Here is a 69575-nt window from a genome sequence, read left to right on the forward strand (position 1 = left end):
TCCCGGACTCGAGCAGATTAGTGGGCCATAAAACCACCGGCGGCCGGCGATCTTCCGGGAGCTTCAGGCCGGCAGCCGGGCTGGGAATAAAGGTCAGCGGGAAAGACGGATGGACGCGGCTGGAGATGCGGGCTCCGAAAGACGGGCGCTTTCCCGCCACCATCACTCCTCTCGGGCATCTGAAATGCGCTCGTCTGTAGATAGTATTAATTTAGTCGTAAATTAAAGGCAGTAGCTCAGAGAGGAGCCCGTGTGAACCATTAAATTCAAAGCACCGTGTGAAATATCTGCGTCTAGGCCGTCGGGTGGGCGGGGGAGACACTGGGGTGGGGCCTCCACAAGGGCGTGAGTGGCAGGCGTGGGCTCAGTTCTCCTCCCACCCAGCCCATGTGGACCTGGGACCTGCTGCCTCGGCCGTCGGTGCCCCTGGGGGAGAAGCCCAGCTCAGAAGTATCCGGCACCCCTCCTCCCCATGCCCTCCCAGCTGATTTCGGGCTCGAATCCCGGGCTGCTGCAGGCGGTGTGTCGGGCTCCCTTGGGGCTGCAAGCCGGCCCTGGTGGGTCTGCTCAGCAGGCGGGACGTGCCTTGCCCTGCTTCCCGGCCAGCGGGTGCTGGGTGGCCGAGCGCCACCTCCAGGGCCAGGCTGGCGCCACACAGAGGCACTGGGAGACAGGCTGCTGGGACTGAACTGTGTCCCCCCAAGGTCCTATTTGAAGCCTAACCCCCCGTGTGGCTGAATTTTTAAAAAATATTTATTTATTTATTTATTTTGGCTGAGCCGGGTCTTAGTTGCGGCATGTGGGATCTAGTTCCCTGACCAGGGATCGACTGCAAGCCCCCTGCATTGGGAGCGCAGAGTCTTACCCACTGCGCCACCAGGGAAGTCCCCAGGGTGGCTGTATGTGGAGACATAAAATAATTAAGGTTAAATGAGGTCCTAAGGATGCTGCCTTGGCCCACTGATGCAGGGCTTGGTCCACTGATGCTACCTTGGTCCATGGTCAGCGGCTCAGTCAAGGTCCTGGGTGGGGCTGGAGAGAACCCAGGGTCCTGGCCAGGACTGGCAGGATTGTGTGGGACAGAGATGTAGGGAGGGTTCTGCCCGCCTGCAGGGCCCAGCTGCTCACATTCACGTGGCCCTGGGTGGACATGGCCCCGGTCCTCCGTGGGTGGTCTCTGAGCTGGCCTGCTCATCTGTCTCCACTGCCTGGCCTGCTGTGGAGACCTAGGGCTGGGGGCGGCCTGGGGCTGGGGTCTTGGTCAGCAGGCAGACAGCTGGGTCTGCAGCCACCCTGCCGCCCACAGAGCCCAACGGACAACCAACAGCAGTGATTTTTCCCCGGATGGCACATGGATGTTCTCTCATACAGGTGTTTAATCAATGCCACTGGGAGGGAAAATGGATTGGGCTGAATTTGTTAAAAACCAGGTGGAGGACTTCAGTGATGGGAGAGTGACAGCAGGTGCACGGCTGGCCACGCTGATGGGGTGAGAGCCAAGGCTGGGGTTCCGGTAAAGTCAGTGTCCGCTGCCCAAGCAGGAGGCCACATGCAGGGATAAAAGATGCCAGAGACCCAGTGCCCCCCTTGACCATATCCTCGGCTCCCTTTTCAACTGAGTTATACGTCTTTTTCCTTTTCAGATCAGTGTTTATAGGAGTTGTTTATATCTTCTGGGTTCTAATAATTCATTACTCACACGCATGGCAACAGTTTTCTCCAAGTCTGTGTTTGCTTTTCACTCTGTTTGTGGAATGCTTTTGGCATTCAGAGTTTCACATTCAAGCTGGACAAACTTATTATTATGTTCCTTATTGTCTGTTTATGTTCTGCCTTGTTTAAGAAATCGTTTGCTTCACCACTATCCTAAGCATACTCTCTCTGTTTTCCTCTAAAAGTTTTATGGTTTGCCTTTTCACATTTCTGTCGGATTTTAATTCCCCTGGAATTCAGTGTGTACGTAGTGTAAGACAGACACTGAATTGTATCCTTTCTGTGTGGAACGTCAGTGTTCCTGGTGCCATTTGTTTTATTTTTATTTTTTGGCTGTGCCACACGGCACGGGGGATCTTAGTTCCCCGACCAGGGATCGAACCCGTGCCCCCTGCAGTGGAAGCACTGAGTCCTAACCACTGGACTGCCAGGGAAGTCCCCCAGTGCCATTTGTGAAGCAAGCCTACCTTTATGCCAACACTACAGTGAGGTAGCCCAGAGCCGCATGTACTATTTAAATTTAAACTAATTGTCATTAAATAAAATTTAAAATTCAGTTTCTCAGACCCGTTGGTGATATTTCAAATGCTCAATAGTCACACGAACTGATAATTATAAAAATGCATAAGGATAGGAAAGATGTAAAAACACAATTCCGTCGTGTAATCGCGTGAACGTACGTGGGCAACTGCACTAATCAGAGGTCATCCTTCTTAAGGGTGGAAGATTTACAAAAATTGGCCACATTTCAAAAATACCAACAAGTGGGTCCTGCAGGCCACATTCTCTGCTCAAACAGTAGTCAACTTAGAAATCAATAGCAAAGGGTATTAGCAAAACCCACAGTTTCGAAATGAAAAAACGCTTCTAAATAATCCAGCTTCAAAGAGGAGCTCATAAGGGAAATGGGAACATGTTTAGATCTCAACAGCAATTACTTATCAAAACTTGTGGGGCGAAGTGGGGGAAAGGCCATTTGTTTTGTGCACCTTTGTGTAAATCCAGCGTTTGGTTTGTTGTTTCTCTTTATTGATTCTTTGTTCTCTGTTCTATTGATTTCTGTTCCTGCTTTTGTGGTTTCCTTTCGTCTACTTTCTTCAGTTTATTCTATTATTTTTCTACTTCTTGAATTGGATTCTTAACTCATGAATTTGTATTATTTATTCTATTATAATATTTGCAATTTTAGGTTACAAATTTTCCCTTAATTATTGCTTTGGCTGCACCTCATTAGATTATGCTGCTTAATTGTGCTTGTCACTTCTTTCCTATTCTTACTCGTTTTTATTATTTTTAGTTACTGGGTAGTTATATTAAAATCTCCTACTCTAATTGTCAATTTTCCATTGTACTACTGGAAATTTTTGATTTATACATATTTGAGTCTATGTTCGCCATTCTATAGTAATTTTTAAAATCATTACTGATGATTTTTTTCCCTTAAAATCTGTTTTGTCTGATATTAATGTAGCTCTATAAACTTTAAGGATATAAAATAGTATTTGCTATATTTATTTGTTTCTTCCTTTTTGCAGTGAAAACTTTCTGTGTTCTTATATTTTATGAGTTTCTCTTATGACAGTATCGAGCTGGATTTGATTTAGTCACATCTCCATTTTAACTTGCAAATTCAGTTCATTTATATTTATTGTCATATTTGGATTTATTTCTATAATTTTATTTTGTGATTTCCATTTGTCTGTGATTTTTCTTTGTTCTTTCCCTCTCTTTTTCTGCTTTCTACTGGATTAATTTTTCTTTATTATTTTTTCTTCCCTGACATGGTGTGGACTTTTTAGATTCTATTTAGATTCTATTTATAAAAACATGTACACTTGGCTTAACAAAGTCTAAATTCAATCCAAATCTCTACAATCCACCAGAACATTAAAAGGACCTTAGGATGTTTCAATTCCTATCATATGATTCTGTTTTACATGTTATTCTGAACTATTTTAGCTTCATCTTATTTTTATATCACAAAATCTGCCATTGTTATTATTTAATAATAATTAATCTTGTTCAGATTTGTTTACATATTTTATCTTTTCCCCCCATCATTGTTTCTTAAATCTCACTCCTTCTTCTGTTTTTTTTTTTTTCTCTTTGAAGAATATCCTTTAATAGTTTTTTCAGTGAGGGAATGCAAATGTTAAATTTTTGTTTGTTGAAAAGTTTATCTATATGGTTCCCAATCCTGACTGGTAATCTAGCTGGGTATAAAATTCTAAGTTGACAGATATCTTCTCTCAGCATTGTCAAGACATTTTCTGGCTTTCTTCTGGCTGCTGTTGCTGCTGTTGAGAAATAATGTTGTCAGTTTAATTATGGCTTTGTTGTAGGTTATCTGTTGTTAGGAACTGAGCTGTGTCCGCCCCCCCCCCCTCCCCGCCCCCCCGCCGCCATTCATGTATTGAAGCCCCAATCCCCAGGACCTCAGATTGTAACCGTATCTGCAGATAAGGTCTTTAAAGAGGTGACAAAGTTAAAATGAGCCCATTAGGATGGGGCCCTAATCCAACATGACTGGCATCCTTAAAAGAAAAGGAAGAGATACCAGGCGTGTGTGTGTGTGCACGTGTGGGGACACAGCAAGAAGGCAGTCACCTTCAAGCCAAGGAGAGAGGCCTCAGGAAAAACCATACCTGAGACACCTTGTTCTGGGACTTCCAGCCTCCAGGATTGTGAGAAAATAAATTTGTTTTATTTTTAAACATCTTTATTGGAGTATAATTGCTTTACAATGGTGTGTTCATTTCTGCTTTATAACAAAGTGAATCAGCTATACATATACATATATCCCCATATCTCCTCCCTCTTGCGTCTCCCTCCCACCCTCCCTATCCCACCCCTCTAAGTTTCTGTTTTTTTAAGCCACCTAGTTTGTGATATTTTTTTTATGACAGCCCTAGCAAACTATAATACATCTCCTTTCCTCTCTGTTTGCTTTTAATATATTTTCTTTATCATGATGTTCTGCAGTTATACTGTGATATAATTAGGTGTATAATTAATTTAAAAATTCTGCCTAGAACTGTTGAGTCATGGATCTGAGAATCCATCTTTCATCAATTCTGGAAACTTCTCAGCCACTATCTGTGCAGAAAAAGAGTTCACACAGAAGGGCTGAGACTGCTCTCCTTAGAAAGTCCTGCTTGTAAGAATGACCCTTGGCTGACCTCTGGGAACTTGGATTTCGGGAGAGTTCCTGCCACTTCTAGAAAAATTGTGCAAACAGTATGGTTTATGTTGAACCACAGATGGGTAGAGGCTGCCCACATGAGCAGCTCCCAATAAAACCCCAGGCCCTGGGGCTCTGATGAGCTTCCCTGGCAGACATTTCACTCATGTCATGATCAGTTGCTGGAAGAATTAAGTGCGTCCTGTGTGACTCCACTGGGAGCAGACTCTTGGGAGCCTGGTCTCCTCAGACGTCACCCCGTGTGCCTCTTCCCTTTGATGCTCTTGCTTTGTGTTCTCTGACTGGAGGACATCGCAGCCGTGAGCACCATTCCTTTTGAAGCTGCCCAGCCCTTCATTGTGTGAGTGCATCATGGTTTATTCAGCAGCTCTTCTGTGCCTGCATGTGGGTATAGAGGCTGCTTCTGACATTTTGCAACTACAAACAAGGCTGCAGTAGATAACCCTGGGCCCTTGATTTACAGGGTGCATCCCTAAAAGTGGACGGCTGGGTCACAAGGTAAGAGCATGTATCGTTCTGTAAGACACTGCCTATCCTCTCCAAAGCGTTTGTTCCAGTTTGCGTTCTCATCAGCGTGTATCAGGGGGCCTCTTTCTCCACAGCCTCACTGGCAGAATGAGTTGTCATTCCTTTCTGGTTTCATCAGTGTGAAATTGTACCCCAGTGTAGGTTTTTTCTTGTTGTGGTAAAATAAACATTTACAACTGTGACCACTTTTAAGCGTACAGTTCTGTGGCATTGACTACACTCACATTGTTGTACAACCATCCCCACCATCATCTCCAGAACTTTTCAACTCCCCAGACAGAAACTCTGTCCCCATTAAACACTCTCTCTCCATCCCTTCCCCCAGCCCCTGGCACCCACCATCCTACTTTCTGTCCCTGAATCTGACTATCTAGGGACCTCCTATGAGTGGAATCATGCAGAATTGTCCTTTGGTGACTGGTTTATTTCACTCAGTATGATGTCTTCAAGGTTCACCCATGTTGTAGCCTGTGTCAGAATTTCATTCCTTTTTGAGGCTTGGGTTTTTTTTTTTTTAAATTTTTAAATTTATTTATTTATTTATTTTTGGCTGCTCTGGGTCTTCGCTTCTGCTCCAGGGCCCCCTCCAGCTGCGGCAAGCGGGGGCCACTCTTCATCGCGGTGTGCGGGCCTCTCACTATCGCGGCCTCTCTTGTTGCGGAGCACAGGCTCCAGACGCGCAGGCTCAGTAGCTGTGGCCCATGGGCCCAGTTGCTCCGCGGCATGTGGGATCTTCCCAGACCAGGGCTCGAACCCGTGTCCCCTGCATTGGCAGGCAGATTCTTAACCACTGCGCCACCAGGGAAGCCCTGAGGCTTGGGGTCTTAATTTGCATTCTTTAGTTATGTGTGAGGTTGAATATCATTTCATATGTTTAAGGACCATTTTTACATCTTATGGGGGAATTTTCTGTTCATGTTTTTTCTCCATTTGTGTCTAGTGGGTTTTTGTTTTTCCTTCCCCCTTCAATAGTTAAGAACTTTTTAAAAAAACAGTTTATTTTATTTTTGGCTGTTCGTTGCTGCACGTGGGCTTTCTCTAGTTGTGGCGAGCAGGGGCTACTCTTTGTTGTGGTGCACGGGCTTCTCATTGCGGTAGCTTCTCTTGTTGCAGAGCACGGGATCTAGGTGCGTGGGCTTCAGTAGTTGTAGCACGCAGGCTCAGTAGCTGTGGCTCGCGGGCTCTAGAGCACAGGCTCAGTAGTTGTGGCACGTGGGCTTAATTGCTCCGCGGCATGTGGGATCTTCCCGGACCAGGGCTTGAACCCGTGTCCCCTGCATTGGCAGGCGGATTCTTAACCACTGCGCCACCAGGGAATTTAATATATTAGGAATATTAACCCTTTATCTATGATATGTGTTGTAAATACTTCTTCCTAGTTTGTCAGTTATCTTTTGACTTTGCTTACAGTGCTTTTTCTATGCAAAATTTTTGTTTAGTCAAATTCTCCAGTCTTTTCTTTTATTGCCTTTGGATGTTGAGTCATAGTTAGAAGTTGTTTCCCTCTGTCAAAGTTAATGGCATTCACGCTTAGTTCCTTTGGCACTGGTATGGTTGGAGTTTAATGTTGTGTATGGTGTGAAGCATGGATCTAATTTATCTTTTTCCAAGTGGCTACACTGTTGTCCCAGCACCGTTTGTAAAAAAAAATAGTTTCTTTTAAAAGAAACTACTAAACTTCCAGAGTGACTGTACTGTTTTACATTCCCATCAGCAATGTCTGTATGAGTGATCCAGTTTTGCTGTAACATCAGCAGCATTTGGTGTTATCAAATTTTTTATTTTAGTCATTTTGATAGGTATGGTTTTAATTTTCATTTTCCTAATTACTAATTATATTGAACATCTTTTCATATGCTTATTTGCCATCTGTGTATCTTCTTTGATGAGATGTCCACTTATGTCACATTTTTGCCTATTTTCTAATTGGATTATTATTTTTTTTCCTGTTTCGTTTGAGAGTTCTTTATAAATTCTAGATACAAGCCCGTAGTCAAATATGTGGATTGTCAATATTTTCTTCTGGTCTGTAATATTTCTTATTCTCTTAACATGGTTTTGCAGAAAAAAAGATTTAAATTTTGATGAGGTCCATTTTATCCATTTTAGAGACAGTTTCTTTTAAAACTAAGAATGCACTCATGGGGCTTCCCTGGTGGCACAGTGGTTAAGAATCTGCCTGCCAACGCAGGGGACACGGGTTCGAGCCCTGGTCCGGGAAGGTCCCACATGCCGCAGAGCAACTAAGCCCGTGCACCACAACTACTGAGCCTGCCCTCTAGAGCCCACGAGCCACAACTACTGAAGCCCGCACGCCTAGAGCCCATGCTCCGCAACAAGAGAAGCCAGCGCAATAAGCCCACGCACCGCAACGAAGAGTAGCCCCCACTCGCTGCAACTAGAGAAAAGCCCGTGCGCAACAACAAAGACCCAACACAGCCAAAAATAAATAAGAATAAATAAATTTATATATATAAAAAAAAGGATGCACTCATGACCCAACAATTTGCACTCTCTGGCATTTATATCAGAGAAATAAAAACTATGTTCATGCACCTGTCCATGAATGCGTACAGCAGCTCTGTTGGTAATATCCCCAAGTTAGGAACAACCCCTGTGCCCTTCAGTGGTTGAATGTTTAAACAAACTGATACATTCACACTCAGCAAGAGAAAGGAACAAACTATTGATGCACTGGGAATTGTACTCAGTGAAAGGAGCCAATCTCTGAAGGTTGCCTGTTGTGTGAGCCCATTTGTATAACATTCTTGGGGTAATGCAATTAGAGATGGAGGACAGATTAGCAGCTGTCAGAAGTTCGGGTTTGGGGGCAGAGAGGTTAGGGGGCTGTAGAAGGGTGGCACGAGGCAGCCCTGTGGATGCCTTCTGCAATTTGCTTGTGGTGGTGGGTGGGCATGTGCAGGGAACATGCTAGGAAGTGTATAAAGCTGTCATACACACACACACACATCATGCATGTGTAACTGGGGCAGTCTGAATGGGCCTTGTGGACTGTACCAATGCCAGTTTCATAGCGTGGACATGGTGCAGTTATATAAGATGCCAACATTGGCAGAAGTGGGGTGATGGCTGCATGGGACCTCCCTGTACATTTCTTTACAACTTCTTGTGAATCTATAATTATTTCAAAATAAAATGTTAAAAAAATACATACAGACAGACAACAGACACACACAGAGTCCATCTTTGCCCCTATGATTTGAGCTGCCATCTTTATCACATACTAAATTTTTGTCTATGCATATGTTTATTTCTAGACTTTCTCTTCCATTCCCCAAGTCTGTTCATCTACTCATGGGCCAGTGGCCACTCTGTAGCTATAGCAGCTTTATAGTATGTTTTAAGATCTGGTAGAGAGTGCTGCCTTACAGTTTTCTTTCCCCGCCAGTGTTTTCTTGGCTCTATTTGCATATATTCTTTTCCATACAAACTTCGGTATTAACTTGTCTAGCTGCATAAAAAACCTTGTTTGCATTTTATAGTGATTCCATAAAATTTATAAATTTACTGAAAGGGAACTGACATCTTTATGATGAGTCATTTTATTCAAGAACAGGAGATGTCTTTCCAGTAGCTTAAGTCTTTCATGAGCATTTTAAAGTTTTCTTCATATAGGTTTTGCACTTTTTTGTTAAGTTTTTTCCTACGTACTACTTAATCTTTGTTGCTGTTGTAATTGGGGTTCTCTGTACCAATATGTCCTCTAACTGGTTAGTGTTTTGTGTATATGAAGGCTATTGGTTTCTGTATGTTAATTTTACATACTGCTACCTTATTGAATTATTTTATTGTCTGAGTTAGTTTTATCATTGGTTCCTTATGAGTGTTCAGAAAATACTAGCTTATCATTTATAAATAGAGATAGTTTAAATTCTTTTCTAATTCTTATGCTTCTATTTAATTTCCTTTGTCTAATTGCATTGGCTAATACCCCCAGTACAATAATGAATAGTAGCAGAGATACTAGACATCCTTGCCTTATTCCTAATCTTAGAGGAAAGTCTTCTTAATATTGAACCAACTCTGTATTCCTGGAATAAATTCCACTTGGTTATGGTACATTATTTTCTTTATGTGGTATTGAGTTCTGTTTGCTACTACTTTACTTAGTGCTTTTGCATCACTATTTATACTGGGTTACCATTTTTTTAATACTGTATTTATAAGATTTAAGTATATCACTAAAAGGATGTACATGTTTTCCTTCTTTTTCAATGATCTGCGACAATTTATGAAACATTGGAACTATTTGGTCTTTGGAAATTTGGTAGAAATTGCCTGTGAAACCATCTAGGCCTGATGCTTTTTTTTTTTATTTTTAAAAAATTAATTAATTAATTAATTAATTAATTAATTTATGGCTGCGTTGGGTCTTCGTTGCTGTGCATGGGCTTTCTCTAGTTGTGGCGAGCAGGGACTACTCTTTGTTGCAGTGTGAGGGATTCTCATGGTGGTGGCTTCTCTTGTTGTGGATAGGCCTGATGCTTTTTTATGGTGAAGTTCCTTGACAACTTTCTCAATTTCTTCTCTGGAAATTATTCTGTTTATATCTTCTGTCTCTAGTTAGGTCAATTTTGGTAATAGGCATTTCTTTAGGAATTTATCTCTTTTATCAAGTGTATTAGTTTCCTAGGACTTCTGTAACAAAGTAGCACAAACTGGGTGGCTTAAAATAACAGAAATTTATTGTCTCAGTTCTGGAGGGTAGAAGTCTGAAATAAAGATGGCAGCAGAGCCAGGTTTCCTCTGAGACCTGCAGGGGAACCTTCCTTGCCTCTTTCTGGCTTCTGGTGGTTGTTGACTATCTTTGGCCTTCCTTGCCTTGTGGAGGCATCACTGCTCTCTCTGCCTCTGTCTTCACATGGCATCTTCCCTCTGTTTGTCCAAATTCCCCTCTTCTTCAGTCATATTGGACTAGGGGCTCACTCTACTCCAACGAGTTAAGGTGGGTTAAGGTGACCTCACCTTAACTAATGATATTGGCAACAACTCCACTTCCAAATCAGGTCACATTCTGAGGCACTGAGGGTGGTATCTCATATCAAAAATAGTAACTTTTTTTTTTTTTTGACAGGGGACACAATTTAACCCACAGCATCAAGGTTTTAAATATTATTTGCATGGATGTCTGCAAATTGGTCCCACGATTTAAAATATTTCTTCTGCTCCAATGGTTAGTTTCTTCTTGTCATTTCTTATTTTGTGTATTTGATCTTTTTTATGATCAAGTTAGTTAGTGGTTTGCCTATTTTGTTAATTTTAAAAAATCAGGATTTGATTTATTAATCCAGCCAAGTTTTTTCTGTTATCTAACTCATTAATTTCTACTTTTATCTTTATTATTTCATTCCTTGAGCTTTCTTTTGGTTTAGTCTATGGTTCTTTTTTCTAGATATTTAAGCTGGGAATTTTATTCCTTCCTTCCTTCTTTCATGTTTATTGATAAAAGTGTTCAGAGTTGTGAATTTCCCCTTGCTCACCACTTTAAATATATCCCATGGAGTCCCACATGTAGCATTTTCCCTACCATTATTTTTAAAAGAAAGTATGCAATTTCAGTGTGTATTTCCACTTTCACCCAATAATTATTTAACAGATTAAAAAAAAAATGTCCAAGTGGAAGGGCCTTTTTGTTTTTTCATTTTGTCACTAAATTCTACTTTTATTGTATCATGAGATGATTGTTTTTAAATTTACTTATTTATTTATTTATTTTTGGCTGCGTTGGGTCTTCGTTGCAGTGCGTGGGCTTCTCACTGCGGTGGCTTCTCTTGTTGTGGAGCACGGGCTCTAGGCGCGTGGGCTTCCGTAGTTGTGGCTCGAGGGCTCTAGAGTGCAGGCTCAGTAGTTGTGGCACACGGGCTTCGTTGCTCCACGGCATGTGGGATCTTCCTGGACCAGGGCTCAAACCGTGTCCCCTGCATTGGCAGGCGGTTTCTTTCACCACTGCACCACCAGGGAAGTCCTGTGAGATGATTGTTGATTGCAATATTTCTACTTTATGAAACTTACTGATTTTTCGTGACCTCATCTATCACCAATTTTTGTGACTGTTCCATGAGTGCCTGAGAAGGTGCATTTGGGGTTCTCCACAGGCTTACTCTGTGTGTGTGTGTGTGTGTGTGTGTGTGTGTGCGTGTGAATGTAAGATCTATGAGGCCGTCTGTAACCTGTGGCCGCATGGAGGTGTGTCCCTCAGGCGTTCCCACCAGAAAGAACCTGTGGGGAGAGCAGCTGGCAGGTGGTCTCCGGCTCAGACTCAGGGATGGCTGTGTGTCTGAGCCACAGCCACGTCCTGCCCCCCACCCCCCGGGTGTCCCGACAACGGCAGTGCCAGGTGGGGCCCTGGGACCTGCCAGGGCTGCCCCACGTGGGCTCCACTAATGTGCAGGCTTGGCTTCCAAGTGCCTCAGGGATTGGTGGAATCTCCCAGGTGTGTCTCCCAGTCTGAGCCTCTTCCTGTCCGATCCTGTGGACCACCCCCCTTCATCTTTTACGAACGCCACCCCTTGACAAGCCTCCTGCGTTCCTGCCTCACCTCCCGTCTGCTTCCTGGAGGACCTGCACTGACACCCCTCCTTCTTTCCCTGTCCCCCGGGTCCGTCTCATCCTGAGGGGACGTGGTGAACCCCCTGTTCTTGTGTCTCTACGACTCCTTGAATTCCTGAGCTTTCCCTTCACACAGGTGGCCGCTGTGTTATTTGCTGCATAACTGTTCTGTTTTTGTTGGGAATTGTGTCTTTTTGCATTAAAAGTCCTTCTTTGTTATGTTGAATGCTTTCTGTCCTGACGTCTACTTTGTCCACCTATTTCCTTACAGCTTCTGCATGCCTACCGCACCTTCTCAGGTGTGTCCCTCCTGTAGGGCATATAGTAGGCTGTAGCTTGTGAGCCAGATTGAATATTTTTCTTTTAATAGCGCGTCAAGTCCATTAACGTTTATTAATGTGACTCACAGGTTTGGTGTCAGCTGTTATATTTTATAATTATGTGTGCATTATAATGTTTGCTATGTGATGTGTGTTCTTTGCTCTTTTTGTTGTTGTTGTTTTTGTAAGGGTTTGTACCTTTTTCTCATGATTACCTCTGTATTTGTACTTTTTAAGTGCCCTTTAAGTTTCCTTATTTACGCTCTCGCTGTTGGTTTGTCAGTTTTTGATGGTAACTCACTCCACCCTGCTGTCCGTGCAACGCTGATGAGTGCATTCTCTTTTCCTCTTTTTCTTTCTCTCCTCCTACTTCGCAAAGGGGCATTATTCCTATTGTGACACAACACATAATATTAGTGAATTAGTTTTTCACCCTCCTCACCCCCCCCCCCCCAACATTAGTCCTTTTGCTGAAGTTTTCTGAGTCATCCTTTGGGTTGGATGAAGTTAATCATCTAGAAGATTCCTCAAGAAGGGCTCCTGGTTCAGAATTTCACAAGTTCTTGTATGTTTGAAACGGTTTTCTATGGCCTTGATACTCGAAGAACACGTTGATACACTTTTGTATCTAAACTTATTTATTTCATCCTGAATGTAGGTAAGCACGAGATCTCTGGGTTAGAGGAAGACCAGGGATTTGCTTACAGAATATCTCTGCTTCGGTTCCCTGTGAACAGTCCCCACTCCAGGCAGCAGGTGAGAGCAGGATGGACCCTGCTTGTGCAAAAGCTAGTTTTGCCCACTGGAGAGGGACCCAAAATTATGAATCCTGCAGCTTGTATAGGAACTGCTATACAGATTACCCCCTCCCCAGCCCAGCACCCACCTCCCTAGGAGCCAGAGAAATGAGTCGTCTCTTTCTAACGCAGAGAACAGAAGGGAAGGTCCCTAGTTTACCACCCTTCGGGATGTAATGGAATGTCTCTCAGTTTTATCCCATTTTGAAATCTAAAGACACAGAAAAGGGAGATAGACCTGGATTCCTCTCTCCTGGGTATGTCACCATCTGAAACTTCAAGGCTGGTCTGCCTTCCAGGCACCCTTTAACCCAAGTTACCAGTACTTCTGGCTCAGAAAGGCACAGCGTTGCAGAAACACAAAAATATTTTTCTCTTCAGATACGAACTCCTTGGTTCAGACTTTCGTTGGTATTTTGGGAAGGTTGGCCCATTGCTGCTTTGCTTTGCTGTTAGTTCTGAAGCCAAGAGAGTTCTTTTGCTCTTGTGAGTTATTTTTGCTTTTTCTTAGAGGCGTAATAGTTCCTCTAGGAAATGTCTCAGAGTCGATCCTTTCAGGTTAATTATCCCAGATATCCACGGGGATGGGCTTTCACTGTGAGGATTCCAGTCTTCTGTTTCTGGACCATTTTCTTGGGCTGTGGTTGTAAATATTATTCCCGCCCACTGTCTCGTTTTCCTCCTTAGGGGCTGCAATTACACGTTAGAATTCCTTCTTTGCTTGTTTTCCTCATCCATCCCTTTCTCCCCGGCCCCTTTTCACTTCTTTCATTATCTCATTTTCAGGCTCTTGGTTGCCTTCCTCTTTTCCTCTGATGCCTTTGTAAATTCAAATCTATTCTTTCTCGGGCATCTTGAATTTAGTCTTTACTTCGTGGATGATTTTGCCTGTTCCTTCCTTTTCTTTTCTGATTTCCACCAGCCTTTTCATTTCTTCTCGCTTTTGTCCATTTGTGTTCTTAGAGTTTGAATTTCTGACTCAAGGTGAGTTTCCGTATCCCCAAATGCTTTTGCAAGTATATTTAATTCAGTTTGGAGTGTTGCCTCTCAGTATTTTAATGCTTCATTTGTTTTTTTCGAGGAAGGGTTTTTTTTTTTTTTTTAATCAGCTGAAGTGTGTCAATGTTCATGTTCTGATTTTTGTAGTAACTTAGAATAGAGGTAATTTTTATCTGTTCATTTTGTGGATTTTGGTGGTTGACAAGATTCCTGGTTCAATGGCCCCTCTTCCATCCGTGCAGCAAAGAGGAAAGTCCAGGTTCCTTAATGGATTTATATTTGGTGGTGGTGGGAGTGGGACAAGTTGTGTTTCCTCCAAAGTTTTGGTTCAGTCTTTCTAACAGGACCTGAAATCTCCTTCTTTTACTCCTTTCTGCCTTTGCCTCGTGACACCTAAAGGGCACGGCTCCCTTCTGCTTTGCTTTTTGCTTCTCCTGACACCTTGCCTTTCAGAGGTCTCCCTTTAAATGGATGTGCTTTTAAGTCCCGTGTCTGCAGTCAGTGCTCTGGTGTATCGGAGGCGTGTTCAGTGTGCGCACCCGTGGGGCCACCCGTGCAGACTGCGGGACCAGCCCTCGCCTTCATCTCCCCTCCCCGTAGTCATCCTGGGCTGCTCTCACTCACTGCAAAGGGTGGGAAACTGCCTGCTGGCATCTCTGGTTCTTTCTTCTTTTCTTTTTGCACTTACGGTTGTTTTGAAGTCGGGGCATCCCTGTCTTCTGGTTATGCTGAGGGCACGGCTTCCGTGTAGTTTTATTTGTTCTTGTTCTGCACTGATTCTGGAGGCTCTACAGGGTAATGCAGACCCAGGCAGCATCTCTGCTCTTTGGTTGCCCCAAGTCCTCTTCGGGTAGCTTTAGTGTACATTTCTTTTCTTTTCTTTTTTTCTTTAATTAATTAATTTATTTTTGGCTGCATTGGGTCTTCATTGCTGTGCACGGGCTTTCTCTAGTTGTGGTGAGCAGGGGCTACTCTTCGTTGTGGTGCGCAGGCTTCTCATTGCGGTGGCTTCTCTTGTGGCAGAGCACGGGCTCTAGGTGCGCGGGCTTCAGTAGTTGTGGCACGCGGGCTCAGTAGTTGTGGCTCGCGGGCTCTAGAGCGCAGGCTCAGTAGTCGTGGCGCACGGGCCTAGTTGCTCCGCGGCATGTGGGATCTTCCCGGACCAGGGCTCAAACCGGTGTCCCCTGCGTTGGCAGGCAGGTTCCTAACCACTGCACCACCAGGGAAGCCCTAGTGTACATTTCTTTATGAGAATGATTTAAAGATCCCGCTCATGTGTTTAAGACTCAGTTGATTTTATTTTCTGTCATGATTCCTCTTGCTTGAAAATTTCTTTCTACTGACTTGTGGGCCCTTCTCTTATTGATTTTTAGGAAGTCTTTACGTATTAGGAAAATTGTGACATGTCTTGCAAAAACTTGTCCCAGGTTCCTAGATTTTCTGTTGGTTTTGCTGATGGAGCGATGTTGTCAGCTCTGAGTGCAGGGTGAGCCGTTAGGCCTTTACGTTCACTTGGGGACCGGAGATCTGAGAACAGGACCTGCATGTGTGGAAGGCAGGATTCAGGGATGAGGAGCCTGGGGCAGAGGCGCTGGGGACGGGGGGGGGGGGAAGGAGGCAGCAGAGAGGGACCCAGGACCGCAGAGGAAGAGAGCAGGAGAGTGTGTGGTGGGGGTCCTGCAGCTCCATGAGAGGAGGGGAGGGTGGTGACAAATGGAGCCGTGAGTGCATTAGAGGCGCAGCTGCGCAGAGTGGGGGACCATTTGCTTAGATACTGCTTGCAAAAAGCAATTAGTGGTTCATTTACGTGCAGCGAAGTAGCAATTTGCACTTTTTTTCAGGAACAATTTCTTTGCCTCTGTGCACAAATTCGATGTGTTACCATTGGCCTTTGATAGGAGGGCATGGCAGTTTTTTATTTTTGGTTCTTCTCTTGGTTTCCTGCGCTACAAAAATTTTCTTTTAAAAAAGGAGGTGCCAAATTAAGGGCGGAAGTTCTCCAAACTTGCCCTCCCTGCACTGGTCCCTTTACCCCCCTTCCCCCCCCACCGCCCCACCCCAGCTAGCTGTTCTCCAACCGGAGACTGTTTCCACATTCCGTCTGTGGCCACAGACTTGTAACAATAGTGAGTGGGGACATCTGGCCCGTGGGTGGGAGACAGAGCCATCCCTGGGCGTGGGGCACCCCAGGAATCAAACAGGGTCTGCTCGGGGCACGGAAAGGCCCCTCTGTTCTCTGAAGGCTTCCCTCCACCCTGTACAAACCGTTTTCTAGACCTCTTAAAAAAATCGATGCCTGTATGTAAATGCAGCCTTCTCACCTGGGCAGTGATTGGCCACACTTGCATCCCCGTCTCCCCACCTTTGATCAGGCTCAGTGACCAAGGGTCTGCCTAAACCAGGGTCAATGGCTGTGGGATCTTGGTTCAAAGAGACAAGGCATGTCCTGGGGTCCAGTGACCCTGGGAAGGGAGTGGAGCACCCATGCCCAGTCTGTACCCAATAACCCCAATCAGGCATGGCCCGCCCTCCCCACTCCTACTGGAGATTGAAGTTAAGTCTCAGCCAAAGCTTTAGCCTTCTCTTTGTAGAAGAAAAAAAATTGCACTGGACACTTTAAAAAATGGCAAGGGAGACTTTATTCAAGACTGTTGCAACAGGAGAGAGAAACGGGGCTCAACTCTGAATACCCAGGGACAGGTGGGCAGGGTGAGGGAACGGATGGAAAATTACCAAGAGGGACGTGGGAAGTATCAAGGGTGGGGCAAGAGGAGCTTGGCTGGGTTTCAGGGGTGGGGGATTCTTTTTTGTTTTAAATAAGTTTATTTATTTATTTTTATTTTTGGCTGTGTTGGGTCTTCATTGCTGCACGCGGGCTTTCTCTAGTTGTGGCGAGCGGGGGCTACTCTTCATTGTGGTGTGCGGGCTTCTCATTGTGGTGACTTCTCTTGTTGCGGAGCACAGGCTCTAGGCGCGCGGGCTTCAGTAGTTGCAGCACGCGGGCTCAGTATTTGTGGCTCGCGGGCTCTAGAGCGCAGGCTCAGTAGTTGTGGTGCACGGGCTTAGTTGCTCTGTGACATGTGGGATCTTCCTGGACCAGGGATCCAGCTTGTGTCCCCTGCATTGGCAGGTGGATTCTTAACCACTGTGCCACTAGGGAAGTCCCAGTGGTGAGGGGTTCTTGATCAACTGGCCTCAGCAGACCAAGGACGAGGCTCATTTGCAAAGAGGGTTCAGAGGAGACTGAAGTTTGGTCACGAGGAGCCCTTGTCACCCCCAAGGGTTGTGGCAAACAGTGCAGCAGGTGCATCATGGGGAGGCACCACTGCTAAGGTGAACTCACCATCAGGCATCACCCAGTTTCTGAGAGATGTGAACCTCTACGAGGACAAAGGGCAGCAGAGTTAATGGAGCCAGCAGGGCAGACCTGAAGCAAGTAAGATTGGGATCCTGAGAAATGAGACAGGCAGGTATTTCAGAGAAACCATGAGAGGCTTGGGATTTAAAAAGTCATTAGGAGGACGTCCCTGGTGGCGCCGTGGTTAAGAATCCGCCTGCCAATGCAGGGAACACAGGTTCGAGCCCTGGTCCAGGAAGATCCCACATGCTGTGGAGCAACTAAGCTTGCAGGCCACAACTACTGAGCCTGAGCTCTAGAGCCCATGAGCCACAGCTACTGAGCCCACGTGCCACAACTACTGAAGCCTATGCACCTAGAGCCTGTGCTCCGCAACAAGAGAAGCCACCACAATGAGAAGCCCACGCACCGCAACAAAGAGTAGCCCCTGCTCACTGCAACTAGAGGAAACCTGCGCGCAGCAACGAAGACCCAGGGCAGCCAATAAATAATTAAGTGAAGTCATTAGGAACAAACCAAAGATGTGTCTGTGGATGAGCTGAGTGGAGACTGGAGGTGCTGTGGCAGAGGCAGTGGGCTGGGAGAGGGGCCGAGGGTTCTACTAGAATGGGGGCAAAGGGACAGAGTCGGGACAGAATCGGGATGCATGGGACAAGCTGAGACGTGGAGGGCAGGTCTGGAAGCCCCTGTACCCATCTGCAAGGATTCCAGGGGACAATCAGGGGAGGGTGGGGGTGGGCACTTTTCCAGAGGTAAACTGACCTCACCAAAAGAGACCACCAGATGCTAAGCAGGACAAATGCAAACAGAAATCCCCAAACTGGCTTCTGGACACATCAAAGTGCAATGTGGATCATTGATGAGACAGAGAAAATCCTGAAGGCTTCCAGGTTGGGGGTGGGGGTGTGGAGGAGGAGGTAGGGGACTTTACTGAAAAAGAACAGGGACCAGATTGACACCTGTCTTCTCAGTGTTGGAAACAACAAGACAGCAAAATCTTCCCAGTTCTGAGGCAAACCCCTGGATAATTCATTATTTATGTGTGAATAAAAAAGACATTTAGGGACTTCCCTGGCCGTCCAGTGCTTACGATGTCACGCTTCCAATGCAGAGGATACGGGTTCGATCCCTGGTCGAGGAACCAAGATCCCGCATGCCGCGCGGTGTGGCCAAAAAAAAAAAAAAAAAAAAAAAAAGACATCTAGCTCCCACAGTCCACCACTCTCTGAAAGAATTGCTAGAAGATGTGTTTTAGCAAGAAGAAAGGGGACCCAGGTGCTGCTGGCGATGGTTATTGTTATCGTTAGCTCACTGCTAAGTGCTGCACGTGCATTACCTAATTTAGTCCTCACAGCAATGCTATGGGTCAGGTGCTGCTGTTCACATTTCACAGGTGAGGATGGAGGTGCAAAAATGCTAGCACACTGTGAACTTCAAATAGGTATTGACTATAACAAATGTTAGCAATCTGAAACTAAAAGTCCATGTGGGATCAACAGGGAAGGTTGGGGGTGATGTGAGGTGTGGAGAGAAGTAAAATTATGCTATAGGTCTTGTCTTGGTTTGAGGTATCTAGTCTTGGACCACTGCCAGAAAAACATAAGCCAAAATCTATAGGCAATCAAGAGAGGATTGGAAATAGAATGTAAATATTTCAAAGCCAGTTGAGGAAAAAATGGAATAAGAGAAAACTTTTCTCTAAAATAAGGTAAGACAGGGGAAAGACAAATAAAATAGAAAATATAAAGTAAGATTTTATTTTGCCACAAATCACAATAAATGTCAATGGGTTAAACAAACGTGTTAAAAGATAGAGACTCTCAGATAGAATAGAAACAAATAACAAAAAAGGCTGAAAAAAAACTACCAAAAGTGCCAACAAAAGCTAAGTAATCCTAGCAATATTTACATCATACAAAATAAAATTCAGGGCAAAATATTTAAAAGGGGCTGAGGAGGGCATTTCTAATTGGCAAATAGAAAAACTCATAAAGAATACGTGAGAGCCATCAACTGCAGTATGATGAAACATAGGCAAAGCAAAAAGGAATTTATAAATCCAGAATCCTGGTGGAAGATCTTGCCCTTCCAGCTCTGTGTCCTCCAGAGGTGGTGGTGGTGTCTGATGGGGGTGTTCCTTCCAGAGTCTTCCATTTACAATTCTCCCACTTTAAAGAGCTCTCAGGTGTGCCTTGGCCCTGTTTGAATTTCTTGACTCTCCCACCTGGGCCCCACCCAGCTCTCCTGGATCTTTCTGGACCCCAGTCAGATCAATGGCTTCCTCTGGCCCAGCATGGCCTATGGCTTGGGCACCTACAGTACCTACGCCTCATTTAGTTAGAAGTCTGTCCCCCATCCTCCAGTCTGGGGGCCCTGGAGGGGGGACCAGTGCTTGGCTCAGGGCCGTAATGGAGCAGGTGCCCACGAACGGTCCACGTAGGGGGAGGGAGGGACCCCTAAGTCAATGTCATCCTTAGAACAGCTCTGGGTAGTGGCCCTGCCCCTGCACACACCTGGCCTGGGGTGGGGAGATATTGCCCCAGTTTGCAAATGAAGATGCAAAGGCTGCAGGCCAGGGATGAGGCTGGAGGGAGGCTGGGCTTGCCTTCTCCACGCCACTCTCCTGACCAGAGGCAGTGCACAGGCTCTGCCCTGAGGACGCTGGTGGGAGCTGGCGCCAGTTGTCAGGCCCTGAACGAAGCCACTGCATTTAACTCAGGGGTGACTGCCTTGAACTCCCACAGTGTTCCTTCAGTTGCCAGTAGCATGAGATACCTGTCGGCCAAAGCGGGACAGACGGATGTGAACATGGGCTGCTGGCAGTCTGAGTCCTCCCTGAGGGACAGTGGGCTGGCCTGCAGCCTCTCCTTCTGGGTGCGCACATCTCACACATGTATCCAACACATAGCCAGACTTTTTAGGTACAAAAATGCATAACACTGTGCACATTACTTTGCAACTGGCTTTTTTTCTGTTTTTTTAAAAATTGATTATTTTAAAAAAATTTATTTATTTTTGGATGCGTTGGGTCTTTGTTGCTGCGTGCAGGCTTTCTCTAGTTGTGGCAAGCAGGGGCTACTCTTCGTCACGGTGCACGGGCTTCTCATTGCAGTGGCTTCTCTTGTTGTGGAGCACAGGCTCTAGGCGTGTGGGCTTCGGCAGTTGTGGCTCGTGGGCTCTATAGCGCAGGCTCAGTAGTTGTGGCGCACGGGCTTTGTTGCTCTGCAGCATGTGGGATCTTCCCAGACCAGGGCTCGAACCCGTGTCCCCTGCATTGGCAGGTGGATTCTTAACCACTGCACCACCAGGGAAGCCCCCTGCAATTGGCTTTTTTTTTTTCTTGCAATTAGATTTTTAAATTTAACTCTGTGACGGTTGAAACCACGTGGAAATTTGAACCACAGCCCCATCTGGATGTGGCGTCTCTGCCAGAGCAGAGTAATGTGCCCCCTGGTACAGGGCATCTGGCCACTGATCTGGTGAATATATTCCTTTCCATCCCCACCAGAGATGGTTGCATTCATGTGCGAGGAACAGCAGTGTTCGTTACAGTCTTGCCCCAGGGCTGCGTCAACTCTCCTGTCTTCTGTCATCACGTAGCCGAAGGGCCTGAACCATCTGGACAAACTTCACACTCTCGCGAGGTCCACTGTGTCAGTGACCACGTTATCTGTCAGAAGGAGCAGGCAGTGGCAAGTGTGCTGGAGGCCTCGGGAAGACGCCTGAGCTGTGCAGGACTCAGGGCCCACCGCATCAGTATCCTTTTAGGGTTTCAGTGGTCTACAGCATGCTGGACCGTCCTCTGTGAAGCAAGGAACAGACCACTGCATCCGGCACCTGCCACCACGGAGGAGGAGGAGGGACATGCTCAGAGGCCCCTTTGGGTCTGAAGCTCACAAATCCCGCACCTGGGGGCCCTGTTCTGACTCATTTACTGAGCCACATGGAAGGCCACCACCTTTGACTGGGTCCCGGAGCAGGAAAGACCCTGTAGAAATTCTAAGCTGGGTACAAGTGGCCCCTGTGCTTGGGCCGTACAAATGGGCAGGTCTCATGCCTATAGTATTAGAGGTATTGATGGGGGGGAAAGGATGATATGTGGCGTTTATAAGCCCCAGTAGGTTCCTCAATGTAGACCCTAAGGTTCTGGAGCGAGGGCCCACCATCCACACGGGAGAACTGAGTACCATTTATGCAACAGCTCCTGACGTGCCACTGGCCCTGGTGGAGACAGAGGGCCTAACCGTGGGGCATCAGCTGACCACACAGCCAGGACTGACCGGCATGCGCTGGATTCTATCTGACCCACTACATCACAAGGTCATGCCCACCCAGAGGCAGCCCACCAGAACACGGAAACTGGTATATTTCAATCAGAAGCAGTCATGGTGAAAGTCACAGGTGAGCTGCACAGGCGGGGTTCTGTTGGCAACTACCTGGGGACTCACAAGAGGAAGGTTTGTGGGACAAACTATAGCTCCATCTCTGAGTCTGGCCCTGAAGGAGAGGTGAGGGGAAACCTTCGGGTGAACAGAGCTTTAGAGAAGCTCGGGATCTATACATAGCACGCAGGGCTGGGCTGCTCAAGGTGTGGACTGCGGTGAATGCCGTGGTCAGGGGCTCACACCCCCTTCAGGACAGACGGACCTGCTAATGGACCACAACTGTGGCTCTCTCTAGAAATTGCTCTCTGCCATGGGAAGCTGCCTCACCCAACACAGTTCATTCCTGCCAGGGCCGCATGCCTTGTCTTGGTCTCCATGGCTCAGCTTGGGACACGTCTACCAAAGCTGAGAGCTTCCTGTGGGATTGGCTGAGGCCTCCGTTACAGCTGCATCACAGGCCGACGTCCCCCTTCGCCCAGTTCTGCTGCTTTGCTTCTTCGCGCCATGTGTTGCTGCATGTAGATTTCAGAGTCTCAGAGTCTGTTTCCCAAGGAACTGACCTAAGATACTAGTTTAGAGAACAGCTACTGAATTTTGTATGTTTATCTTGTGTCCAATTATCTTACAAAATTCTCTTGTAAATTCTAGTAATTTTTAAAATAGAGTATCTTGAGTGTTCTGGGTATATAATCATATTATCCTCCAATAAATATAATCTTGCCTCTTTGTTTCCATAGATATACTGCTTATTTTATTCTCTTGACTTGTTTCATTAGGTAGAATTTCCAAACAAATCGTCATAATAGTTGTGACAATGAGAATTCTCATCTTGTTTCTGATTTGAGTGGGTGCAGATTTTCAATGTTTATAGGCAGTTTTAAAAAATCATATTCAGGTACATGTCTTCTTATTTTACATAGACTTAAAAAAAAAGAATGGATATTCAATTGTGTGAATGACTTTTAGGTATCTCTTGACAAAAAACTTGGTGGTTTTCTCCTTTATTTGTTGGTGTAATAAACTATTGATAAATTTCCTAAAGCTAAGCTGTTCTTACGTTTTTAATAAATTCTGCTTGTTCATATTTTCTTGTTTTCTTAATACATTGGGTTGTATTCAATACACCAATATTTTCTTTGAAAATTTTTACATCAATATTTGTAAATGAAATCCCCTGTTACTTTCTTTCCTTCACTATTCTAATAGGATTTTAGCATTAGTGTAATGCTGACTTTTACCACATGAATTTTGGAGTTTTCCAGATTTTCTATAGATTGAAATTATTTTAAGAACAAGGGACTTCCATGACTTTTGAAGGGTAAGTAGAACTCATCTCTAAAAATGCTGGTGTCTTGTGCCTTTTAAAACGGTAGATATCTAGGGGGGCGGAGTCAGGATGGCAGTGTGGGCAGATGCAGAGTTAGCGTCTCCCCACAACAAGGGCACCTGCCGGCAGCTGCTGGGGGACTATGACCCCCAAGGAGACGGGAGGAAACCCAGAGTGAACCAGTAGGACGGACGTCGGGGGACCGAGGGGGGAGGAGAAGTGGAGGCCAGACAGGATCGGCGCCCCTGAGGCGGGGGAGATCAGGAGAGACAGGTGGGAGGGGCTCTCCAGGAGGAGCAAGAGAGGCGAGGAGGGCGATCGCCTGGCCCACTCGGCCGGGGAGCCTGCTGAGCTCCCAAGCTGCTTCCCCCTCTCCAAAGCCCCATCCAGGCCGCCTGGGTCCTGGGGGCGTAGGAGGGAGGCCGGGGGATCAGGAGAGGCAGGCGGGAGGGGCCATCCAGGAGGAGCGGGAGAGGAGAGGAGGGCGACTGCCCCGCCCACTCGGGCCCGGGAAGCCTACTGGGCTCCCAGGTGAGGTCCCTGCCCTCTGAGACCATGGCTGGGGGGCACACCTGGGCCCCTTCTGTTCCCTGAGCCTAAGCCCCACCTCCCACAGCCCCCAGGGCCTTTTCCAGCCCTGTGGGTCCTGAGAATTGGCCCCGGCCACCGCCCAAACCTCGCCCCTGCTTAGGCCCTGCTTTCCACAGCCAAAGCCTTCCCCCTCAGCTCTTTTTTTTTGTCTTTTCCCTCCTCCTCTTGTTTACTATTGTGGTACTGATGTACCTTCCAGTTGTTGATTCATCTATATTTTTATTTTTACATTCTTTCTAACATATCTGTTACTTTCCTAGTCTAATTTTACTTTTTACTTTGTTATTGTCCTCTCTGTTTTTTTTTTTTTTTTTTGCGCCACCCCACGCGGCTTGCGGGATCTTGATTCGGGAGCCTGGGGTCAGGCGGAAGCTCCTGCAGTGGGAGCTCCGAGTCCAAACCACTGGACTAACAGAGAACCTCAGACCCCAGGGAATATTCGTTGGAGTGAGGTCTCACAGAGTTCCTCATCTCAACACCAAGACCCAGCTCTATCCAATAGCTTACAAATTCCAGTGTTGGAAGCCTCAGGCCAAACAACCAGTAAAACAGGAACACAATCCCACTAAAAAAAAAAAAAGAGATGGCAAAAAAATATGTCGCAGATGAAGGAGCAAGGTAAAAACCTACAAGACCAAATAAATGAAGAGGAAATAGGCAATCTACCTGAAAAAGAATTCAGAGTAATGATAGTAAAGATGATCCAGAATCTCAGAAAAAGAATGGAAGCACAGATTGAGAAAATACAAGAAATGTTTAACAGAGATCTAGAAGAACTAAAGAACAAACAAGCAGAGATGAACAATACAATAACTGAAATGAAAAATACACTAGAAGGAATCAATAACAGAATAACAGAGGCAGAAGAATGAATAAGTGAGCTGGAAGACAAAATGGTGGAAATAACTGCTGAGGAGCAGAATAAAGAAAAAAGAACAAAAAGAATTGAAGACAATCTTAGAGACCTCTGGGACAACACTAAACACACCAACATTCGAATTTTAGGGGTCCCAGAAGAAGAAGAGAAAAAGAAACGGTCTGAGAAAATATTTGAAGAGCTTATAGTTTAAAACTTCCCTAACATGGGAAAGGAAATAGTCACCCAAGTCCAGGAAGCACAGAGAATCCCATACAGGATAAATCCTAGGAAAAACACACCAAGACACATATTAATCAAACTAACAAAAATTAAATTCAAAGAAAAAATGTTAAAAGCAGCAAGGGAAAAACAAAAAATAACGTACAAAGGAATCCCCATAAGGTTATCAGCTGATTTTTCAGTGGAAACTCTGCAGGCGAGAAGGGAGTGGCAGGATATACTTAAAGTGATGAAAGAGAAAAACCTACAACCAAGATTACTCTACCCAGCAAGGATCTCATTCAGATTTGATGGAGAAGTCAAAAGCTTTTCAGACAAACAAAGCTAAGAGAATTCAGCACCACCAAACCAGCTCTACAACAAATGCTAAAGAAACTTCTCTAAGCGGGAAACACAAGAGAAGAAAAAGACCCACAAAGACAAACCCAAAACAATTAAGAAAATGGTAATAGGAACATATATATCAATAATAACCTTGAATGTAAATGGATTAAATGCCTCAACCAAAACACACAGACTGGCTGAATGGATACAGAAACCAGACCCATATATATGCTGTCTACAAGAGACCCACTTCAGACTTAGGGAAACTTACAGATTGAAAGTGAAAGGATGGAAAAAGATATTTCATGCAAATGGAAATCAAAAGAAAGCTGGAGTAGCGATACTCGTATCAGAGAAAATAGACTTTAAAATAAAGACTGTTACAAGAGATAAGGAGGGACACTACATAATGATCAAAGGATCAATCCAAGAAAAAGATATAACAATTGTAAAAGTTTATGCACCCAACATAGGAGCACCTCAATACATAAGGCAAATGCTAACAACCATGAAAGGAGAAATTGACAGTAACACAATAATAGTAGGGGACTTTAACACCCCACTTACACCAATGGACAGATCATCCAAACAGAAAATAAATAAGGAAACACAAGCTTTAAATGACACAGTAGACCAGAATAGATCTAATTGATATTTATAGAACATTCCACCCAAAAGTGGCAGAATACACTTTCTTCTCAAGTGCACATGGCACATTCTCCAGGATAGACCACATCTTGGGTCACAAGTCAAGCCTCAGAAAATTTAGGAAAATTGAAATCATATCAAGCATCTTTTCTGACCACAACGCTATGAGATTGGAAATCAATTACCGGAAAAAAACTGTAAAAAACACAAATACATGGAGGCTAAACAGTGCGCTTCTAAATAACCAAGAGATCACTGAAGAAATCAAAGAAGAAATAAAAAAAATACATAGAAAAAAATGACAATGAAAACACGACGACCCAAAACCTATGGGACACAGCAAAAGCAGTTCTAAGAGGGAAGTTTATAGCAATTCAATCTCACCTCAGGAAACAAGAAAAACCTCAAATAAACAATCTAACCCTACACTTAAAGCAACTAGAGAAAGAAGAACAAAGAAAACCCAAAGTCAGTAGAAGGAAAGAAATCATAAAGATCAGAGCAGAAATAAATGAAATAGAAATGAAGAAAACAATAGCAAAGATCAATAAAACTAAAAGCTGGTTCTTTGAGAAGATAAACAAAATTGATAAACCCTTAGCCAGACTCATCAAGAAAAAAAAGGAGAGGATGCAAATCAATAAAATTAGAAATGCAAAAGGAGAAATCACAACTGACACTGCAGAAATAAAAAGGATTATAAGAGACTACTACAAACAACTATATGCCAATAAAATGGACCACCACGAAGAAATGGACAAATTCTTGGAAAGTTACAATTTTCCAAGGCTGAACCAGGAAGAATTAGAAAATATAAACAGACTTATCACAAGTGATGAAGTTGAAACTGTAATTAAAAATCTTCCAACAAACAAAAGTCCAGGACCAGACGGCTTCACAGGTGAATTCTATCAAACATTTAGAGAAGGGCTAACACTGATCTTTCTCAAACTCTTCCAAAAAATTACAGAGGGAGAAACACTCCCAAATTCATTCTACAAAGCCACCATCACCCTGATACTAAAACCAGAAAAAGATAATTATAAAAAAAGAGAAAATTATAGACCAATATCACTGATGAACATAGATGCAAAAGTCTTGAACAAAATACTAGCAAACAGAATCCAACAGCACTGAAAAGAATCATACACCATGATCAAGTGGGATTTATCCCAGGGATGCAAGGATCCTTCAATATACGCAAATCAATCAATGTGATGCACCATATTAACAAATTGAAAAATAAAAACTATATGATCATCTCTATAGATGCAGAAAAAGCTTTTTGACAATATTCAACACCCATTTATGATAAAAACTCTCCAGAAAGTGGGCATAGAGGGAACCTACCTCAACATGATAAAGGCCATATATGACAAACCCACAGAAAACATCATTCTCAACGGTGAAAAACTGAAAGCATTTCCTCTAAGATCAGGAACAAGACAAGGATGTCCACTCCCACCACTATTATTCAACAGAGTTTTGGAAGTCCTAGCCACGGCAATCAGAGAAGAAAAAGAAATAAAAGGAATACAAATTGGAAAAGAAGAAGTAAAACTGTCACTATTTGCCAATGACATGATACTATACATAGAAAATCGTAAAGATGCCACCAGAAAACTACTAGAGCTAATCAATGAATTTGGTAAGGTTGCAGGATACAAAATTAATGCACAGAAATCCCTGGCATTCCTATACACCAACAATGAAAAATCAGAAAGAGAAATTAAGGAAATACTCCCATTTACCACTGCAACAAAAAGAATAAAATACCTAGGAATAAAGCTGCCTAAGGAGGCAAAAGACCTGTACTCAGAAAACTATAAGACACTGATGAAAGAAATCAAAGATGACATAAACAGATGGAGAAATATACCGTGATCTTGGATCAGAAGAATCAATATTGTGAAAATGATTATACTACCCAAAGCAATCTACAGATTCAATGCAATCCCTATCAAACTACCAATGGCATTCTTCACAGAATTAGAACAAAAAATCTTATAATTTGTATGGAAACATGGAAGACCCCAAGTAGCCAAAGCAATCTTGAGAAAGAAAAACAGAGTTGGAGGAATCAGGCTCCCCGACTTCAAACTATACCACAAAGCTACAGTAATCAAGACAGTATGGTACTGGCACAAAAACAGAAATATAGGTAAATGGTACAGGATAGAAAGCCCAGAGATAAACCCATGCACATTTGGGCACCTAATTTATGGCAAAGGAGGCAAGAACATACAATGGAGAAAAGACAGCCTCTTCAATAAGTGGTGCTGGGAAAACTGGACAGCTACATGTAAAAAAATGAAATTAGAACACTACCTAACACCATACAGAAAAATAAACTCCAAATGGATTAAAGACTTAAATGTAAGACCAGACAGTATAAAACTTTTAGAGGAAAACATAGGAAAAACACTCTTTGACATAAACCACAGCAAGATCTTTTTTGACCCACCTTCTAGAGTAACAGAAATAAAAACAAAAATAAACAAATGGAACTTAATTAAACTTAAAAGTTTTTGCACAGCAAAGGAAACCATAAACAAGACAAAAAGGCAACCCTAAGAATGGGAGAAAATATTTGCAAATGAGACAACAGACAAAAGATTAATCTCCAAAAAAATACAAACAGCTCATGGAGCTCAATATCAAAAAAACAAACAATCCAATTAAAAAATGGATGGAAGACCAAATGGATGGTACCTCATGCCAGTCAGAATGGCCATTATCAAAAAAACTAGAAACAATAAATGATGGAAAGGGTGTGGTGAAAAGGGAACCCTCCTGCACTGTTGGTGGGAATGTAAATTGGTAAAACCACTATGGAAAACAGTATGGATGTTCCTTAAAAAACTAAAAATAGAACTACCATACGACCCAGAAATCCCACTACTGGGCATATACCCTGAGAAAACCATAATTCAAAAGGAGACATGCACCACAATGTTCATTGCAACACTATTTACAATAGCCAGGACATGGAACCAACCTAAATGTCCATCGACACATGAATGGATGAAGAAGATGTGGCACATATATCCAATAGAATATTACTCAGCCATAATAAGAAACAAAATTGAGTTATTTGTAGTGAGGTGGATGGACATAGAGTCCGTCATACAGAGTGAAGTAAGTCAGAAAGAGAAAAACAAATACCATATGCTAACGCATATATATGGAATCTAAAAAAAAAAAAAAAAAAGATACTGATGAACCTAGTTGCAGGGCAGGACTAAAGATGTAGACATAGAGAATGGACTTGAGGACATGGGGTGGGAGGGGGAAGCTGGGGCAAAGTGAGAGTAGCATCGACATATATACACCACCAAATGTAAAATAGTTGGCTGGTGGGAAGCAGCAGCATAGCACAGGGAGATCGGCTCGGTGCTCTGCGATGACCTAGAGGGGTGGGATAGGGAGGATGGGAGGGAGGCTGAAGTGTGAGGGGATATGGGGACATGTGTATGCATATGGCTGATTCACTTTGTTGTGCAACAGAAACTAACACGGTATTGTGAAGCAATTACAGTCCAATAAAGATCTCTTAAAAAATGGTAGATGTTTAATAATCTTTCCAATTTATTCTGTAGTTCTCCCTTTGAGCCACTTGCCTCTCAATTGTCATGGTCTCTTTTGTTTTGGCCTAACCCTTAAAGTGTAAGACCCCCAGATGTGTTCAAATTAGTCAGTCCACTGGATAATGATTGGATGGGATTTCAACTCTTGTCCAAGTTGGGGGGGTGTGGCACTGAATTTCCTGAGCAGGCTCCCTTTGGTTGAATCGGTGAACTCAACAGTAGCAGAAACCCCATGTGTATTCTCTAAGGGAAGGGTTGCTGTCCCAGACCCATGGCTGGTCTTCAATGTGTGCTTTAAAGTGACTGCAAAGTGAATGTGCAATGCACAGAAGACAACTTACAAATAGTACCAGCATAGGAAAGGATGCTCAACCTCACGATGATAAGGGAAACCCAAGGTTACACATCAATGAAGACTGACAGAATTTAAAAACAACTGATTTTCTCAGTTTTGGAGAGGGTGTCTGCAGCATGGATAAGAAGGTAAGTTGGTACAACATTTTAAGAGACCAGTTTGGCAATTTCTGTCAACTCTTAAAATGTGCATACCCCATGACCCAGCAATTCCTCTCCTAAGAACTTCTCTTTTAGGAAATACCTGTACAAGTGCGCAAGCATGTGTGTACAAGGAAGCTCACTCAACAGTATTTGAACTAGCAAAAATGGAAGACATTGACCAGCTACCCAAAGAGGGATAGTTATGCAAATTGTGGAATCTTCATGATTATGGACTTTTACACAGTTATTAAGAAGAATGAAGTAGATCTCTATGTGTGGACAGGGAATAATGTCCATGACATACTGCTGAATGAAGGAATCAACCTGCAGAATGGTGTGTATAGTATGAAGCACTTGTGTAAATTGTGGGTGTGTGTGTTTATGTGCTTAGCAAAATGTCTAGAAAAGTTGAAGTCAGACTGTGAAGAGTGGTCACCCCAGTCATGTGGCCGGGTGGGGGTGGGGAGGACAAGAAGGGGACATTGTCTTTTTATTTTATACATATCTATGTGGCTTGACTCTTAAAATGAGCATATATTACTTTGGCAATAAAACAAAAAGGTTTTTTTAGTGCTTGCAACAAAAATGCTGATGTAATTTTAAACCACTTGGCAGTTTCTTTTAGAAGGAGGTTTCCTCACTCTGGGAATAGGACTAAATGTGACTTAGTCTTAAAGGGAACTAGAAAAGGCATTAATTCCATTAATTAATGCATCAGCAGATTCCATCTCGGGAAAGGCTGTCTTAATGAGGTGCCTGGGGCATCCATTATTTATCTTACAAATACCAACTCAGGGCTCTGCTTGTGTCAGGCAGTGTGAAAGATGTCCCTTCTGAGGGTGCTGTGCTGGAGAAGCACAAACAGCTAACAGACCCACTCTGTCCTCTCGGCACCCATCTCTCCGTGGGCGACCCCTGTGCCATTTCCTCGACCCCAGATCCTCCCCTCTCCGGCCCATTTCCCGTATACTTGGTGCACTCCAGGACCCCCGAAAAAGAGTCATTCCAGTCCGGACTGCAAACCTCGCTCCCACCCCTCAATATGGGCATCTTGGATCCGTCCCTGTGAATCCCTCCCTCCTAGCCTCCTTTCCTTAACGCCAATGGGGCAACTGGGGACCTGGGAACCATCCTATGTGAGGCCCACACAGGTAGCTCCTGGTACCAGAGTCGGGTCTCGGTAAGCCGACATAGCAATCTTCCCATTCCCACTCCTGGTTTCCATTCCGCTTCTGCATCGGTGCACCCATTCTCCAGCGTGGCCCACACCCACCCATTGTCCCCTTCGCCCCCTTTCCGCGCCGCGAGCCCGCCGGGAGCTGTCCGTGGTGCTGACCGCAGGCGCGGCCCGCGCTCGGCCGCTGCGCACGCGTCCCGGGCGGGGCGCGCAGGACCCCGGCGGCGCCGCCACTGCGCAGCCTCCCGCGCGGATCCGGCCTGGGTGCGCGCGGCGCCGGGAGACTCCCGCGGCCTCGCCTGCCGGCCTGCGCACCTCGTCCCGCGCCGCCAGCCAGCCCCGCGGCCTCCTCCGGCCGCTCCCTCGGCCCGCCTGGCCCCGCCATGGCGCTCAACAATTTCCTCTTCGCGCAGTGCGCCTGCTACTTCCTGGCCTTTCTGTTCAGCTTCGTGGTGGTGGTGCCGCTGTCCGAGAATGGCCACGACTTCCGCGGCCGCTGCCTGCTCTTCACCGAGGGCATGTGGCTGAGCGCCAACCTGACGGTGCAAGAGCGCGAGCGCTTCACCGTGCAGGAGTGGGGCCCGCCGGCCGCCTGCCGCTTCGCCCTGCTGGCCAGCCTCCTCTCGCTGTTGCTCGCCGCGGCGCACGCCTGGCGCACGCTCTTCTTCCTCTGCAAGGGACACGAGGGGTAAGTGGGGGCCTCGCAGCTGCCCTGCACCAAGAGACGCAGCCCTTACCCCTGGCACGGCCCCCCTCCCGTGCCCGCAGCGCCCCAGGCTCTCCCCTGACAAGCAGGAGCGTGAGTCCCTGCATCTCCCCGCGGTCTCAGAGGCCCGAAGATATCAACCAGCGGCCCTCACCACTTCCAGGGAAACTGCCCTTTGTCTGCACGCAGAACCGAGGGACCGTGGCGTTCTCCGTACCAGGCCAGTGCTTCCCTCTCCAAGTGCGCATCACCATGCACAGCCCGGGGTGCAAATGTTGCATCGTCATCTCGGAGCCGATTTGGGCCTCCCTCTCTGGCCCAGCGGGGCCCACACCCGTCAGCACCGCGGACAGCTCCCAGCCGGGTTTGGGCCTGCTCCCAGCTCCGGGTGGACTGGGAGGGACCAGGCAGGCAGGCAGGGGGCAGACCAGGCTAACAGGGGATCCTCCCCTCGTTCCCATCCTCCTGGGAAGGAAAGCCGGAGGGAAGGCCCTCGAGGCCCACCGCTACCGCACACACCTTGGCTGGGGGATGCGGGAGAGGGAGCGGCAGGTCTGTGAGGTCCCGCTAGCCTCCCTTCCCCTGGCCTCCATTCTCCTCTTCACCTTCTCCTGTCCTGGCTCTATTTTGTGAGAGAGCGGGATGGGGGTCCCTGGGCTGGGGTTCTCAGCCGGTAACACTCCCTGGGCCTCTACCCCTGTGGGACCCTGTGTGGCCCGCCCCACCCACGCCCAGGCTGTGGATCCCTGCGCCCTGGAGCGGCCAGGTCTCCTGCAGAGGTCCCGGGAGGCCACTCCTGCCTGTTGCCTGCCCTCACATCTACGTGGGAAGTCCACGCCTTCTCCCAAACTCTGCCCCCACCCTCACCCCCATCCATCATCTGTTGGCAGTTTTTAGTGGCTTTTCACTTCTTTTGGGGAGGTGGGGCCTTGAGGTTGTGAGTGGGCAGGGACTCCTGAGAGCTCTCAGCTTGGCTTTGGCATGGAGAGAGGGGCTGGAGAGAGGAAGGGGGGGCTGCAGGTTGAAGAGGAAAGGGACAGCTGAGGCTGGGGGGAGAGGGGTGAAATCCCAGTAACCCATGTGTATGAGTTTCCAGGGGCTGCTGTAACAAAGCACCACAAACTGGGGCTTAAGACAATTTATGCTCTTACACTTCTGGAGGCCAGAAGCCCAAAATTAAGGTGTTGTCAAGGTTGGTTTCTTCTGGGGGGTTAATATTTCCAGGCCTCTTCCTAGCTCCTGGCGGCCGCTGCAACCCCTGATGTCCCTTGGCTTAGGCCTTTATCACTCCAATCTCTGTCTCCCTCTCCACATGGCCTCTTCTCTCTCTCTTTCCTTCTTCTTATAAGGATACTCGTCATTGGATTTAGGGCCCACCCTAAATCCAGGATGACCTCATTCTGAGATCTTTAGCTTAATGACACCCACAAAGACCCTATTTCCAAATAAGGTCACATTCACAGGTACTGGGGGCGCAGATGTGGGCATACGTTGTCAGGGGACGCAATTCAACCCAGTGCACTAAAGTTCTGCATTTGGGGTCTGCAGAAGCCATGTGTCAGCCCAGGGCGTCCTCCAGGTGCTGTGTGCGGGGTGGGGGCTCTTCCCAGGGTGAGCCCAGGCCAGTCCCAGGGGGACGCCTGCTCTGCTCCTCCTTCCCTCCACCCGCACGATGGCTGGTGCCCCGAGGAGGCTTTGAGACACCATCTGCACCTGCGGTGCCAAGCCCACGTGGTACCCAGTCAGAGTCTCCAGTGCAGGTTGGGTCTGGAGAAGCATCTCTGATTACGAGACAGGGTCTGAGGTCAGGGTCTGCTGACAGGGCGGTCAGCAGGCGGGGTAGGTCGAGGTCCCTTCAGTCTGGGAAGCTGAGGGCAGTGGGCACAGGCCAGGTGGGGGCCACGGCTTGGTCATCAGCTCACGCCCATGGTTCCAGCTTGTCCCTACAAGACAGGTGACCTCAAGGCATTCAGGGTCTACCTGGCGAGGACACGTAAGCAGCTCTCTAGGTGGGGCCCAGCCCCCCGTGGCTCTGAGTGGTGGGAGGTTTCAGAGGCACCACCAGAGGCTGGGAGCAGAGCAATGGGAGCCCAGGGCCTGCAAGTAAGGAAACCTGGTCACGCAGGACTGCCTGTTTCGCACAAGTTGGGCAGCAAACCTAGGAACCTAGGGACAGCTTCTGTCCTTTGTCATCTCATAGAAGGTGTCCATCAGCTCTGTGAAACCATCCCCATCCCCATTTTAAAGACAGAAAACTGAGGCTTGGGAGTGTACATGCCTCCCTGTGCTCTTTCACTGTGCCCGTCCCCTGAGGACAGAGGGAGCCTGTGCTCCCATGGAGGTGGCCTGGTTGGAGGAACATTTAGGGTCCTCTGTCCCTTTGCATCAGTCCTAGGGGCTCATCTGTCCTACCACCAATGGCCTCGACCGTGGCAGCCAAGGCTGGGCCAGGCTTCTCTTCTCCAGGGACATCTGTTGCAGAATGTCCTTCTCAGCCATCAGGAATTCCGGCCCAAGGCCACGTGGTGTGCCACTGCCCGCTCGCACCCTGTCCACCACACAAGCCAGTTGGCAGTTGGTCAGCTGTGATGACATCTGTCACAAGTGTCATCCTTTCTTCTTGGTTCGGGTTGTAGGAACAGGTCAAAGCTCTTGTGGATGTCCAGGCCATGGCTATGCGTCTGAGGGGACCCTGGGCTGGCTGAACCCGAGGCGCACACGTACCTTGTTCACCTCTGTGTGCTCAGGGCTGAGCATGGGGCATGGTGCCCAGGAGTCACCAAATTAGTGCTTGTTGAGTGAATGACAGAAAGATTCCTGCCCCCTGAGGTTTGCCGCTTCACAGCCACTCACGGGCCCTGATGCCTTTGCAGATTCACAATCTGACCAAGGGGTCAGCGCTCTGGGCTCGCTGTGTCAGCCAGGTCTGGACCTGTGGGAAGGCTGGGTCTGCCTCATCCAGCCATGGGCAGGACGGTCAGCTGAGGGCAGCCAATTCCGGCACGGTTGTTGGTCAAGCTGCATAGACCAGACGAGCAGGTGCTGGGTGGGTAAAGGGACTCGGGACAGCCAGGAGTCCGGGAAGGGCAGGTGGAGAGAGCAGTGTGATGGACCGTGGCTCTCAGGGGTGTTGATGGCCACTGGACATCCGGCCCATGAAGGACACCACTGCCCTCCTTAGACTTGGGTTTTTAGAGGGCCCTGCCTGCTTAGGGTTTAGTGTGCACCCTAATTCTCCTAAGAGTCCAACTTCAGACCGAGACCCAGGGTGGAACCCTACACTTTGATCTGTGTGAGGGGCTCACGGCTGCGTCTCGAGCTTGTGGTCAGACGCGGTGTCCGTGGTGCCACCTCCCTCCTCGTGCAGTGTGTGTCTCTGTGCAGATTGGGGACCCCTGATGGCTTGTGCCCAGGGGTGTGACGGGTAAGGGGTCGGGGCAGCTTTTTGTACAGGGGGTGTCATCCTGGTTGCTGGCTGGGGGAAGGAGTGAGTGGTCAGCGGCACCTGTGGCTCCTGGGGCATTGCTGTTTCAGGCCCCTGGCTGAGCTGAGGGTGAGTCTTGGGCCTGGGGGCCGGGCAGCTTTGCCGGTCCAGGTGGCAGTGGTTTGTGATTGACGGCTGGGGAGCGCTGGGTTAAAACAACCCATCTGCCTGCCCACACGTGTCCCTCAGCCTGCAAATCGCTCCCAGGGCTTCCCAGGATAGCTGTCACCATGGAGACGGCACTTCCAGGCAGGGCACCCTGAGAGGTAGCGGGAGAAAGAGGAAGTTAACCCTGTGAGTGCTGGGCTCCCGTTCCTGACCGCTGCCCCGGCCCGTCCTTGGGAGGAGGGGGTGGGAGTCGTGTTGTGAACTCTGGGGGGGCCGGGGCCAAGTGAGGCTCTCACGCACCCGATTCTTCAAAAATCTGTAAAGCCAGAGCAGATGCCAAGGAAATGACCAGAAACCGATGGGGAGGGTAAGAGGAGGCCGCTGGCTGGCAGGACCCCAGCACGGGCCCTTCCCGTGGGGTCTCGTGGGATGGAGACCCCAAATCTGTGCCCATTTAATAGGGATGTGGCTGGAGTGTCGGTGGTTTCTGGCTCTCAGAGACTGTGCTGTAAATCGCCCTCAGAGGTGGGAAGGGGCAGCTTTCCGACGGGTCGGCTGTGTCTCAGGCCCGCTGTGCCAGGGGTTCCATGAGGGCACTTCCGTCCACACAGGGGGTGAGGAGCCCCCCTGGGCCTCTAGAATTCGGTACAGAATGGGGGGGTTGTGGCCCCTCCCCAACGAGAAGGAACAGGATTTGCCGCCGGCTGGTCGGCCCGCTGGCCTGCCCTCCGCACCCTGGCCATCCCTCCTCCCAGGAGCCCCGCTGGGGACAGGGTTTCTGGGGGGACGGCAGAGGGCTATCAGCAGGTGGACGGCACCTAGGGAACCGCCGTCCCAGTGAGCTGGACTTCTGTGCCAAGAGCGGCCTTCTCCTTTGCTCTGCCTGTGGAAGCTCGTCCCTGGCCTCCCTGGGACCACCGTGTTCTCCTTGGCTGGAGCCAAGTGTCCATCCAAGATGGAGATGCCAGGGGCATAGGCTCTGGGTAACCTCTGCTTTCCTCGGAAAACCAGCTCCTGGGAAGGGGGGCTCCAGTGGGCTGGGCCTTCCCCAACCCCCGAGCCCCACCCAGCCCCATGCTGCCCCATGGGGGGCACAGCTGGCCGTGAGCCCATCTCCAAATCTGGTTCCCAAGGGTGACTCAGCAGCTTCTCCATCCCTGCTTCCCGCACCCCATCTCCTGTGGCAACACAGGCCCCAGCCCGAGGGCTCCAGGTGTGCCCCTGGCTTGAGGGTCAGAGGGCAGTGAGCCCGACCCGGCCTGGATGATGGGCTGAGGTCTGTCCTGGGGGGATGCGAGCTCATGAGTGGCCCCGCAGCTACGTGCCCTTCACCCACATAAGCTCCCTCGGTTCCCACCATAACCCGATGTTACAGAGCAGAAATCGAGGCCCCCAGAGTGCCTTGCAGAGTGAAGGTCACACAGCTGGCAAAGGGCAGACCGGGCTTGACATCACCTCTGCTTGGTGACAGCTTCGGAGGGGGATGGGCTATAACGTACCTCTCTTCATAACTATAGGCCCCTGACCCCTAATTCGAGCTCTCAGGGCCAGATGGATTTTACAGTTCAGAATTGTGTCCATCAGGGTCCCAGGTGGAGACTGATGACTGCCCAAGTGAGGAGAACCTGAGGACTAAGGTGTGGGCCAGGTGTGGACCCTGTCACCACCCCCGGCCGAGGGGCTGGGCAGGGTTACGTGGATGAGGCCGCCCAGAGGGACAACCTTTGGTGGAGGGACACCGCCAGCCTGGGGCTGCCCCCAGGAGGGACCTGGGGATGAACACCCCCCCACCCCCACTGTCACGTCCCCCCTGGGACCCCACTGGCTGGTTGCAGCCAGGAGCCAGGGAGAGGGTGGCCCCCTCCGGTCGGCCCCCGCGGTGGAGGGTGGAGGGGGCGTGACCTGAAGAGCAGCAGAGCCCACGATGGTCCCGTCCGGGCAGGGATTTCGGTGCCACCCTCAGAGGGCGAGACACAGCAGGGCGGGCAGCTTGAGACTCAAGCACAGTGAACACACAGCCTTGACCCTGAGCTGGGCAAGGACCATGGATGCCCGGTGCGTGCAGGCGAGCTTGCGCTGCCCGGACCAGTCTTTGGAGAATTGGGGATGGGGGGCTGTGGCGGGCGTGGAGCTTCCTGAGCACGGCTCTCACCTTCGTCCCCTTGGCCTGGATCCTGGGTGTGGAGGCCCCACATGTATGCGGGAGCGTGAGTGCAAACATGGGGCCAGGCCCGCTGTCCCTGCCCTTGCAGCTGTGATTGTTGGGGTCTCAGGAGCGTCCTCGCCCCTCCTCTGACGCTCTTGTCGGGGTGGCTCAAGCCCCCCCAGCCTTGGTACTCAGCAGGGCGGCCCTGGATGGGGCCTGTCGACAGCAGCGCTGCGGGATCTTTCCCTGGAGATGCGGACGGTCCCGGCTGTGACAAAGCAGCCTGGTCATTCGTGCTGTGAGTTGGGCACTGGTGACCTCGGTTTACCGTCTGCCCGTTTTTCTGAGGCAGCTCCTGGGCCGGGGCTGCGGCATCCATGCTGCGTTGTCCTTGGGGCCCAGCACAGGGGGGGTGGAGGCCCAGAAACGTCCGGCGGATGGATAAACGAAAGAAAGAAACAACAGACGCAGGAGCCGTGCATCCATCGCTGCTTGGCCTCGGCTGATAGTCACCGTGTCCGGTGACAATAACTTTGATGTTTTCTTGGCTGAAACCCCAGCTGACACCTTGTTTAGTGAATGTTCCCCGTGAAGCCAGATTTGATCAATCATTTCCCCCAGATTCAATGTACCGCAAGCACTGATGTTCACATCAAACCTGCAGCAGGTTAGATGTAGGTCTAGGCTGCGGCCCCACGTGAGGGCGTTCCCTCTGCCCACGCCACCCCTGCCATGGGACAGCCCTGTGCCCCCTGCCCCCTGCGGCATCAGCTCGGCTGCCTGCTCTCCTGCAGGACTCTGAATCTCCAGGGGTTGGTTTGGAGATGGTGGGACGGTGGATGCTTGCGGGCCGGCAGGAGAGTCTGGTGGGTGGGGGTTCCCACACGTCCCTCCCCCCACCTGCCGTGCCATTGGAGGGCAAACATCGACGCCCTCTGAAAGCACCCCAGTGGGGGCTGTGCTCCCATGGACCCTGGAGAGGCCCTGGCCCCGTGGGGCAGTGCAGCCTGGCCCTGAGCGAGCTCTGCCCTCTCGGCCCTGCCTCCTGGGTCCCCCAGGTGCCCGCTCTGGTCACCCCATGGCCTTTCAGGTTTCAGTGGAGAAATCAGAGCAGGGTCACAGACCCCATGCAGGTGCAGGCCAGCCGCACTGATGACTGTGTGGGTAAATGGGCTTGGTGGGTGCCCGCGAGGTTGATCCACCTTGAAAGGCTGTCTGGCCTTTTCAGCATGGGTGCTGGTTCTGACACTTCGGAACCAGGCGGCCTTGGGTTTGAATGGTGGCCGTGACTCCGCTATAAGATGGTCCCCACTCCCGGGCTTTGGGGGGACGGGCTGGGCAGCTCTGGCCGGCGCGTGGGCCTGTGGGGTGAGGAACGCTGCCGGAGGGGAAGCGACCTCTGGTGACCCCACTTGGCCCTACCCCGTCTTCTGGGGCCCAGGCCCCAGCTGGGACCCCGAGGGCGGGGGGCTGCCTTCCCGCTGCCGCCTGGCCCTGCAGCGGTGCTGTGGAGACCGGGGGTGGCGCAGTGACCCCCCCTCCTGCCCTCGCTGCAGCTCCTTCCTCTACGCCTTCCTGAACCTGCTGGTCAGCGCCTTCCTGGTCTTCCTGGTCTTCATCGCCAGCACCATCGTGAGCGTGGGCTTCACCATGTGGTGTGACGCTGTCACTGAGAAGGGCACCGTGCCCCACAGGTGCGCCCTGGGCCCCGCCCGCCGCTCCTGGGATGACGTCTTCCTGCACGAACCCCGCCCTGAGCCCGCAGCTTTGCTCATCCCACCCATTCCCCCGCCTGTGCACACCTGGCCGCCCCTGCCCTGGGGCCCGTACCCCCTTCCCAGTTCAGGGAGCCCACAGCGGCTTCACGCAAGAGCAGGGGCCCCACAAACCCTGGGGGTGGATCGGGGTATGGGGGGGATGGAGGCCCAGGAGGTCGGAGGTTCCGGCTTGCCCGTCATTGCTGGCACGTGGTTGGGTGACGGGGCCCCACAGGGTGGGCTCCAGGTCCCGGAAGGCCCCGGAGAGCCAGCCCTCTGCTGCCGTTGGGGGCAGAGGCCTGGGCCCAGGTGTGGTAATAAGGAGGGTGTGGAATATGAGGGTGGGGGGGGGGACGGTGAGGGACGGGAGTGGAAGTTTCTGGTCGGAGGGCGTCGGGGACGGAGGCCTTCGGGGCTGGGACGGAGGCTCTGGGCCCTGAGGCAGGGGCCATCTCTGGCTTGGGGGCGGCCCAAGGTGGAGCATGGTGACTGCCTGACCCCCGGCAAAGGGCTGCCCGCTGCCCAGCCCTAAGGGGCATCGTGCAGTGCCCCAGGCCATTCCCCTGGAAAGGCAGGGACCCTTGGGTTACCTCTTCCAGAGACTCCAGATTCTTTCTTTAAGAAAAATCAGATCTGGAACCTTAAAGTATAGAATGGACAGAAGATCCGAAGTGGGCGGGGGCAGGGGGCATCTACCAGCTTATCCTGCACCTTCACCTCGGGGGTCCCCGGGGTGCCTCTGCAGCAGCTTGGGGCACACAACAGAGGGAAGTTCAAGCACCCTGGGTGGGTGGCTCTTTTGGGGTCCACACCAGGGCAGCCCATCTGTGGGCTGGGGTCTTGCCCATGCTGAGCTGCGCCCTGCCTGATGGGCCCCCGGCCACCTGCTTCCTCACCGGCCCGCCCACCCAGAGCCCTCGGAGCATGGGCAGGCCCCTGGGTGTGGCCTTGGGCTTCTCTAGAGAGAGTTTCTTTACCCTCACAAACTCCATTTCCAGCCCTCCAGCCCCATCCTCCAGCCCCTTGCAGGGTCCAGCCCCTTGCAGGGCGCGCCGGGGCCTCTGGGCCTCCCTCTGCCAGGCACCTCGCTCCCGTTAACGTGTGCTGACACCTCGGATGCTACGGGCCCCTGAGCCCAGGCCGCATTCACCCCAGGCTTCTGAGGCTGGCCTGGCCCAGCCTGTCTACTCATTCACCCCAGGCTTCTGAGGCTGGCCTGGCCCAGCCTGTCTACAGACGAGGAGCTTGTGGGGGTCACTAGCACTTTGTAGTTTGCCCTGCTAGTTCCCGCTGGTTACATTGGCCTGTGCTGCCAGCCCCAGGAGGTGAAGGGTGAGCGGGTCAGGTGGCTGGGGCTGCCCCCGTGGATGCCCGTGGCCCTTCAGCCGGGCTACTGTGTAGCTCAGTCCGGGGACCAAGGGGCTAGAAGCAGCAGCCCAGCAGCCCTGCAGCCCTGCTTCTGAGGCCCCTGGCTCTGCGGGGGCCAAGGCTGGGGTCTCCAGGAGAGTGACGGGCAGCGCTGTGGCCCCCACTGTCCAGCGCCAGATGGGGGCCGGGTCTGCAGGTTCCCTGCCCCACACGTGAGGCCCCACCCCGCCTGTCTGCCCCACCTTGGGGACAGCCGCTCGCCGTTTGGGGGTGATGCCCTGCTGCCCCCCGTGCTTGGTCCCCCAGCGGTCCCCATCCACCCTGCGTCTTGCCGTTGTAGCTGCGAGGAGCTCCAGGACGTCGACTTGGAACTGAACGCGGACAACTCTGCCTTCTACGATCAGCTCGCGGTCGCCCAGGTGGGTGGCGCTGCCCAGGCGGACGGCAGGCGTCCATTGCTGGGCAGGGGGCGATCGCCCAAGTGGGTGGCGCTGCCCAGGCGGACGGCAGGCGTGCATTGCTGGGCAGGGGGCCGTTCACTGCTGAACATTCACTGAGTGCACAGCGAACCCATCCCCTCACCCCACCCGGGGCAGGAAGCACACTCGCAGCTAAGGACGGTGCCAGGCAGAGGAGATGGAGTTGAGTGAGCCCTGTGCTGGGGGAGCAGTCGGGAAGGCTTCCCAGCGGACGGCTGGATCTTGGAGACTGAGAGGATGCCTGCAGGGGGTGCGGAGGGGTGGGCTGTGGGGCGTCCGAGGAGGAGGGAACAGCGTGAGCTAACTGCAGAGGCGGGGAGGCCTGGGGAGTGAGGGCGTGGCTCTGTGCCCGGTGGTGCTGGGAAGGAAGCCAGGCGTCATCCTGGGTCTGCAGTGCCGGGGCCGGGAGTCTGGATTCTGGTCCTGGCACCAAGTGGGCCCTCAGAGAGACGCCTGAGGGCTCACAGTTTGAGTCCCCAGAGAGGGATGCCGAGGCAGTGTCTGAGGAAGGGTGTCGCAGGAGGGGATCCGCCCCTGCATTTGGAGGAGCCCCCCAGCCACTGTTGGGGAGACCCTTCTCCTCCAGCCCTGCCCTTGTATCAGCTTCGTCCCCTGCCCGCCAGGAGACCACGGGGCAACTCCGGGGACCCTGTCTGCTGGAACGCAGGCATGTCGGGACATGTGGTCAGAGAGGGCCTGTCCCTCAAAATCTGCATCTGACCCTGACGATGACCCTGATGGCAGGGATGACGGGGCCCCCCGGGCAGGGGGCGGATCCTTTCAACACAGGGCAGGGCTCACCAGCCTTCAGGTCCACCTCTGGACCCGCATTGGCCAGTGGCTGGTCTGAGGACTCTTTCTATGGCGAGGAGCCCTGTAGGGGGTGCTGGACGTCGTGTGGGTCCCGCTGAGACGAGCGGAGCCTGCCGGAGACACCGTCACGCAAATTTAGTGGGAAACGCTCCAGCCTGAGTTTATGGAATTTATGCCGATCAGATCAAGGAAGGTACAGGCTAAGTCTGACGACAAACACCCTCAACTGAGTCAGTTTAATTGCAGCTCGAGGCTGGTTCTGATTAAACTGTTTCCCCTTCAACTGTTTGGAAACGGCAGATAAAGGTCAATTCGTTCCGGCGATTGGAGGGGGCTCCGTTACGGACGAAACGAGCTCCGTTGGAGCCCAGCGGCCCCAGCTCCTCCCGGGCCCTGCCTGGGCGCGAGGGTGGGCAGAGTTCCCAAAGCGTTTGCACAGCTTGGGGGCCGGGAGGGCCGCCAGATGCCGGGGGTGACGTCCCTGTCCTGTCCTGTCCCCGCAGCACCTCGTTCCTTCCCCAGCGGGTCCGTCCTTTTCCCGGGGGGCGGGTGGTGGCCACTGGGTCTGGCTGGCCCCCTCACCCCGCCCTCTGCCCCCACAGTTCGGCCTCTGGGCCTCGTGGCTGGCCTGGCTGGCCATCACCATCCTGGCCTTCCTGAAAGTCTACCACAACTACCGCCAGGAGGACCTGCTGGACAAACTGGTCCACGAGAAGGAGCTGCTGCTGGCCAGGCCGGCCCCCCACGCCGCCTTCCAGGGCGAGAAGAGCGCCGTCATCTAGGCCTGGCCCCGGACGCCCCGTCCAGGGCACATGGCCTGCCCTGGGGCCGCGGCCGGGGCTCTGCCCGGCCCCCCGCGACTTGCATGCCTCCCCTCGGCACTGCGTGTACTGAGCGACCCCCTCACCAGGCGCCCCGTTCCCAGCCTGAGCGGCGTGGCAGCCGACGGGTGGGAGGGCCTCCCCCAGGTGCCACGTGGGGGCAACGGGCCTGTCCCCGTGTCAGCCTGGAGGGACGCCCTCCGGCCAGCGGGCTGGCTGTGGTCCCCCTGCTCCCCGGGCCTCGGCTGGATGCCACCTGCGTGATTTCCTGCAAGGTTCCGTGGCAGCAGCCCGAGTCCCCAGCGTGACCCCACCGGCCCGCAATGGTCACACTTGTCACTTGCTCCTGAGCCGCGTGTGGACAAGAATCCCACCACCTGCGAGAAAGAGCCGAGTGTGGGACGGAGCTGCCCTCTGGCCCCGGGTGGTCCCCACCCAGGGCTGAGTCCCCTCTGCTGCGGCTCCAGAGCCCCTGGGGCCAGACTAGTCTCAGCGCTAGAAGCACAGGCACGGGGGGCTGGACCTGGGGTCAGGTGGTGGCTTCGCGGGCGTCCTGGGGACTTGCCCGGGGAGGCCCCGGGGGCCCCCGTGCGGGCTGGGCCTGTGCTTGGGGGGCGGAGACATGGACTCCAGATGTGGAGGTGCCATTTCGCAGGGGAGCGGGGGCCAGGTGCCACTGCGGGTGTCTGTGTGCATGTGAGGCACGTGAGGGTGTGCGTGTGTGTGTGATGTGGGTGCACATGTGGTCAGAGTGTGTGCATGTGTGTGAGTGTGCACGTGGGCCTGCATGGCGAGGTGTGAGCGTGTGTGAATGTGGGTGTGAGTGTGCAGGTGAGCGTGCCCATGCACAGGGGTGTGGGAGCGTGCAGGTGTGGGTGGAGACCAGAGCGGGCAGCAGTCTGCAACCCCGTCCCCGGGTGCCCCCAGGGCCCCTTGCACCCCAGAGGAGGGGGCTGCCTTCCCAACTCAGGAGGCCCCGAGGGCATGGTCCTGCCCCCTCGGCAGCAGGTGGTGGAGCTGGGAGGGGAACTGGGACCCTGGAGCTCTGCAACAAGCCACCAGGGGCTGCTTGGCTGTGGACGCCCCTCCTCTCGGGGCTCCCCGGCTTCCGCACCCTGTCCTCCGTGTCCTGTCCGGGATTGGGGTGCCCAAGGTGTAAGCATGCCCCGCCCCTCCCCTGAGCTTAGTAAATAGTTTCCTGGTCTGGCCTGCGTGCTAGTTTGCCCCCCACCCTCCAGGGGAAGGTGAGCCCCCAGCTCCCCATGTCCATGGCTCTCGCCACCGGTGGATGGTTCAGTCTCCCAAAAAGCGGGGGAACAGGGCGTCCAGAGGCCACGGATCTGGGCCTGGGTCAAGGTGCCAGGCGTGGCGGGCAGCCCGGGCCTGGGAAGCGAGGCTGCAGGTCACTTGTCATGACGCTGCTCAGCTGGCACCTTTCGGGAGTGGGGGCTTGGCACCAGGGTGACTGAGGTTCCTGGCATCTCAGATGCTCTGGCCCCGGGCCTGGCTGAGAGTTTTGGGAAGAGCAACAGGGTCCTTGGGGAGGTGTTTTGACAGAACCTGAGGCCCCCGAGGGGATGCGCCCGCCCTAGTCCGCCGGCCGTGGGGACCCCGTCCGGCCCCGGGGAGCTCCTGGTCTCCAGCAGAAGGTCGGGTGGCTCTGCCTTGTCCCCCGTCAGGTAGCAGCCGTCTGGGCCCTGGAGGGAGGAGCAGGGCCAGGATGTGGGCTTCCGGAGCCCGAGGGTCTGCTGCAGATTTGACGCCTGTGGATGGCCTGGAGCTGATCTGAGCAGCCCCTTGGTCAGGCGAGCAGAGACCTGCGTGCGCTTACAGGGCCACCTGCAGAGCGGGACTGCCGCTGACACACTGGCTGGCTGCACCGGCACCCCCAGACATCCCCGCCCCGGGGGCTTCTGGGAGAGGCACAGCTGGCCCCGGGGAGGGGGTACTGGGACAGGAGCCGCGCGCCCTTGCAGTGGGCAGGGGACGGGACCCTCCGGGGCCGGACAGGAGGGGTGGCCGTGCCTCTGAGGCTCCTGAGGTGGGTGCACCCGATCGCTTCCATGATGCCTTGCTTCTCCCCGCTGCTGTTTGATAATGGACATCCTGTATTACTTCTACTTCTGGCTTAACTGAAAGTAAAGATTCTTAAACTTAAATGTATCCATCTATTTCTCAAGTCAAAATAGAAACAAAAATACCTGAGCCTCTAAAGTGGGCAAGGAGGGATCTCTTTGCCCGTCTTTGCTCCATCTCCAGTTTGCCTTGTTTCCATTGTTGTATCGGCTTTCGATTGAAGACTTAAAGCACTGCACTCCGTGTTTGCTCCTGGAGTTCCCGGAACTTACTAGCAACTGGGAGTTGGTCCCCCTCCCCCACGGCGGCTGTACCCTCACATCCGCACATTTTCTCATGGGTTCCCTTCTCACTGCTTCCCGTCGAGACTTCACGGGTGTGAGGATGGATTTCAAATTTTGGAATTTTTGGGGTTGTCGGGTGCACCTTGAGCAACATTTTCCCGAAGACTATGGGCGTCACGGTCTCTCGGACCCTCCAGGGCTGAACGTGTCTTTGCAATGAGCGAACAGCCCTTAGCTGAGCGCAGCGGGGCCGCGAGGAGGGGAGTGCCACAGCCCGGCCCCTCTGGGCGGCTCCCCCCGCCCCCCAGTACCTGCCCCAGGGCTCTGGCGCTGGGCTTAGCCTGCTTGTCTTCTTCAGGGGGCAGGGTGAGACGAGGCTGGGGAGGGTGGGCTGGTGTGTGTGGGGTGTGTGATGCTGGAGGGTCCCCGAGGGCCAGGGCCTGGAGCCCCGCCGTGGACCCCACTAGGACACTGCTCCTGGAGGTGGGCCCCTCTCGGCTGGGCTCCCCACTCGGGGCTCCCCGAGTCCTGAAGCCCGAAGGGACCCCGGAGGCTGCCGCCCCGGCCCCTGAGGCCAGAGGGGACGGCTTGCCCACTTCTGCCTCAGCCGCTGGAGTGACTCCCACCGCAAATCGGTCCCCATTTCCCTCCTTTGGGTAAAAGTCCCCAGACTGAAAGAGGTGCAGTGTGTTTTAATAGAGAATCAGTGTCTCCCCACGTAAGCCGTGGGGACAGATGCTTAGAGAAGGCCCGCGGGAAGGGCAGCACAGCACCGGCGGCTGCGTAGACGCTCGTCTGAAGGCTATGGGGGTGCAGCTTCTCCCCTAGTGGTGCCTCCCGGTGTCTGACCCCGGGCCTCCCTGCTTTGTTCAGGGCCCCGCTCCGTGCAGCGTCTGAGGGGACCCTGGGATCCGTCATCACGTGGCCTCCTTGGCCTGGCAACGGGGACGAAGGCTCAGCGTCTACAAAGTCACGGGACTCCCAGGCCACGCGGCGCCAGCTGGGACCCGGGCGCAGACGGCTGTGTCCTGAGGGTGGTGGGGTCCTCTCGGCCCCCCGATGTCCTCTCTGCGCCGGCCACACCCCCAGGCCGATGGCTAGGGAGGAGCCGGGGCAAGAGGGGATCCCCAGGCCTTGGGCCCAGTGCAGGCGTCAGACAAGCTGGGGGCTCCGGGGCGCTGCCCTGCACGTGACTGCAGGAGGGAGTACCCCCCGCCCCGCAGCCCGAGCCTCTCCCAGAGGGGTTTCGGGGTCTGGGCTGCAGTCCCCAAGCAGCAAAAGTCCAGTTTTACCTCCTCCTAGGACTCCCACAGACATAGGGAGGGTGTCCCCGTCCTCAAGGGGCTAATCACGGCCACATCCGGGCCAGGCCCAAGGTCACCAAGACTTCCCGCTGGGGCGAGGGAGGGGCCCAAGGGGTAGCCTGGGGGCTGGAACCTGTGGGTCCCTGAGTTTCAGTGGTGGAATTCTTGTTCTCCTAAAACCTCACAGGGCACCCCAACGTGTGAAATAGGAGGGGCTGCCTGCTTGGAGCTGGGGGGCCGCCTGCCGCATCCGAGGCCGCAGCACCCCACGTCTGATCTCAAGCCGTGGGCCCCCCTTTCCCAGTCACCCTGCCTGCAGCAGCCCCGCTGAGTCCAGGGCTCAGGGCTGTCTGGAAGCCCCCAGCCCCGACCTGGGGCTCTCCCTCTGCAGTGTTGACCCCTGGGCCCAGGGGAGGTGAGTGTCGGCCGTCAGAGCTGCAGGAGGTGGCGCCAGCAGGCCAGGGCCGCGAGCCGCAGGCGCAGGAGGAGGACCAGGAGCCGGGCCCGGAGCTCCTCCAGGGCCAGTGCCACGGGCTCGGCCCGGCTGCAGCACAGCCCCAGCGCCAGCAGCAGCAGGACGCACGCCGTGAGCCGCAGGATCAGGGCGCCGTCGCGGGGCCTGCGCCGGCCGGGCGCTGGGGCCGAGGGGGGGACTGGTGAGCCCGGCCCGCGGGCCTGAGCCCCGGCCCCAGTGAGGACCCTTGGGCGCCCGCCTCCCTGCAGGGCTGGTGGGGAGGCTGCGGTGGGCGGGCACGGCTCACCCGGAGGCTGGCACCTCGGTGCTGCCCGTCGGGTGGGCCCCTGTGGCGAGGGTCTCCCCGGCCCTATCTGGGCCTGCGATCTCCTTGCAACAGGGCCTCCCGTAGGCCCTGCCCTCGCACCCTCCCTGGGGAAGGAGTGAGGGGGACAGAAGGTACCCCAGGGGTGCTGCCGCCGACCCGTGACTGTCAGGGACCCCATGGCCCTGCCGGGGTGGGGAGCCCGGCTGGAGCAGTGGGGGGTCTGTTGGTGGCCTGGAGCTGGGGCTGTGCTGGGCAAGCATGTGGGCTGGGGCTTTGAGGGATGAGGGCTGAGGGCTCAGAACTTACCCCTGGCCGTGGCGGAGGGCTCCCTGCAGGCGATGTCTGGGGAGGAGAGTGAGAGTGGGTTCGGGCGGAGCGGGGGGGCACCCCGCTCGGAAGGCACACTGCCTCTGCCAGCCAGGAGCCCCCGGGACCCCTCATCTCACCCGCCCACCCTAAGGACCCCGAGACGGGCTGGGTCAGCTAGAGCTACCCCTCTTTACAGATGGAGACTCAGGCCCCCGCAGGTCCTGACCCGGCCGGCTGTCCATACCCCCTGGCCGGCCAGGCTGCCCGGCACCACCCAGGGTTCTGCCCCAGCCTCACTGATTCAGATTCTAGCTTCCAGATGCTGGCGCTGCTCTCAGAGCCTTCCGGGGGCCCTGCGGGAGTGTGGGGTGTGGAGCCCCTGCGGCAGCCTAGGAGGAGGAGACTGCAGGGGTCCTGGGGGGGCAGCAGGGGCTGGCACTTTGGAGAGGCAGGCAGGACTCCCCCCCCCCCACCTCCTGTCCATTCCGCTTAGCTCACTGGGGGACCCCAGACCAGCCCCGGACTGTCTGGGCCCTGACTCCCCACCTGAGAGTGTCTGCTTCTGGGGCTGCTGGGAAGCTCCGGAGGCGGGTGCTGAGCTGTGCTCTGGGGGTTGGGGGCCGGACCGGGGAGGGCGGGGCGGGGCGGGTGAGGACCCCTGTGGGAGGCCTGGACCCGCCGTTTACGATGGGCCTTCAAGGGAGACACTGACACATGTCGGGGGAGTGAGTTTTACCCACAACTCGGCGGGACTCAGGGAGCACCTCCCTTGGGGGGGTCTGTGGAAGCAGAATCTAAGATGCTCCCACGATCCCCCCAGGTCCTCACCTTTGTGTGGTCCCCTCTGCTTAGTGTGGGGGGCTTGTGACTTGCTTCTACCAACAGAACATGGCAAAGGGGCAGGGGTTCTGCAGCTGTGATGGAAATCCCCACAGTGGACCGAGTCAATCAAAGGGAGATTGTCTTGGGTGGGCCTGACCTAATCAGGCGAGCTCTTTATAAAAGAGGGTCTGGAGGTCAGAGAGAGACTCTGCTGCTGGCCTTGAAGGTACAGCTGCAAGGACACGAATTCTGCAAATAACCCTGTGAGTTTGGAATAGGGTCCCGAGCCTCAGGTGAGGCCCAGCCTTGGCTGACACCCTGATGCCTGCCTTGTGCCACCCTGAGCAGAGGACCAGCTTTGCTGCGCCCAGAACCCTGACCCACGGGACCACTGAGATAATCAGCGTGGGTTGCTTGAAGCTGCTATGTTTGTGGTGATTTGATACGAGGCATAGCTAGCTGATACAAGGGCAGTGTCCCACGGGAAGGGCTGGAGAAGGAGTGAGGTAGACTGGGGTGGAGAGGGCAGGGGGTGGGGAGAATTTGGGAGGTGGGCAGTGAAGGCTGAGGGGCAGTGGGAAACTTCAGAGCGTTGGAAGGAAGAGCGGGTGGGCTCTGGGAACACCTACCCACTGGCCTTCCTTCAGGAAGACACTAATGACTTGGGCAGCTCTGGTTATATTTTTCCTGCCGGTTGCTGTTTCCTTGACCATCACTCTGTTCAGACCGAGCCCACGGGCCTGGGTTTTATTGGGGTTACACCTGTGAGCACAGGGCAGTGACTGTGGTCCCTGCGGACAGCCCTCTGTGAGATGCTGGGTGATGTCCCCCCACCCCGCCTGGCCCGCTCGCCTCTTACAGTGGACGGCCACCTCCAGGGGCTCGCGGAACCGCACGCGCCTCGTGGTCCTCCGTGGCTCGGCCCCATGGCTGCGGCGCTCCTGCGGGCTTCGTCTCAGGATAGAGGGGGGGCCCTTCCTGTCGCCCTCCTGGGAGGTGGGAAGCAGAGGGAGGCAGGCAGGAGTGAGCCCCTCCCGCCCGGCCCCCCGAGGCTGGAGACAGGCAGCCCCTGTGGCGTCCCTGCCGTCTCCTCTGGGTTTATGCAGCAGGGACCAGACAGGGGCTTGGAGACCCTCTGCAGACGTGCCCCGGCCCCAGCCTGGCCGTCTGACCCCCTAGGCCTGCTGCCAAGTGGTGAGGGCTGGGACAAAGCCACTGGGACTGGTCATGACTGGATGGCCGTGTTAGCGGGGACGGGTGCGGTCCGTGATCACGCAGGCCTGTGTCTCCCGCTCAGGCTCTGCCCCCACCCATCCCGACGGGGTCCGGCATCACTTCTCCATGTCAGTAACGGTGACGGCAGTCGCGGCTGGCATCCCCCGAGGACTGACTGCCTTCACGTCTGAGCTGTACACACGGAACCTCCCTGCGCCCCGGGGGGCTCTGCCTGGTGGCCTCCTCTGTCCAGGGGAGGCCCTGCCTGAGCTCAGCGCCCTGTGACTGCCCAGCAGCGCCACCCGGAGCCCGCCGTGGGACAGCTCTCGCCACACACTGGGCCTCGGTCACTTACCTGTGGACGAGGGGAGGGATCTGAGCAGGAGGCCACTGGCCCAGGGTGGGGGGCAGAGCCTGGACACAGCCCACCCAGGGGCCGCCCTCCCACCCACTGTGTGTTTGAAAGGTGGAGCCAGGAGTCAGCAGCCCTCTCCGACCTCAGTGTTCCCATCTATCAAATGGTGACAGCAGGCTGTTCTGCGTGGACACCCTGTGATCCGGGGCGTTTGTGAGATGGCTCCCTGCTGGGGGGCCACCGGCTGTGTGAGCCCGCTGCTGGCCTTCCGGGCTGAGGCGGTCCTGCTGGGGCGGGAGACGCACCCGGTCCCGGGGTTTGGCCCAGCTCATGGCTGTCCCGTTCCCTCGGCTGGGACACCTATGCTTGTGGCCTGCCCTGGCCAGCAACGAGCTCAGAGGCTAGCTCAGGACTCAGGGCCTGAAGTCGGGGCCCCACCTGCTCCTTGGGGAGACCCCCTTACACTCCTTCCCTCTCCTGCTGCTGCCGACTCTCCCTTGTCCTGGACCCAGGCCTGACCTGGCTGCATCCTGTCACCTCGCTGTCCTGCTCTCTCCACCCTCCCCCACTCCGACACCCTCCTCCCTGTGCCGCCAGGAGAAGCACCAGACTTGCTGCTGCCCTGCTCCCACGCCCTCCATGGCTCCCACCTCCTCTGCCTCTGCCGGCCCTTCCCAGCCCCTGGGACTCTGCTCTGACCCATCCTCCAGGCCCCTTGTATGCTCTACCCCCACCTTCAGCCCTGGTCAGATGCTGTGCACTCGTGGTCATCCTGTGCCCCAGCCTGGGGGCCTCTAACCCTCTCTGCCAGGCCCCAACCCAGCGATTTCCCTCCCGGGGATCCTGGGGCTGAGGCCAGCTCGGGGAAAGGGCAGGGAACACATTTCCCTCTGCTTCTCCGCCTCCCTGCCTCCAGCTGAGGCCCCCCCGCCCGACCAGCGCCCACCCAGGGCCCTGCCGCACCCTCCCCGCCCTGAGCGTGGGTGAGCCTGGAGCTGCGTCCTCATTCTTTCTGGTCTGGTGCCGCGTCTCTGGCAGGGAGTCGGGGCTCAGGGCGTGTGCTGCCGTCTTCATTTACTGGAACATGGTCCTAAGATAAGCAAAGACATTATTTATTGCACACGGAACACTCCCCATAGGAATAAAATAAAAGGAGGAGAGGTTCTTCCCAGGAAGCTGGGCTGGCTTCCCTCTTCCCATCAGCCTGGCCCACAGGCAGACGCTGCTTTCCTTTGAGGTGCTCCGGGTGCAGAGGAATCCTGCCTGCTCAAAACCGAGATCGTCAGCAGCTTCCCCTGCTGCCAATCTTCCTAATTATCAGCTTTAATGGCTGCGTAGTATTCCACAGGGCTGATTCCATCATTTACAGCCACCCTCCTCCGTTATTGGGGATGTTTGGGAGGTTTGCATTTTATTATTGTCACTTGCAGTTTCTTTAGGTCACTTGCAATTTTCTGAGGCCATAGATAAGACTGCAATAAACATCACTGCTGCCTCCTTCTCGGGGACGCTCCAGGCATGAATGATGGGGTCCAGGGCTGGGCTTTGTCAGGGCTTCATGGGGGCTAGGAAAGGCTTCTCCAGGGGTTCGTGGGGGCTGGAGCTGGTGGGCCCGCCCCTCAGTCCTGCCCAGACTCTCTCTGTCTCTCCCTCCCCCCGGATTTTGAATTGCTCATGTACTAGGTGTAAGGTGGTACCTGCCCTGTCTCGTCAGTGAGCCTCTGATTGCAGCGTTTCCCATCTCTCTTCACTAATTGCAGCCCTTTTGGTGTGAATTTTCTTTCACATCCTTTGAACGGTCCTTGACTTTTGAGACCTCCCCCTATCCTGCTCCCACCGGGCCTGTGCAGGTGAAGCCTGGCAGGCATTTAGCCTCAGTCCTTTGAGGGCCCTGTGGGGTGATGGGCACCCCCCCCACCTCCTTGTACATGTGGGGCAACGTGGACACCAGGGGCTGTTGCCAGGTCCTCTCTGCCCCCCTCCCCCTGGATGATGAGACGGGGTGGGGTGGCACGGGAGCCATCTCCCCTCCTATCCCCAGCCCCACGCTCTGCCAGGGGTCTCTGGTCTGGGTCCTTGGCAGCCATTACTGCTCCCTTCCTGTGTGGTCAAATGTTTGCACTTTATGAGGAGTGTTCTGGCTTCCATCCACCCTCCAAGGACCCTGCCCCCAGGGGCTGAGATGGAGCTGAGTGAGGGGCACCTACGGACGAGCTCCTTCAGGGCCTCCCCAAAGGGGAGCTGCCAGGTGGGGGCCGGTTTGGGGGAGGGCTTTCTCCGCCTGGGAGATAACAGGCCAGCCATTCAGTTATTTAAAAAAGGAGCAATTTTCTCCTCTCTCAGCATCAGGCTTTTTATTGCAAATAGGGTCATGGGGGAGCCCGCCAGCCTGGGGAGGAGGGGCGGGGAGGGAGGCCTTATCTGAAGGACCGGGTCTCACAAAGGGTGGCCTGGGGGCCCAGCTTCAGCCCCGGGGGGAGGGGGGCGGGTTGTGTGTGTGACAGTGTCACTGCCAGCGGGCCCAGCTGTCGAGCCCCTGCTGTGCCCAGGGCCCTCCGCCCAGGCTGGGGGTGGTGGGACAATGTGTGAGTGTGTGCACAGCTGTGTGAGCACTTGTGTGTTTGTGAGTGTGCACGTGTGGGTGTCCATAGATGTACGTGTGTGCACGCGTGCGTGCGTGCTGTGTTCACACATGTGCGAGTGTGTGTGTGAATGTGCCTCTGTGCATGTGTGTGCCTGCAACTGGGTGTGCACGTGTGTGTACATGCGTGTGTGCGCGTGCAGTGTGGTGTGTGTCCCTGGCAGCTCTGTGCTTCCAGCGCAGGCAGCCTCACTCGGCTCCGTCCTGTGCCTCCCGTGACCTTGTGTGACCTTGGCAAGTCTCTTACCCTCCCGGTGCCTCAGTTTGCTCGGCTGAAAATGGAAACAGCAGCAGCAGCTCCCCCCGTGGCTCCGGTGGGCTGAGTGAGGCAGCTCACGTCAGGGCTCAGAGGCGACCTGGGGACCCGCCTGTGCTCACGGCCATCAGCCGTGGTCATCACTCAGGGAGAGGGTGTGACCACCTGGCACGGAGCCTGCGTACACGGTGAGAGCCTCCTGTGGGATGTCGCCTCTCCCGCGCCTCTCAGGAGCCCTGGGCCCTCTCCGGCCTGTGCCTTTGCCTGGGCCTTTCTCTGCTCCCAGGTGGTCCCCCGAGCCCAGCGTCCTCACCCCGCCCGGCAGCCTTGCTCAGGCTCCAGCTTCCCGTTAAAGTGTTATCCCTGCCACCCCCCTCCCCAGAGGAAGCGGGGCCTCTGCAGACCCCCAGGACTGGCCTGAGCCCTGGGTTCTGCCCTTTTGTCTCAGGAGCCTTGGTCAAGCGGAGGGACGGCCCCAGGCCTCAAGTTTCCCCACCAGGAAAACGGAGGAGTAGCGTGCGGCTCTGGTTGGCTCAGCAGGTAAAGGCCGCTCCGGGTACCACCTCTCGCCTGCCCCCCAGGCCTCCTCCAGCGCCAGCAGGGCCCCCTCCGCCCCGGGCTGGATGGCGAGGACAGGGCCCCATGTGGGAGCGGGAGGCCTTGGGCTCTGGCAGGGACAGCGTGTAATACGAGTGCCCTGGCTCTCAGGCTGCCTCGTGACAGATGGGTGATAAAGGGTGGAAAATAGCTCTGGGCCTGGGCCTGGGCCTGCGGAGTGTCACCCCCGCTCTGCCCCGTCCCCTGCCTGGGGAGGGCACGCCCCCTGAGGGTGGGGCTTCCCAGAACACTGCCTGGAGAGGAGGGGGGCCCTGTCCTTCCCGGGGTGGGGACCTGCCCTGGGCCTCCCCCAGAGCTCCTGCTCCAGTCCTGCGGGCCCTGGAGGGTGCCGAGCGGGGTCCCTCAGGCTTCCGCCCGCGTTCCAGGAGAAGGGGGTCTGGCCAGGACGACACGCCCACAAGACCCCCACCCTGACAGTCCGCGCGGTTTGGGCGAGCAGACTCCCTCCCGCCCTACCTGATGCGCCTTTGGGAGACAGTGACAACATCCACAGGGGTCCCTCCAGCCCAGCTCTGCACCCCGTCCCCCCACCCCGCCTGCTCCCCTGGCCTCCAGGGGCTGCTGCCTGGGCTGGGCCGGCTCCACTTGGTTCACTGCCTCGAGCAATGCTGAGTCCTGGGTCCCGGCCGCCTGTCCCGCTGCCCACACCTGCCCCACCGCTTGTGACACCGCTCACTGGCCTTCCGCCTCCTGTGGGCCAGGCTGTCGTGGCCCTGGGTCCGTCCCCTGCTCCCTCCCCCGCGGCCTGCTGGCACACCTCTGTCCTCATTGAGGGACCTCTGAGACCCCCGGCCCGGTGCCGGCCCTGCACAGGGAGGGCCCCTCCTTGGCTCTGACCCCACGCCTGGCACCGGCTCAGCACCCGCACCTGCTCCATCGCCCCTCGAACCCTCCCTGCGCCTGTCCGCCCGTGGGGACCCCAGGGCGCAGGGGACAGACAAGCTTGCCGAGTCCCACCGCCCTCAGGAGCCCCGGGCTCGGGGCAGCAGCGCCATGGCCGGGCCCCTCCCGCTGTCCTGTCGCGGGGGACACCGCCTCCGGGGCTGGCGCAGGCAGAGGACCACGCCAGGACCTCGCCGGGCAGGCTGAGCTCATGCGCACCAACTCACACACCACACGCACACACACACACCCCACACACCCCACACATATGCGCACACACACATGCACACACACACCACACACGCACACAACACATGCCACACACATACACACATACCTACACAGCCACACACACTCATACGCACACACCATACACACATCTCACACACACAACCCACATGTACACACATCACATGCAAACACACACACTCGTACACATATGCACATCCCACACACACGTTTATACACAGGCTCACACACACACACACACGCGCGCGCGCACACTGCTTGGCCCACCTGGGCTCCTGCAGCTGTCGCAGCCCTGCGTGAGCTCGCCCACCTGACGGCCTATAATCCTCTGGCGATCAGAGCCTCCAGCACAGTGGGAACCGGAGCCGCTCACAGGCCAGCCGAGAAGTTTCCATTCCAGCCACGGGGCAGTGGCCTCAGAGGTCCTCTGGGCTGTCCTACCCTGAGGCGTCCTGGTGGCAGTTTGACCCCCTGCCCAGAGCAGCTTGGCTGAATTAAGGGGCCTGAGGCCACGAGCTGCGCGTTTCCTCAGCGGGAAAACGAGACGGGAGGCTGTGGCCACCCCCATGCTGGCCTTCCCTCGGGAGGGCGGGGAACAGAGTGAGGGCTGGCTGGCTAGTGGCTGCTCCCAGCCCAGAGCTCCCAGCCTGGCAGCTTCCCAGATCACACCATTTCTGAATTAAGCCAGGGGAGGACTCCCGGGGAGGCCCCGTGGGGCTGGCCTTGCTCACTAGGCCTGCCCGGCGCCTGCTGGCCCTGCCCGGTGCGGGGATCCGGGGAGTGGGAACTGGCCCGGTGGTCCCGAGGCCCCTTCCACGCTGAGATGCGAGGCCTACACCTTTCTAGGGCGCATTCAGGACATGGGGTGGCAGCAGGACCGGGTGATGGCTGTGTGCCTGCTGGGTGCGTGGGGACAGCCAGCCTCGGCCTCGGGAGCCCCAGGTGACAGGGCAGGTGGACCCCCACCCGGACACCGGCCACATCAACCCACGTTCCCACCCCCAGCTTCTGCCCACCGTCCAGAGTGCTGTCAAGATGGAGAGCTAGGCCTCCCGGGGTACCTGCACACAGCAAGTGCCAAATAAATGGTGCGTCCTGAGCCCCACGCGCACGGTGGGCCAGGATATGGATTCCCTCTGATAGAGTCAGCTCAGAAAAGAGCCGCGTCTCTGGGGATGCCCAAACTCCATGGCCTGGGCTCAAGTGACCCCAGTAACGCATCTGTTCCCTCTGGGCTCGGCCCACAGCAGGGCCCCCGAGGACCTCTGGGGAAGGCTTGCTGGCGTCAGTGCCCGACCCTGCCGCCTGTGCCGCGGCCCGTGCGAAATGCCCAGAGCCCGAGAACCCTGGCTCCCGGGCCTCGGAAGGCTTGGGTCCTCGCGGGGTGGCGCGTGGAGGGACCCACAGTCCAGCTTCGCCTGCACATGGCCTCAGGCAGGAGTGCGGGTGAAGGGCCGGTGGGGCCCTCATGTCAGGCCTGGCCGCGGGGGAGGGGCTCAGAGCACCAGTGGCCTGGGACACAGCTGAGTGCGCCGGCCACCCACTCTGTACACACCAAACACGAGGTTCAGAGGGGCCGGGGCTTCTGACGTCACCCACTGCCTGGTTTGCCTGGGACTGTACCCGAATGAGCGCTGAGAGCGCGCGGCCCGGGTGGGTGGGATGGGCGGCCCCCCAGCCCCCGTCCAGGGCCACAGTGCGCGCCACCTGGCCTCAGTCCACTGCCGCGCGCCCGCCTGCAGCAGGGTCTCCGCCCGCATCCATTCTGGGGAATCTCTCCGCTCCGGCTGCCTCATGCCCTGATGTGGAGCGAGCATCCCCTGTGCCCCTGAGTGGCTCTCACCTGGCTCCCTCCTGGGTCTGTGAGGGGTGGTGCCAGCTGGGTGCTGTGGCGTCCCCCAGTGGGCACCGCGCAGCATAGCCCTGGCCTGGTCTCGCTGGTGGTGCCCCTCCTGCGCCCTGGAGAGGCGGGTGCTGGGCTGCTCAGGTGAACGGGGCCGCGACTGCCCAGCCTCCTGCTGCCCTGGTCTGGAGCTGCGGCCTGCCTGCCTGTGGGGCCAATCTGTGGCCAGCCTGTGTCCCCGCCCCAGGCCCCTCTGCCAGGTGGCAGAGCTCGGCCAGCTGGCAGAGGCTGAGCTATAATTACCTCTCCTCTTTGGCAGAAATAGCAGCGACCCCGAGGACAGGCCACTGGCCCCAGAGCAGGAGAGGAGGTGGCCATTTCCCAGGCCCTGAGAACACAGGCCCGGACTGCAGAAAAGACGAGGGGGCAGCGCCCCCCTGCCCTCCAGACCCGTACGTGTCTTCCCAGGCCGGTTCTGGAGACGTGCAGCTCTTGGAAGACCCAAGGGCCGGCATCAGAGGAAGAGTGTTGGGTGGGGGGAAGGCAGAGGGTGGGGTGATGTGGGGGCCTGGCGGGGTGCAGGCTGTAGAGGGTGGGGTGATGTGGGGGCCTGGCGGGGTTCAGCCTGTAGGAGGGTGGGGTGATGTGGGGGCCTGGCGGGGCGCAGGCTGTAGGAGGATGGGGTGACACCAGAGTCCAGCCCCCGACTGACCCTGCCCCAGGGTGGAGCCCCGAAACAGAGAGGGGCCAGCCCTGACCCCTGCTCCTGCACCCTCGTGCGTCCTGCCTTGGGGTCCCAGGAGGAAAAGGCAAAGCACAGATCCCAGGCTGCCGATTAAGGGCACAACGGCTGAGTCCCGACATTGCCTCAGAGCTAGTAAATTACCCGAGCAAACTGCTACGCGGGCAGCGGGACAGGGCGTCCTCAGGGACAGCCGGCGCCGGCCGTTCCCTCCTCTCTGGTCAGCAAGAGGGGACATAAACGTCTGCCCTGGAGCCCCAGCCTGAGCAGTGCAGCACCTCCTGCGGTGGGACAGGCCCCAGGCCCCTGTGGACAGAAAGCCGATAGAGGTGGCCTCGGGGCAAGGGCTCAGTGGGAGGGGGTCTCGTGTGACTCTAGGACCCCCTCTGCCCAGCCCGCCTCCAGAAAACGGCTCAGAAACTCCGTCCCTCGGCCGCCCTGCCCACCCGCAGTTTTTGTAAATGAAAGTGAGTAGGGCTTTACTGGAACACAGCCACGCAACCTTGCTTTCTGTCCACGGCTGCCTTCGCCCTGTGAGGGCAAAGTTGAGCACGGCCACGGAGCCTAAAGCATCTGCCATCTGGCCCGTTACTAGGAGAGTTTGCTGCCCGGCCCTAGCGTGGACACGGCGGCGGGGGGAGCGCCAGCCCAGAGCCCCTCGCCAGCTTCTGCACAGAACATGCACAGCCCGTGGGGTCCAGGCCACTGTGGCCACGTGCAGCCCTCAGGGGACCCTGGGACACTGAGAGGCAGTCACCCTCTGTCACACTGCCCCTCGCAGCCCCGGTCCAACCCAGGCACACGGCGGGGGGGGCGGTTCCTACGGCTGTACCTCCTCCACACCCAGCCGAGAGGCACAGGGGTCAGGGCTCTCTCCACGTCCCTCGGGCAGCCCCCTTGATTGGTGGAAACCGTACAAACCCGGGCCCGCACCCCCCGGGCCCGCAGCCACCAGCACCAGCCTCTCTCAGACCCGGTTCCATCAGGGCTGCCACATGTGCCAGGACATCAGGAGCTGGCTGGAGGACAAAGGGGGTGCCGAGACTGGGCCAGGCCCACCCCTCATGGCTGTGTGACTTTGGGCAAGTTACCTCCCCTCTCTGAGCTGCACTTTGCTCATCTACAAGTCTGGGCAGCTCAGCACCTGCCAGGCAATAGGACGCAATAGAGAGCTGAATGCCCCCAGCTCCCAGCGCAGGACAGACCCTGGGAAATGCTGGCTCCTCTCCCCTGCTGCCCCCTCTGCCCCGCCTGCTGGGGCAATGTCGGGACTCAGCCATTGTGCCCTTAACCGGCAGCCTGGGATCTGTGCTTTGCCTTTTCCTCCTGGGACCCCAAGGCAGGACGCACGAGGGTGCAGGAGCAGGGGTCAGGGCCGGCCCCTCTCTGTTTCGGGGCTCCACCCTGGGGCAGGGTCAGTCGGGGGCTGGACTCTGTTGTCACCCCACCCTCCTACAGGCTGCGCCCCGCCAGGCCCCCACATCACCCCACCCTCCTACAGCCTGCACCCCGCCAGGCCCCCACATCACCCCACCCTCTGCCTCCCCCCCACCCAACACTCTGCCTCTGATGCCGGCCCTTGGGTTTTCTAAGAGCTGCACTGGCTCTAAGGCTCAGCCGCACTAGCTCAGCTCAGGCGGGCCCTGTCCCTCCCTCCCCCTCTCCCCCTCCCTCCCTCCATCCCCCTCCCTCCCTCACCCCTCCCTCCCTCACCCCTCCCTCCATCCCTCCCTCCTCCTGCCCCCCCCCCCCCACAGGTCTGCATTGCACACCTGCCCTGTGCCAGGCCCTGGGGCCCTGTGTCCTAGTAGCACAGCCATTGCTCAGCAGGAGGCGGCTCTGTTGTCCCAACAGCAGCTGTGAAACCCAAGAAGAGAGAGGGCTGGGGGGAGGGCTGTATTACTCGGGGATCTCCAGAGAAACGGGCCAACAGGACGTGTATAGAGACAGTGACTGCAGGGTCTGGCTCTCATGGTTGGGTGCGGAGGCTGAGGGGTCCCACGATCCGCTGGCAGCAAGCTGGGGACCAGGAGAGCCAGCGGTGGCTCCGGTCCACGTCCAAAGGCAGGAGACCGCTGTCCGAGCTGGAGACCGTCGGGCCAGGAGAGTGGATTCTGCATCACTCACTTCTGCTCTGTTGAGGCCTCCAGGACTGGACGAGGCCCACCCGCAAGGGGAGGGCACCTGCTTGACTCAGACCACCCGTTCAGATGTTACTCTCAACCAGAGACACCCAGAAGAAAGTCCCACCAAACACCTGTGGCACCCGTGGCCCAGCCAAGCTGACACACAAAACGAGCCTTCCCAGGCCTGGTCTCCGTGCAGAGGCCGGAGGCCGGGGAGGGTGACTCGGGAGCCTCATGGTGACCTTCCACGTTGTCTTCACCCCACTCGCCCCCCAGTACTGGCCCCGACTCCCAGGCCCCCCTCCTGGGACTGAGGTCTTGCCTGAATGCAGAAAGCCCTGCAGGGTCAGGTGGGAACAGGGGTGGGAGAGCCCAGATGGCGTCCCTCCTGCACCTGCAACAGAACTTCAGGGACGGCGTGAGCTGCTGGCACCAGGTGCCCAGACCACGTCCTTGCCCATCAGGGCCAGCCCTGGGCCCCTCGGCTGGGCGGGGCCGCGTCTTCCCGACAGTCTTCTCAGCAGTGGACGGTCAGCTGCTCCACGCCTTCTGGAAGACACTGGGGGGGTTGCTTGGTGGAGGGTCCCCAGGCAGGTGAGGAGCGGCAGGAAGTCAGGCAGGGGGGCTCCTGTGGAGCCCTGTAGGCCACTGCACGGGCCTCGGCACCCACGGGATGGGGCAGAGGATGGATGTGACCTGAGGGGTTTAATTGGGCCCTTTGGTTGCCTTCCCCTGGGGGAAGGACTGGGGGGAGGGTGGGAGGGTGGGTGTGGGACTCACTGAGGGGTCAGGTGTGGGTGTGTGAGGGTCAAGGGTGCTACAAGGCCGCTGGCCTGGGGAAGACGGTGTAGGTGCCGCCAGTGGCCGCTGTCACAAATGACTGCAAACAGTGACTTTACACAATCCAAATGTAGTCTCGGCAGTGCTGGAGGCCAGAAGTGGGAAATGCGCTGAGCTCAGGGTGTGGGCAGGGCTGGCCCGTCTGGAGGCTCCAGGGACCATCGTTTCCTTGGCTTTTCCTGCCTCTGGAGGCCCCACCTTCCCCAGCCCGTGGTCCCTGCCTCGGGCTTCAGAGCCAGCGCTGTCTGGTCCAGTCACCTCACCTCACCTCACATCACTCCAACCTCCTGCCCCCGACCTTCAACCAATAAGGACCCTGTGACTACATTGTCCCGCCCCCTCAATCCAGGACCATCTCCCCATTTGAAAGTCGTGCCAGGGTGGGGAATGCTTATCCTTCGGACCCTCTGCCTTATGCAGAGAGAAGCCTCCCCAAGTTGGCTGGCCCGAAAAGGCAGGAAGAGGCAGTCTGTAGGTCTCTAGAGAAACCATGTGCTGGAAGGAGACATAGCCAGACCTTTAGAGAGCTGAGGGATAAAGGGTCTGGGCTGGCGTTGATATCAGGGGACCCAGGCCCCGTCAGGATTCGAGGGAGAGCTTATGGAGGCCAGGAGACAAATGGACCAGCTCGAGCCCACCTCACAGTGGGTCCGGTGATCTGCAGACCGGGCTTGCTGCCTTTGCCCCGGCCCCTGCTTCACGCTTGGGCTGTGTGCCCTCAGCAGCTGCAGAGCCCTCTCATTGCTTCCCCGACCTGTGGGGTAAGAGCCATGATGATAACAAAAACCAAAACCAACCAACCAACCAAAGAAACAAATGGACGCTTCTGAAACCACCCACCCTGCCCAAGAGAGTCATTCCACGCATCCCAAGTGCTTGACGGAAATTGAAACCATCCCCGAAGACTCCAAGGATACACGGTTGGTGGTCCCACCATGTCCCCCTCAGCTCACCCGTGTGACCCCAGCAAAAGCCAAGTAGATGATGGTAGGAAATGGTGGGTCACCCCAAACCTGAGCCTGCGTCAGCCCAAGCGGAAGCTGCTCTGCCTGACGCGGTCCCTGGAACGGCGCAGGTCACCCACCTCTGCAGGGGCTGCACCAGCTGCTCCGGATACCTCGTCCTCGTTCCCCGTCCGTGAAGAGGAGCCAGGCTCGCTGGCCTTTCCCTGCGCAGGACAGCAGTACATGCAACCTTGCTTCTAGGCTTCGTCCCCCTCTGGCTCTCCTGTTTCGATCCAGTCTGCCGGGACTCCCTGCCCCTCCCTAATCTGCAGAAAATCATGTGGCTCCACCATGCCCAAGGTGTCGTGCTGACCAGACCTGGTGGGCAAGACCTGGTGGGCAAGACGTGCTGACCAGACCTGGTGACCAGACCTGGTGGGCAAGACCTTTGATTCGCTAACGATGGAGGAAAACTTCAGCCCTGGTCCCAGGAGCTGACTGCGTTCGCCAGTGTGATGTGAAGGGACTTCCCTGGTGGCGCAGTGGTTAAGAATCTGACTGCTAATGCAGGGCACACGGGTTCGATCCCTGGTCCGGGAAGATCTCACATGCTGCAGAGCCACTAAGCCCGTGCGCCAAAACTACTGAGCCCGTGCTCTAGAGCCCGCGAGCCACAACTACTGAGCCCGTAAGCCACAACTACTGAGCCTGTGCTCTAGAGCCCATGAGCCACAACTACTGAGCCTGCAAGCCACAACTACTGAGCCCATGTGCCACAACTACTGAAGCCCACACGCCACTACTACTGAGCCTGTGCGCCACAACTACTGAGCCTGCGCTCTAGAGCCTGCGTGCCACAACTACAGAAGCCCGCGTGCCTAGAGCCCGTGCTCCGCAACAAGAGAAGCCACCGCAATGAGAAGCCCGCTCACCACAACGAAGAGTAGCCCCTGCTCGCCGCAACTAGAGAAAGCCGGCACGCAGCAACGAAGACCCAACGTGGCCAAAAATAATAAATAAATAAATAAATTAATTAAAAAAAAAAAAGAAAAATCACCGTTTTTTTACAAAAAAGTGTAGTGTGAAAACGAACGGCTGATGTGGCGAGGGAGGGGTAGATGACAGGGCTGGGGAACCTTCCAGTGGCCAGGGCTGTGAGCACGGCCCCCGTGTCCCCTGTGTGGGGACAGGTGGCCAGAGGCGCCTGGCGATGGAAATGATGGTCCTGACCCACAGAGCTGTGTGGGGAGTGGTCCAGCAGCCCAGGAGCCCTCTGACACTGTGCCCCCCATACGGCTAGCCTCCTCCCACCGCCCCGTGGGCGAAGACTGCTGCCTGTCCTACCTGCCGTCCGCTGTGCCCACTGGGGTGTCGCTCCAGGACCTTTGCCTCCGACGTGTAGGTTTCCCTGCCCAAAAAGTCACTGGGGTCTCTGTCCTGACTCTGGGCTCTTTCTTCGGTCTCGAGGCTGGTCTAGAGGGTTACAGGGCTTCAGGGCGGGGCCCTACAGGCCGCCGACCGTGGTGGGGTCTGCAGAGCGGAGGACACGGCCTCCCGGGGACAGCAAGCATGCCGGCTCCTTCGGCGACACCCCCGCGGTGGCCCACTCGCTGGGTCTCCCGTCACCCGAGCGCCCCACGGCTGCGGAGTTTCCCGACTCCAAAGTGGGGCGCCAGAGGTTGAGTGCAGCCACGCGCCGGGCATCACGGTGTCGTCGGGTTACTGGGCGCCGCCTGGCTCGGCTGCGAGTGTCCACACACGCTCGGGTAACACAAGCATCGCTTCAGGAAGGTCCAGGCCGTGGCGACTGAACCGGGGAGGGGTGCACGCTCACACTGCAGAATAGCTGCCCACCCTCTGGGTCCCCGGAACAAAAGCGGGGCGGCCGAGGGTGCCCGACGCCGCCTCTCGGGAGCCTGCTCATGCTGCAGCGTTGACCGACTCAACCCAGAGCACAGGGACGTTTCCAGCCTCCCGGGTGAGTCCTGCGTGAGCACGCCACAGCCGTGCTCAACCCCGGCACACGCGTGTTCGTGCCCGCAGCACCTAGGGTGTCCTCTGAGGTTGCTTCTCCCCCTGCTGCCCTTCGGCCCCTGTTGTTCTTTCGGCCTGACTCCTGCCCAGCTGCCTCCCCCCCATGTGCAATGTCACCTTGCCGGGGAGGAGATGTGTGTGAGTGGGTGCCTGTGTCTGGCAGGAGTGTGGGTGGGCGTGTGTGCACGTGTGTGTGTACAGCCAGGTGGAGCAGAAAGGGCGTGTTTGAGCCGCAGGAGCCTTGCCTAGTCCCACCCAGGGCAGACAGGCTTCGGTCTCCAATTTACAAACAAGTTTGTTTCTGGGATCCCTGGACAGCGGCCATGCACAGTTGTTCAGGTTGTGTGTGCAACAAGGAGCCAATTTATATTTACTGGAGGAGGGGCAGAGGTGCCAAAGGGGCCAGTGCCGGCCCTGCCCATCCTCCTGGATATGGAGGACATGAGAGATTTGGGTAGGTCACACTTGGGCTCTCAGAGGCCTTGTGCTCTCCCTACTCGGCTCACACACGGCCCTCCCACCTCACCCCACCCTGTACCCTCTGCAGCCCTCCCTCGTATGGCCCACTGCTCCCCTCACACAGACCTGTCCCTGCTATTCCCGCTGTCCCTGACCTCAGCTGCCCTCCATCCACACGTGTCTGAGGAGACCCAGCACGTGCTTGGGGACCACGCAGGATGGAGCAGTGGTGGGCCCTGTGTCTACCTCTGTGGGACAGACACATGGTGGCCTCTGGGCCTGTTCTTTTAAGACTCAGCTTTATCTCCACGGCCCTGTGGCCTCCCCGTCCCCCAGACGTCACCCTCCCTCTGTTCTGGGCCCACTGTCAGCACATCTGCCCTCCTCCCGTGGCCCTGCCCTGTGAGAGGGCCCCGTAGTCACTCCTCTGTGTTCCCGCACCTCCCCCGATGCCTAGAACAGGGCCAGGTGGCCGTTATGGGTCTGGAAAACGATGGCAGGAAGTGCTCTACTCAGCAGGACTGTCCCCTGCTGTCCCTCGGCGCCCACTGGGTGGTTGGTCATTCCCGTGCTTGCTGGCTCACCCTTGGGGATCATGCTCACACACGTACACATGCAGAGCACATGCACACATGCACATGCACACGCACACACATACACAGGCACGCACACACATACACAGACACGCACACATGCATGCACACACATACACAGACACACACATACACAGGCACGCACACACATACACAGACACACACACATGCACGGCACATGTACACATGCACACTCACAGGCACACATGCACACCCACACGAACGCATGCACACACACACACACACACATGACACGGGTTCAGGCGTGGCTGGAGCAAGACCTCTGGGAAGGAGGGGCCCTCGGTCCCCCAGGGGCAGGAGGCCAGGTAGCTGGCCTGGGGACATGGCCACTGATACTTGGCTGGCAGGAGACAGGGAGCCCAGCTGAGCCCTGAGCTCTGCCTCCCGGGCCCTGCGGGGTTTGTGCTCTGTATCTGGGGGCGCGGGTGGCTCACCTGCGCGCCATCTGAGCCGCAGACACGCGCCCGCCCTGCGGCAGACCGTGCAGCTGAGGGAGGTTAATTAAGTGCTAGACTTTCTATTACCCGGACGGTGGAATATTCCATAAAATCACGCTAAAGGGGACCCGAGTGCTCTGGCCGCGCAGGGTTGGCTATAAACACTGGGAGCCCTGCCCACGCGGCGGACGAGCCCGGCTGCGAAGTCGGGGAGGGGGAGTTTATTGCACACCGTCTGATGGAATAATGGAGTCATCACGATAAAATACCTTTTCAGAGCATTAGAATCAGAGGTGAATTGATTCCGCAGTAAAACAGTCTTATTTTCCTTTCTGGGGCTTATTTAGAGCTCGTGTGCCGCCTTCCCCGTAGAATAGTGTTCGCGAAGCCGCACTGTTTCAGGTGCCGCCCTGCCCCACCCCTGGCAGGTAGGGGTGGCTGGCGTGGGCGCGGGACGCCCCTCAGGCCCGCAGGCACCTCCCTGCTGGACGTGCTGGAGGGGCCGAGGGCTGGAGGGTCCGCAGCGGCCGGCGGCGCGGCTGTCTTCTCATCCACTCGGCACATTTGTGCCCGGGCTGACCCCGTGCCAGGCCCCGGGCGAGCAGCGAGCGGAGGCCAGGCAGGGTCCAGGTAGCTGAAGTGTGGGCTGGGAGACAATAGGGACCCCCCTGCCCAAGTGGGCCCAGGGGATGGCAGGAGGGCGGGTCAGGGGTCCTGGGAGGCGACGGCGGGAGTTGGGACTGAGTTTCTGAAGTCGGAAGAGGCCGCAAGTGGGGAGGCCGGTGCTGGGGGGGCGGGAGCTCGGACAAGCCTTAGGACAGAGGCAGCCTGTGGTGGGGGGGGCCCACGGGCGGGAGCAGCTGGGCAGGAAGGGCTGGAGGGACTCCGGGCTGGGGCCGAGGGCCTGGGAGAGGCGGCGGGAAGGCCCTCTTTCTCCCGTCGCGGGACCCCGGCCCGTGACCGCCCGAGTAGCCCGTGGAGACTGTGCCTCAGTGCCTCCCCCAGCAGAGGCCCAGCTCCCCGCTTCCAAGAAACAGTGTACCCCATTCCACGAGCCGGGGACACCCAGACTGAAGGCAGAGGAGGCCTCCTGTGGCCTCATGCAGCCCGGCCATCCGGCTGGGAATCTCGGGAAAGCAGGGTTCTGGTTCCGGAGGTCTGGGCAGACCAGAGTCTGCACCGCCAGAACGTACGTGGTGCTGCTGGTGGTGCCGGATCAGACAGTGGAATGGAACACTCTGGCCAAGGCAGCTGGCTGAGCCGCTGACCCCTAGGGCTGCTGGGGGGGACCTGGGTGGCTGCATTGCCCCCTCCCCCAGAGCCACCTGCCATGGCCCTGGGGTGCAGGGTCACCAGGTCCCGTCCATACCTGGCGTGTGAAGCTTGGGGAGCCCTGACTCTGGCCGACCCCTCCTCCTGCAGACGAGGACATCACGCCCAGTTGGGTAGGCCCCGGGGACACAGTGAGGCAGGGCCTCCCACCCACAGGACCCAAGTGCATGTTAGGGGCCGGGGTCCAAGCGGGGGCCGGGGCGGGTGGTCTAGGGTGTCAGCACGGGTGCTTCTCGGCGTTTACCTGGGGGAAATCTGCACTCTGCCCGCTTAGTTATGCTTCCATATTGGCTCTGAGGGAGACCAGCCGCGTGGGCCCTGGCATCAGAGGATCATGCATTTTAATCTGGGCTGTGTCCCGGGAGGGCGCGAGGATTTAGGAGCCGGTGTGATGGATTTCTCGCATCGTATCAGCAGGCCCTCTTGCCTCTTCCAAGGGGGTGTTCCTCGGCCCCGCATCCTGCCACCCTGCCATCCCCGGGTGATTTTAAAAGTGGGAATATTTGGACTCCAGGCAACTTGGGGAGAATGCAGGAAACAGAACCAGGGGGGTGGGTTGAGCGCTGTGTGCCCCTCGCTGGAGTCGGGGGCGCGGGCCTCCCCTGACCAGCCGCCCCGTTCCCTCCTCAGGCCCAGAGGCCCCTCCGTGCCCTGCAGCCTGCGGCAGGGGGGCCCCCCTGCGTACCCGAGGCCCAGGTGCCCTGGCTGCTCACCACCGATCCCACCTCGGGGCCTTTCGTGCCTCCTCCTGGCCCAGGCCCCCACCCCCCAGCTCTTGCCCAAAGTTGCCTCGGTGGGACCCCTGTGGGGGTCTGGCCCTGCCACGTCCCCTGCGTCCCTGCAGGCCCCTCTCTGGAGCTTGCATCTTGACGAGTCTTGCTTGGCAGGTGCTCCAGGGGGCAAGGCCCTTGGCCCGTTGCTGTGCACCCCGGCCCCGCAGCCCTGGCTCCGAGGAGGGTCTGCGGTGCGTGTGGGCTGCTGAAGGGCTGCATGAATAAGTGACTTCGTGTGGGAGCCCGTCTGCCTGCAGTTGGAGCTAAAGAAAAGGCAACGGAGGAGGGGGAGGCCCTCACAGCGCAGTTAATTCACTGTTTCTCCCTGTGAACAATCACTGGCCTCCTGCAGCCCTGGCCCCCATGCAGCCTGGCCGCAGACTTTCCAACGGGCACAGAAGAAGCCGAGACGGGCCCCTCGATAAGAAAGGTGGGCTTAGGGTCACCCCGGGTCATCCTCTGCCCCTCTGACTTGGAAGCCCGGCCCCTCCCCGGAACTCACCTCCAGCCCATCCTGAACGGAGAGGCAGGTCGGCCTCTTCCGGATCCTAGGTGGACGAGCGTGTTCCAAGACACGGCCGTTTGGACGGATCTCCTTCTGCCGAGGTCAGGGGTTCACAGGCGACTCAGAGGGAGAGAATGGGGCTGTGCTCTCCACTGGGCATCCCTGGAGCCCGAGGCCTCCCAGGCAGTGCCCACCTGTGCACACCTGCTTTCACACCCCTACCACACCTGCCAGGATGCCTGGCCTAAGCCCCACTGTTGCTGTCACACGGATCCCTGTGCGGGTGGGTGGCCCCGGGCTGGGGCCCAGGGAGGGAAGGCTGCAAATTCTGCGCCGTGGGTCAGCCAGCGGAGCCCGATGTGGGCTGGGGTGCGCACCTGGTGCCCCGCCTGCCTGGCCTCCCCTGGGGAAGGAGAGGGTGCTGCTGCTAGCCATGGTGGACCCTGCTGCGCCTTCATGCTTGTCCCTGTCCGCAGCGCTGGCCTCCCACCCTCTGGAGAAGCTGGTGAAGGACGTCCGTGTGGGCACCGGGCAGAGCCTGCAGCCTGAGTAGGGAAGGGGCAGAAAGGCAAGCGTCCCCCTCGGAGATACACGTGGCCAGCGTTTCCCAGGCTTCCGGCCAGGAGGGGCACACGGGGGCCAGGTCCCCTGCACCCTGCATTGCGTGGTGACAGACCCTCCCATCTCTCCCCAAGCTGAGCGGCACATCCGGGGGACAAGCTTCCGCTGACCTGTGGGGCGAGAGGTGGTCGGCGGCCCGCACGAGGGGATCCCACAGCCATGGGGAGCTGGACCCCCTTGGACGTGACTAGGAAGCTCCGGTGACTGTGGGCGCCTCACCCAAGCCCAGCGACTGCCCCCAGCCTGGCAGTTGCAGCTTCAGCTGGGGGGCCTGGGGCTCCAGGGACAAGCAAGCACTCAGGTCACACTCAGGCACGTTGTCGAGCTGGACTCCAGCCCAGAGAGCCTGACCACTCCGGGGCCCCAGATGGGGAAGCTGGGGCCTGAGACGGGGTGACCCGTAGGTCCCACTGAGTGATGCGCTGGGTCCAGGTCTCGAGCTCTGCACACTCACCGTGGCCCTGGCCTGAGGAATCGCGCAGTGCCCTGGGCGCACGGTTGTCGCACAGGCTCTCAGGGTGGGACCTGCAGCAGGACCTGGCAACCAGCTGCTGGGGGCCTCAGACGCCCGGTCCTGCTAAAGGGTCTGCCCGGCTTTGCCCTGTGCTGGCCGGGCAGGCGCAGTTGCGAGTTATCCAGGTAAAGCTGAAGGGGACGGTGGAGCGGGGGCCACTTGGGCCTGGACACCGTCGTGCACGCCAACGACACGGTCCCCAACCTCCCAGGCGCTCGCCCTCGCTGCCCCAGGGATTGTGTGGAAAATACTGGGTGTTAATAAATAACTTTGGGGTCACAAAACACCGTCTTTATCACTATGATGGGCAACAAAAGCAATGAGGCGGAGGGGCCAGCCGCCGGGTGTGAAATGGCTCGTAAACGGCCCTCCCGATGGTGCAGCGCTGGGCGCCAGACACCGAGGTTTAAGACCCACGCTGATTAGAATTTTTTATAAGTTTTTTTTTACATGAGTAATAACAGCTCTTTCGAGACAATAACACGGCACAAGAAGGATTTTAAAGATCCTCAGGAATGAGAATTTGATTAGCAATCAGGACGGGGCCCCTCTCCGCCTGGGGCAGCTCTAATTTCATGCATTTATGTTCTTTTTATTGTCTTTCCCTCGGGAGACAGAGCTCCTTCTGATGAGCAAAACTCCTTTTCCAGACCAAGGGCATCCGTCCCCAGCCAGGACCGGGGCTGGAGCTGCCTGGACGCCGGGCTGTGCTCGGGGAGTCCGGGCCGGGACAGCTGGCCGTCCGTCCGGCAGGTGAGGCGGAGGAGGGGCAGGCTGGCGGGTGGCCGCGGGTGTGGGCCGACCGGCCACCAGGTGGCGGTGGAGGACGGACCAGGAGGCCAGGCGCATCCCCGCTGGTCACGGGGGTGAGGCGGGGGTTAGCAGGACGGGGCCCCACCCAGAGGGGGCCCTTCCATGCCACCCTAAGGCCCAGCCGACTAGATATCTGGGGAACCAATGAGGGCAGTGCATTTCCCAAAGGCAGGGCCCGCCAGGGGTGCAGTTTCCAGCTGGGTGAGGACAGCCCACAGCCCCAGGCCCCGACAGTGTGCCTGGGGCCTGAGACGCCCCGGGGAGTCACAGCCTGGTCGGGGGGCACGCCTTTCTCAGGACCACCGTGTTCCTCAGCTGGCCCAGCTCGGGGGACCCCAGGAGCCCTCTACTCACACCTGAAGAGCCTGACCTGGCCGTGC

The 69575-nt window shown here is 55.4% G+C and overlaps 2 protein-coding genes across 2 annotated transcripts; one reads left to right on the top strand and one right to left on the bottom strand.

The window, feature by feature from the left end:
- The first annotated feature begins 31506 nt into the window (after positions 1–31506).
- On the top strand, positions 31507–42766 carry TMEM179 (transmembrane protein 179). Its single transcript, XM_068546795.1, has 4 exons — positions 31507–31811; positions 39124–39261; positions 41033–41111; positions 42587–42766. Exons 1-4 carry the CDS (start codon positions 31507–31509, stop codon positions 42764–42766), a joined length of 702 nt encoding a protein of 233 aa, XP_068402896.1.
- Positions 42767–46898: 4132 nt separating this feature from the next.
- Positions 46899–51026, bottom strand: C1H14orf180 (chromosome 1 C14orf180 homolog). Its single transcript, XM_068546930.1, has 4 exons — positions 50916–51026; positions 49242–49371; positions 47558–47593; positions 46899–47104 (listed from the first exon to the last, which is right to left on the bottom strand). The coding sequence occupies exons 1-4, from the start codon at positions 51024–51026 to the stop codon at positions 46899–46901; spliced, it is 483 nt and encodes a 160-aa protein (XP_068403031.1).
- Positions 51027–69575: the final 18549 nt, after the last annotated feature.

This window comes from Eschrichtius robustus, chromosome 1 (assembly GCF_028021215.1).
Source record: "Eschrichtius robustus isolate mEscRob2 chromosome 1, mEscRob2.pri, whole genome shotgun sequence".
In the NCBI taxonomy this organism is placed as follows: domain Eukaryota; kingdom Metazoa; phylum Chordata; class Mammalia; order Artiodactyla; family Eschrichtiidae; genus Eschrichtius; species Eschrichtius robustus.

Coding starts and splice junctions, on each gene's coding strand:
- TMEM179 (XM_068546795.1), top strand. CDS start 31,507: ATGGCGCTCAACAATTTCCTCTTCGCGCAGTGCGCCTGCTACTTCCTG. Junction 39,262..41,032: donor AAGGGCACCGTGCCCCACAG/GTGCGCCCTGGG, acceptor TTGCCGTTGTAG/CTGCGAGGAGCTCCAGGACG. Junction 41,112..42,586: donor ATCAGCTCGCGGTCGCCCAG/GTGGGTGGCGCT, acceptor CTGCCCCCACAG/TTCGGCCTCTGGGCCTCGTG.
- C1H14orf180 (XM_068546930.1), bottom strand. CDS start 51,026: ATGAAGACGGCAGCACACGCCCTGAGCCCCGACTCCCTGCCAGAGACG. Junction 49,372..50,915: donor CCACGCTCAGGGCGGGGAGG/GTGCGGCAGGGC, acceptor CCCACCTCCCAG/GAGGGCGACAGGAAGGGCCC. Junction 47,105..47,557: donor GCCCTCCGCCACGGCCAGGG/GTAAGTTCTGAG, acceptor CCTCGGCCCCAG/CGCCCGGCCGGCGCAGGCCC.